At 39.9% G+C, this 72,089-nt stretch overlaps 4 protein-coding genes across 4 annotated transcripts; 1 reads left to right on the forward strand and 3 right to left on the reverse strand.

Annotated features, from left to right (window-relative positions):
- Nucleotides 1-473: 473 nt before the first annotated feature.
- LOC148790168 (wall-associated receptor kinase 2-like) lies at nucleotides 474-6,028 on the reverse strand. The gene is made up of 4 exons (XM_088892218.1): nucleotides 5,113-6,028; nucleotides 4,857-5,021; nucleotides 1,877-1,898; nucleotides 474-1,791 (listed from the first exon to the last, which is right to left on the reverse strand). Exons 1-4 carry the CDS (start codon nucleotides 5,990-5,992, stop codon nucleotides 927-929), a joined length of 1,932 nt encoding a protein of 643 aa, XP_088748344.1. The 5' UTR covers nucleotides 5,993-6,028; the 3' UTR covers nucleotides 474-926.
- Nucleotides 6,029-8,026: 1,998 nt separating this feature from the next.
- Nucleotides 8,027-11,272, forward strand: LOC104590700 (beta-amyrin 28-monooxygenase-like). The gene is made up of 3 exons (XM_088891979.1): nucleotides 8,027-9,022; nucleotides 10,357-10,544; nucleotides 10,662-11,272. The coding sequence occupies exons 1-3, from the start codon at nucleotides 8,068-8,070 to the stop codon at nucleotides 10,959-10,961; spliced, it is 1,443 nt and encodes a 480-aa protein (XP_088748105.1). The 5' UTR covers nucleotides 8,027-8,067; the 3' UTR covers nucleotides 10,962-11,272.
- Nucleotides 11,273-33,145: 21,873 nt separating this feature from the next.
- Nucleotides 33,146-38,244, reverse strand: GLDH (L-galactono-1,4-lactone dehydrogenase). Its single transcript, XM_010274947.3, has 6 exons — nucleotides 37,357-38,244; nucleotides 36,433-36,683; nucleotides 36,073-36,258; nucleotides 35,259-35,679; nucleotides 34,709-34,849; nucleotides 33,146-33,549 (listed from the first exon to the last, which is right to left on the reverse strand). The coding sequence occupies exons 1-6, from the start codon at nucleotides 38,035-38,037 to the stop codon at nucleotides 33,391-33,393; spliced, it is 1,839 nt and encodes a 612-aa protein (XP_010273249.1). The 5' UTR covers nucleotides 38,038-38,244; the 3' UTR covers nucleotides 33,146-33,390.
- A 5,749-nt stretch (nucleotides 38,245-43,993) lies between these two features.
- LOC104608843 (uncharacterized) lies at nucleotides 43,994-54,226 on the reverse strand. Its single transcript, XM_019199698.2, has 2 exons — nucleotides 54,070-54,226; nucleotides 43,994-44,447 (listed from the first exon to the last, which is right to left on the reverse strand). The coding sequence occupies exons 1-2, from the start codon at nucleotides 54,171-54,173 to the stop codon at nucleotides 44,174-44,176; spliced, it is 378 nt and encodes a 125-aa protein (XP_019055243.1). The 5' UTR covers nucleotides 54,174-54,226; the 3' UTR covers nucleotides 43,994-44,173.
- Between the last annotated feature and the right edge of the window lie 17,863 nt (nucleotides 54,227-72,089).

Raw genomic sequence — 72,089 nt, forward strand, 5'->3', positions numbered from 1 at the left:
CGAAGTATGCATATACTCTAGAAGATCAAGCGGTCTTGGGTCAGGCTAGGAATCACACGGTATACCCTTGAGCAAGGCCAATTTGATCTAGTCGAAGTCCAACTTCTATGCCAGCCAAAGGCCCAAAGTTACTGCCTCCACCGACCACAGACCACCGGTGCATAAGTTCGGTTTGATCAGGGCGATACTCTGTTTTAGCTTCCCAAGATGTCAAAACTAGAAAATCACAAATTATGATGCATAAAGAAGTATGAAAGTTATAATTCCTTAATAGCAATGGCATGCATCAATTACAGTCCATCTAGAAAATTTCATGATACAGAAAATAAAAATGACCATACGTCTTCCCTTGATTTCATGGATTTCCATCAACTCCCCATTCTTCTCTACCACATCCTTGTTGAAATAGAATAACATAAATCGCCACCGACCCAATAAATAAAAACGAAAAATTATAAATTAAATTAGACATGCTTTCTCTTTCAAAAAGAGAACTCATTTTTATTACATTGATAAAAACCATGTAGAAGTAACAATTAATGAACACATAATGAAGCAAAAGCTCATAGCAAAGGCGTAAATTGGACCTTCACATAATCATCGCTCACTATTTAATGGAACTAGGTTCCTCAAATACTCAACAATGTTTTGGTTTTGATAACTTGACGATTCATGAAGCAAACATTGTGTCTCTTCAAGATTGCTTTCATTCAATGGATGTGTATTGAGTCTCTTCAATCTATCTAGCTCATTGCGACATGCCACCTCCTTCATCGTAGGTCTTTTATCCCCCTTCAGTCTTAAACATCCTTTTGCAAGCTTTGATGCAAGAGATTATAAAATTAGACATCCTTTCTCTTTCAAATAGAGAACTCATTTTTACCATGCAAAAGTAACAGTTGCTGACCACATAGTGATGTAAAAGGTCATAGGATATCACACTCAACTGCGTTTTGATTATGGTAACTTGAAGATGCATGAAGCAAACACTGGGTCTCCTCAAGATTACTTTCATCCCATGGATGTTTGTTCAGTCTCTTCAATCTCTCTAGCTCCATTGCCACCTCCTTCATTGTAGGCCTTTTATCCCCTTTCAATCTTAAACATCTTTTTGCAAGCTTAGTGATTTCTTGGAGTTGATCCGTACTAGCCTCTTGCACCACTCGAGCTTCCAAAATCTCATAAACATTCTCCTCTTTCATGGAAGTAGTGAAATAGGTAGCTAAATTTCTTTCTTGTTCAGGTCTGTCAAATGAAAGTACCTTTCTCCCAGTTAATAATTCCACAAGAACCACACCAAAACTGTAAACATCACTCTTATCTGTTAGTTGACTCGTTTGAAAGTATTCTGGGTCCAAATAGCCCAAGGTCCCTTGCACTAAGGTCGTAAATTGAGTTCGATCTAGTGGCACCAACCTTGATGCCCCAAAGTCTGAAACCTTTGCTGTATAATTATTATCTAATAGTATATTAGCAGTCTTGACATCTCTGTGAATAATTGGTGGAGAGGCTGCAGAATGCAAATAAGAAAGTGCTGTTGCAGTTTCAGTAGCTATTCTTAAGCGATCATCCCATGAAATGGAAGCTCTGTGTCCCTCGTCATGGATATGATGGAATAAGGTTCCATTTGTAACAAATTCATATACCAACAGAGGAACTTCAGTCTCCAGGCAGCAACCCAAGAGCTTTACTACATTTCTATGATTAATCTGAGAGAGAATAATCACCTCATTGATAAATTGCTCAATCTGACTTGCATCAATTACTTTGGACTTCTTAATGGAAAACTCTCTTTTATATAGGTTATTAATTGGATCAATGAAATCCAGACCATCAATTTAGAAGGTACCTTCGTATTGTTGACCCTTGCGGCTACCTTATATCCCACCCCCAGTGGCCTGTCAAGATAAGCAATCTACGAGGTTATATGTTTCCGAAAGGGAGTAGGATAAGGATATCTGGCCTGATCCAGGGGATTCTCATATGCAGGGCAACATAGGCTAAAGAAAAGCGACTCAAGACTCCAAATTAAGGCCTCGTTTGGTTCGTGGGAAGAGGGGTCTGGAATCGGAACTGGAATAGCCCTTTCCAATTCCAACTGTTTGGTTGGACGGAATCGAAACCCCATTTTCATTCCTGTTGGAATGGATTTCCTTATTTGAGGGAATGGCCATTCCCTGCTTCTGATTTGGGAATGAAATCTCATTTCTACTGATTTTAATTCCCATTCTCATTCTTATTTGAACCAAATAGACTATGGGAATGGATCATTCCAGTTCTGATTCTAGAGAATTCTGATTCCAATTCCAACTACGAACCAAAGGGACTCTAAGTTCTTAACCAATGCTATATAGTCACCAAGTAGACTAGTAGTCTCACAACCCAAACCAGTTTAATAGGGCAGCTCACTCTCTGGCCCAAATAATTAAATTCTTGGACTCAGTATATGGAGTGGAGCAGGGCCCCAGCTTGTATTGAACAATATGTAAACTCCTTTTGTTAGTTAAAAAACAAAAAAAAACAAATAAACAAACGTAAACGTTCTATTTTGATATACCTAGGGGCGGAGCCAGGGAGGCCCAGGGGAGCCATGGCCCCCTGTGGTCCAAAAATCCCCCATTAGTAATACAATTTTCATGTAAATTTTTCCCCTCCCCCTCTCCAACCAAATGGTTGGCTCCCTTATAGGCCCATTTATATTTATTCCTTCCTACCTTCCTAATCCACTTTAGGTTTTGGCCCACTTATGAAAATTCCATGGCTCCACCCTTGGATGTACAGTAATTAGAAGGCCAAACCAAAGCCTGGCCAAACCAACGGTTGAACTTGGCTTCTTAATCAGCCGGTCTCACACCTAAAACTGCAAAACCCCATATTTTTTTTTATAAACTTTTGGGATGGGCCTGGGCCTGTGCCAATCCTTTAGTTAGTAACTCTAGGAAGGATCATTAGCTAGTTGTTGAATGTTAAGGGATCTTATCATCATCACTATTTGAGCTTTGTGACATATGGTATAAATCCTATCCAATTTTTCTATTTCGTAATGTTCAGTGCCATATCCATTATTTACTAGTTTCTCTTTAAATAGCCATATCCAATGTTAAATCGAGGATGCTTAAATAATTTCTCATTAGTTCCAGCAAGTCTTTGTTCAAAGTATTAATATGCACAACACACAAATTCTGTATTGTACAATTCAAAGAGACAATAATCTATTATTTACTAGTTTTGTGGTCTCAGAATTTTATAATAAACATGCTAAGAAGGGTTCTAAAAGTTAAACACCCCCCACCCCCACCAAAAAAAAAAAATTTATAGTTAGCATTTCTGTGAGTTTGAAAACCAATAACTATCAACCATTTGCTTTTCTACCACACTCATTTTTTTAGATATATTTCTTTTTGATTGTTCAATACTCTCATCCACTGAACATAGTTGGCCTTACAACAATTCTATAGAATTTTCCTTCTATCTAAAGTGGTATTTTCCTATCACATAAGACCCTAGTTGCACATCTCCATTTTTCCTTCTAGCTAAAGTGGTATTTGCCTATCACATAAGACCTTAGATGCACATGTCCATTTTGCCCATCCTACTCTAATTCTATGACTTACATCCTTTTGAATCTATCCTTTGTTATCAATTATTGAGTCAAGGTGACAAAAACAGTCACATTGAATTAAGTCTAAGTCTTATATCATAAATGTAGCTTTCTCTATACTCTTGTTATTGAATTTACATTGCATATATTCAATTTCAATCCTACTTATTTTGAAACCTCTTGTCTCTAATGTAATTGTTTATGAACCTAAGTTTACATTTGATCCTTCCTTAATTTCACCAGTTAATACCATATTATCAACGAACATAAGGCATCCCGACACCTCTTAAACATCATTAGAGAATGACCCCATACTAAGTACGTGGCTAGTATTCTGATATGTTGTACTCATATATTATGATAAATTTTATTTGACACCTATTTTCTATGTTGTAATTTAGGTTAATATTTTGTTTGATATTTTTTGATAAATAAATTTGTTATTAATTTAAGAGATTAAATCAAGTTTTATTTCTAAATAATAACCCACTTTATGAATCTTATATTATTTGAAATGAGTTTTCTTTTGTTTTTCATTTTAGTGGAGATAACTACCAGTAACTCTTTCTGAGAATGCAAATAACTAAGCTCATGCTTCTTTTTGAATGAATAGACACGTGTCTGAGGAAGGAAGCTTTTGATTGTAAGTGATCATAATAATTTGTTTTAATCTGTAGAGCTCTAGAGATGAAGCACAATGAAGCTATAGTGGTGGCATTCTATGATGGACTTCAAATTGCACGCCATATGCAATTTTTGAATATCATTCTTGAAGAAGATGCAACTTGCATATGACTTCCTTGATGCAACTTGCATAAGTTTGATTGCTCGTTAGTTCTGTGCCATGCCAAGCTAATTTCTTCATGCTATATATACATGGTCACCCTCTTCCTTCTTTTTCAAAACCTACAAATGTATCAGACTTACTAACCTAGAATGTTGAATGAAATTGCCTAGGGGCTCTCTTTTCAAAAGAAAATTTACCAACCATTTTATACCTAATCATACCATGTAATTTTGACCTATTTTTATCAATTTTTTTTCATCATTCCTGAATTTGAATTAATGCATATAGCCATATAGAAGAGCTGTTTAGTATTGTAATTTTTCCATTTACGCATTTTAGTTATTTCTGAAGATTGAAGAAACGTCGAGAGAGATTTTAAAAGAGGTAATTTGATTGGTTTGAGCTACTGTAAATTTATCTTGTTTAATTCTGAAAAGAAAGAAATTGAGCTACTGTAAATTTTATTACCTAAAGTCACTTGCAGCACGGGAAACTGTGTCACTGAGCAACCAGTTCCGTCTTTCCTTCCGTCCCCCTTCTTTCCATGTGGGCATGAGCAAGTGTATCCCCCAGGCGTATTAGTGCAGATCCCCTCGCAGGGATTATTATTTGGGTCCTCGCATTCATTTATATCTGCAATCCATTAATATATACATCAAACTCAGAAGGGGTTTTACTCTATATACACTCATCCTGCTGAACAGAAGGGGTTTTAGTTATCTACCTTGGCATCCGTCTTCAAGATAAGGATTACCCTGGTAGCCTTTAGAACAGTTGCAAAGATAGCCAAGGCCGTTGGGGGAGTCAAAGCATTCACTGTTGTTGCCGCATGCATATTTGGAGTCAGTTGTAGAAGCATTTGGGCACCAATGATTCTCTATCGCCCAGTCGAGAACCATGGGGATCCGTCCTTTATATTTATCATAGAAATCATAGCCTGGAAGATCGGATACTGAGAAATTGTACCAGTTGGAGTCAACCAGGAATGCATAGCTGCAGTTACTGAAAGACCGGACATAGATGTGGTTGTAATAGCTGTAAAGCTGCAGGTCGAACCTCTTGAAACCCCTTGGGATGGAGGTCTGGCAGCAACCAATGCCTGAACATGACCCGTTAACCACGCTTCCTAAATCGCTACAGAGCATGGAACAGCCGCTTGTAAAGTTGCGGCCGGACGAGCCTATTATGTAGGCTTGAGTGTCGCATCCGATGGCTGTGAATCTGTTGTGGGTGGCGGAAAACGTATAAGGCCAATTCATTAAATCCACCCAATAACTGAAACTTTTGGAGTTTTTACCCGAACTCTTGTAGCAGTCAAAACTCATGTAGTTGTTGATACGCAAATGCCCTAAGGATGATATTTCTAAGACTTCCAAGCTTCCTAAGAATAGTTTGGGAGGGTTGAAAGTGTAGTTGCAGGTCAGACTGTAGTGCTCGTCTCTGTAACAGTTTGGCTGATCCAAACCAAAGGGGTGTAGAACAGTAATGTTGCCACACGTCTCGTTGCAACCGGGCTTCGCCATCGACGACACCTTTGATGGTGCCGCCATAGTTGGCCATATCATCAGAAGGAACGACTGAAGCAATGCGACTAATAAACTCATTTTTACTAGCCTCAAACTCAATTGGCTTTGTTTGGATCGGACTACTTTGATAGGAAATATTTGTAGTGTAGCTAACAGCTAGCCTTCCTCTTTTATAATCTTGAGAGGGATCGGTGTCAAGTCCTTTCAACCACCACATTGGCGCGCGCCTCTGGGCAGTACTGGCATTTTCAATTATCTGTATTGATTATTGAACTATTCGTATAACCTTACTTTGTTCTTAACTCATGCAAATTGCAGAAAAATTAAAGCGCAAAGCACATGGAACTCATTTGGATCAAATTAGACCATCCAATAGATATGTGCATGGGTCAATAAGTTCAAACCAATCCAACTGAAAGCTGAAGAGAAAGACAAACGGGTTAGATAGAATGAAGGTCCATATAACGTACCTTAACACAGAACCCGCTTCATTCAGATAAACAACTGATTTTGCTCAATTATTTGCAGGCTAGCTAGCCCGGCTCATATTTATAAAAATAAAGCCACATGTGATCTGGGTTCTGACAGGGGACCCTATTGACCGATTCGCAAGTTGAGCTGTCTACCTTCTACTCATGAGGCAAGTTTGACTTTGAACCAGAGAGCCCAAGTCTATACCTTAGGGCCATTTCGATTTGGGAAGTCATTTGGGATGTGCCCATATCATAAATAGGTAGGTTTGCATGCAACTCAGGTACACAATTTAAAGATTTTCCACATCATCAAACCCATAAAATTTAAATTGGATGCTCATCTCTATCTCTCTCAAGTTGAACCTCTAAAATTAACAAGAGAAATTAATTTTCGATTCATATTATTACTTCAACAAGAATGAGAGATAAGGCTGATGGTATTTCTCCTGAATATGTTGCCTGCAGCCCAGCAACCCAGTCTGTAATTGACCTTATCTGATGATGAATTGATCACAAAGTTCAAATCCCCGACGTATGTGAAATGACGACTCAAGTCCTTTATGGTTTACCAAATTAATTAGGAATTTGATGAAAGGTGATTTGATCCGATCTAGTAAGGGTGACACCTAGATACGATCCACTAGCAAAGCAACAACTCAGCAATGAGAGATTAGTCAACAGGTCGGGAGCTCGGTGATCGGTCACTTCGGCGCAAAGCTATCTCAGTATGTAGCAGGTCACCTCAGTGTCCCGATCAGTTCATGACATAGGAGTCGAAGTGACACGTAATCGGCTCTAGACGATTCTGAACCTCATGGGATTACGTCGCACGACAGTAGGCCTTATCCTATTATTAATTACTAATTAATTATTAATTATTAATAATATTTCATTAATTAATAATAATAACAATTCATAATTAAGTAATAATTAATTATTGATAATAGTTATTAATTAATCAAAATAATAATTAATTATTATTACTTATTAATAATTAATTAATTATTATTCATAAAAATATTAATTATTAAAAATATGTATTATTTAATCATAAAAATAAATAATTATTGATTAATTAATAAAATAATATTTCATTAATTAATTAATAATAATAATTCATAATTAAGTAATAATTAATTATTATTACTTATTATTAATTTATTAATAATAGTTAATTAATTGTTAGTAATAAATTAATCATTAATTTATTATTAATTAATTACTATTAATAATTATTAATAATTAATATTACTTAATATTTATTATAATAATTTTTAATATTGTTTTTTATTGAATTATATAGATAAATAAAAATTCTCTTATATGGGGTTAAATTGGACATTTGACATTTTTCAGAATTCAAAATTCAGAACAATATTCTCTACATTAGAAAAATTGACCAATATAAATATACTTCTTAATATAATTATTATACTTTCAGACAGCGCAATATGAAAACAGGTCCACCGTCTTCTTATACTTACAACTAGTTGAAAGTAAATCCAGTACTGACCGGCTTGTAACGTGAATATTACGGTCATGATAATTTCACCAAGAATAAACAAACACAAAACCAACGACTAGATGCTGACTCTCACCTATATATACCAGCACGTCTCTGCGCCTCTATCTCACACAACTTCGTTCAACATTTGCCGTGTCCACACAAAAATATTAACCATGGAGCTCTTCTTTCTATCTCTATCTGTGCTTCTTATCGTCGTCTCTCTTGCCCTTAGCTTCTATGCTTACAGAAGCAGCAAGGTGGGCGGTGCCACCAAGCTGCCCCCTGGTAGTCTTGGATGGCCCATCATTGGTGAGACTCTTGAATTTGTGTTCGGAAAGCCAGAGAAATTTGTGGGAGATAGGATGAAGAAGTACTCCTCTGATATCTTCAAGACCAAAATATTTGGAGAGCCGACCGCCGTTATTTGTGGCCCCGCCGGTAACAAATTCCTCTTCTCCAACGAGCAAAAGCTCGTTGTAGCTTGGCGTCCACATCCTATGCAGAGGCTCTTCCGCTCCTACCAGCAGCAGGCTTCAGCTCCGGTTGCAGTTCCCCCCAAGCGCGGGGAAGAGACAAAAGTCTTGCGTTCCCCAGGCTTTCTTAAGCCGGAAGCTTTGGTTCGATACTTGGGCAAAATGGACTCAATCAGTCAGCACCACCTCCAAACGTACTGGGAAGGAAGAGATGAAGTGAAGGTCTTCCCCCTTGCCAAGACATTCACACTAACCTTGGCCAGTCGTTTCTTCTTGGGGATTGAAGACCCAGAACGAGTGGCCAAGCTTGTGAGTAAATTTGATGACATGACCTTGGGAATGCATTCCATAATTTTAAACTTCCCTGGAACGCAATTTTATCGTGGTAGCAAGGCGGCCATTGAAGTTCGGAAGGAGCTTCAGCTGGTGATTAAAGAGAAGAAAACAGCAATGGCTACCGGTGCACAAATGCAAGACATACTGTCCCATATGATCGTAGCGACCGAACCCACTGGCAGGCTTATGCCAGAGGCCGAGATCGCCGACAAAATAATGGGTTTGCTGGTTGCAGGTTACAGCGCTGTGGCCACTGCCATAACTTTCTTCATAAAATATGTGGGAGAGAGACCGGATATCTACGAAAAGATTCTTAGTGGTATATTACCTAACTCTAGTTTTGGGAACTGTTGACCATCATATATTTGTTTACTTATTTTTGTTCAAAATAATTTTCCTTAGCTTCGTAACTGTGTTTGGTTTGAAAGAAAAGGCAGGAACGACAGGTAGAGAAACTTATACAAAACCTGTCCCTACCTTTTCTTTCAAACCAAACATAGATTTAGGGAAGTATCATATAATTTAATTAACACGATTTACATTTGGGTAGCATTTTTGTTTTTGCACAAAGTATAAAATTAATGGATTTTTACAAAGGGTAAATTACTTATACCTCCCTTCTGTTTTACCTATTTACTTATTCACCTCTCTCGTAGTTTGGGATCAAGTCCTCCACTAACGTGACCTCTCATGTAACATTTAATACTTTTTAATTAAATGTATATATTACCATTTTTATGCAGCCTCTTTGTATATTACATTGACAAAAATACCCTTAAATCCTTAATTTATACTTTTTTAGTATTAAACTTTTTCCTATTATAGTATCAAAGAAACTGTATTTATTATATATGTAATTATAGTGAAGAGATTTTGATCGATTTTAAAATATACTTTTCAAAGCAGAAGTAAGGCAATAATAAAATAATTAAGGGTGTTTTGGTAAAATAATTATTTCCCTTTAAATTCTATCAGTTTGTTGGCAATGGCAAACCCCAATTTGGTTTCATGGTGTCATCAGGTAAAAGGGGAGGTATAAGTATTTGATGGATACCTCAGAAAGTTTAATTTAACCTTTGATAAATGGAAGAGTAGAAGAACCTGAGCTCACCTCTTGTCTCCCCGTCATTCAGAGCTCAACTTTATAATCGACAGCCCCGGTCGGCTTAGCAAACGTGACCCTTTAATTTCTTCTGTTCCCACAGTATACAAAAAGTTCTACATTCCCACACACTCCCCACTGCCAAAAGAAAGTCAATCATGCTTTCTGTTTTTGGAGATTACATCTCCGCCCCACAACACATTTCCACTGCTGGGGGGGCCTTGTGGGGCGGAGAGATAAATTCCTGTTTTTGACTTGAAAAAATAAAGGAAAAATTAAGCGCACAGATTATTAGGCTGTTTCTTCGGGGTTTAAAAGTATTTCGGCTTTGAATTGTTATGGCTTTAGAAATAACTTTCACCAAATGCTCAAAGCACTTTTTGGCTCAAATTTGTTTTAACATCCTAAAGATGAATATCAAAATCCTATCCAAACAAACTTAGTTTACACATCTCAACGGACTATAAAAAGATAGAATTTTGCAAGTCCTTTATATATTTTGTGAGATGGAGAGTTGGAGACTAATTATATTCATATCTTCTGGAAATCAGAACAAAAGGAAATCTACCTGTCGAAAAAAGCTGGAGATGCACTAGAATGGGATGATATTCAAAATATGAAATACTCATGGAATGTAGTATTAGAAGCAATGAGACTGACACCCCCTCTACAAGGAACATTCAGAGAGGCAATAACTGACTTCACCTATGCTGGATATACCATCCCAAAGGGTTGGAAGGTATGAAATTACCGACCCATTATCAACTTTCTATTTTTCAGTAATTAATCCAGAAGATCTATTCCATATATATTAACTTATTACTTACCCATTGTTGCTTTACAATTTTAATTTTAGGTGTATTGGACAGTTAGCAGTACAAACAAAAATCCAGAGTATTTCCCAGAACCAGAAAAATTCGACCCAACAAGATATGATGAAGGGACTGGATTTCCAATTCCATACACTTTAGTTCCATTTGGCGGAGGACCTCGAATGTGTCCAGGAAAAGAGTATGCTCGATTAGCAGTACTCACCTTCATCCATAACGTGGTGAAAAGGTACAAATGGGAAGTGGTGTTTCCGGAGGAGAAGATAATAGGCGATATGATGCCTACCCCTGCAAAAGGACTTCCGATTCGTCTGCATCAACATTAGGAAAATTTTCTGTCCACAAAGTTTCCCCACTTCTTGTTCATTTCCCCTTTCTTCCTTTTATACAGTGAATCGTTGAAGCATAAGCAATGTAGATCATGGCAGCGGTGAAAACCTATATATCCCCCGGCTTTTTATTTCTTTCTTAATTTGTTCTATCATAATATACAAAATTTTAATGTTTTATCTGTATTATCTTATCATTAGTAAATGGATATCCATGTTTTACATTCTATGATTAATAAACTAGTGGTAGTGGTTTGTGCTATCTACGGGCTGTTTTTTAAAAATATATTTTGAAGGGAAAAATGAAGTAATATTGATTTGTCAAAGTTTTTATATATTTCTAGTTTTTTATATATAAAATAGTAAAAAAGTAATTTATTTTCCCTTTTAGTTTTCGAGATTCAAATTTTTACTTTTAATATAGCCAAAAATTGTGCTTAGATCAATAGCCAATTAAAAAAATCAAAATTGAACTGACAAATATAACCAAAGGCTCATTTTAAGTGATTTTTATTATTAAACCAGAAGAATCCATGAAACAAATCTACATTAAACTAATAAAATAATAGAAAAATCCTAATAACCCATTGGAAGGAGAAATGATTTCTTTAAAGTGAAGAAATTTGGTTCATCCCATGTATTGGTGGACAAATTTGAGATCCATATTAATTTAGGTCAAAGCTATGGTTCATATTTAGGTTGGCCCTTAACCTATCTCAATTCATCCAATTCATCCAACTGAAAGCTGAAGAGAAAGACAAACGGGTTAGATAGAATGAAGGTCCATATAACGTACCTTAACACAGAACCCGCTTCATTCAGATAAACAACTGATTTTGCTCAATTATTTGCAGGCTAGCTAGCCCAGCTCATATTTATAAAAATAAAGCCACAGGCATTGACAAGCCACTGGATAAACTGTGGTCTCCACAAGAAGCTAGCTAGATAATTTTAATAAGCGCCAGCTTCACCACATGTGATCTGGGTTCTGACAGGGGACCCTATTGACCGATTCGCAAGTTGAGCTGTCTACCTTCTACTCATGAGGCAAGTTTGACTTTGAACCAGAGAGCCCAAGTCTATACCTTACCCATCTGTAGGGCCATTTCGATTTGAGAAGTCATTTGGGATGTGCCCATATCATAAATAGGTAGGTTTGCATGCAACAACTCAGGTACACAATTTAAAGATTTTCCACATCATCAAACCCATAAAATTTAAATTGGATGCTCATCTCTATCTCTCTCAAGTTGAACCTCTAAAATTAACAAGAGAAATTAATTTTCGATTCATATTATTACTTCAACAAGAATGAGAGATAAGGCTGATGGTATTTCTCCTGAATATGTTGCCTGCAGCCCAGCAACCCAGTCTGTAATTGACCTTATCTGATGATGAATTGATCACAAAGTTCAAATCCCCGACGTATGTGAAATGACGACTCAAGTCCTTTATGGTTTACCAAATTAATTAGGAATTTGATGAAAGGTGATTTGACCCGATCTAGTAAGGGTGATACCTAGATACGATCCACTAGCAAAGCAACAACTCAGCAAGGAGAGATTAGTCAACAGGTCGGGAGCTCGGTGATCGGTCACTTCGGCGCAAAGCTATCTCGGTATGTAGCAGGTCACCTCAGTGTCCCGATCAGTTCGTGACATAGGAGTCGAAGTGACACGTAATCGGCTCTAGACGGTTCTGAACCTCATGGGCTTACGCCGCACGACAGTAGGCCTTATCCTATCCCCATCCGGATTAGGCGTTAATGATAAGGATCGTAAACTGGCACGATACTCCCCAAATAAAACAGGAATAGACCTCATCCATCCAGGCCGAAGATCCCGGAACTATTCCGTGAGGTTCACGGCAGCTCTATATATAAAAGCAACAACCCCTCCAGAGCCCAGGTACGCATATATCATCTACACACTAGCACTCTAGATCATTTCTAGCTCACAATCTACCGCAAGAATACTAACTTAAGCATCGGAGTGACTTTGCCAAGTTAGCTACACTAAAAATATTCTCTTAAACGAAGGGATTCGTGCTTGGATGGCGGCTCAGGATCAGCCTCATGAAAACCTTATATTCCCTGAGGAGGTTCTACCACGTGGAAACGCTCTTTAATGGAACTTTAGCTTTAGCTGGTCGTGACCAAGAAACCACCGGTTTCGCTTGGTGGGCCGGGAATGCCCGACTTATCAATTTGTCCGATAAACTACTTGGGGCTCACGTCGCCCATGCCGGATTAATTGTATTCTGGGCCGGAGCAATGAACCTATTTGAAGTGGCTTATTTCGTACCAGAGAAATAAAAGGGAACTAGATTTCTTTGGAGTAATAAGACTATTCCAATTACAATACTCGTGGAGAAAAAATCGTAATAAATGCAAAGAAGGGGTATCCTTTACCCAGCAACGAAGAGTTTGAACCAAGATTTCTGAATGAATGGGGTAAGGTATTAGTAGATCTAACACATAATTTAAACGTGATAATTTTTCCTCTAAAAAAGAAAATATTGAATGAATTGATCATAAACCCCGAGTTCTCTGAGCTCACTGTTTTGCAAAACAACTTGCTCGTCGCACAGTGAAGCTCCAAGTTATCCTCTAGAAGGGAGCATCCAGTTCGTGCTCCCTCAATTGGCACTGTCTGTGGGAACCTGAATGAAATGTCATCTTAATATCTCAATGGATTCCTCCAACAACACTAGGAAAGGTATTGACATGAACATCGCCGGGGGGCAAGATCAACCATCAACTCTCCCTTAGGGTCCCATGGTGTGTATTGGTCAGTTTACCATCCCTCTCACAGTTTTGGGGTTCCCATCACTGTTTGTACCACAAACCACTTCGCAAGTGAGCCGCTCCCCCAGTTGGTCACCTCTTTTTCAGAACCAACTGTGATTTCCTCTGGGGTCGGGCATTCGCAAGTCGACGACCTGGTGCAATGTGTCCGAACCATGCAGATGCAAATGCAACAAATCCAACAGTTCCAGCAACATTTCCTTTATCAGTAGCAATTTCCTCCTCTGCACCCGAGCCACCAACCGGTCCTACCTTGTTATGTTGCTCAGCGTCAGAACGTCCGCCGATCTCCCCATCATGGTGAAGGGACATCACATGTACCGGAATTCCCCATAAACCAAACTCCACCACGAGGTGGAGCGGACAAAAAGCTTGCTTCCCCAGTTTCTCAAAGGGGGAACCCAGGTGAGAGGCGTGAAGGCAACCAGCTTGACAGAGCTAACCAACTGCAATACTCGCGACCTAAGAACGACAAATCGCAAAGAGAAGAACATTGATCTGAAGCCCACAGTGCAGACTCAGGGCAAGTCCCTTCCGTGCCTCATCGAACTAGAGCAACCAGAGGAGCACATAGAGGAACGAGTTGCCCCGATATAAGAAATAGTTCACATATCGGTTTCAGAGACCGATCCCGCCAAAACCCTTCAAATCAATGCACTAATCAGCGAGCCACTCCGAACTCAATTAGTAAGTTTTTTACTTAAAAATTTAGATATTTTTGCTTGGTCCACGATGGAGATGCCCCGAATTGACCCTAAAGTAATAACTCACAAGCTTAATGTCGACCCTCTAGTTAGGTCAGTGAGACAAAGAAAATGCAACCTCGCCCTGGAACGATGGAGGGTAGTCGATGAGGAGGGCAGGAAGTTCCTCACGGCAGACTTCATCAGGGAAGTCCATTACCCGAGCTGGGTTGCCAACCCGGTGCTGGTGAAGAAGGCCAACGACAAGTGGTGCATGTGCGTCGACTACACCGACCAAAACAAAACATGCCTGAAAGACTACTTACCACTGCCTAAGATTGACCGTTTAGTAGATGCGACCTTGGGGCATGAGTTGCTGAGTTTTCTAGATGCCTACTCTAGTTACAACCATATTAGAATGGATCATGTTGACCAGGACAAGACCACATTTGTAACTGAGCTCGGGCTATACTTTTACAAGGTTATGCCCTTTGGATTGAAAAACGCTGCGGCAACATTCCAGTGCCTTGTAAATAAAGTTTTTGAACCATTAATTGGCAATAAAATTGAGTGTTATGCTGATGACATGGTCGTAAAAACCCAACTTTTTAGCTCTCTATTAAGTGATTTGAATGATGTTTTTCAAATTCTAAGGAAGTATAACATGAAGTTGAACCCGAGCAAATGTGTCTTCAGAGTCACGTCGGGTAAATTTCTAGGTTACATAGTGAACCGACGCAGCATCGAAGCCAACCCGAAAAAATTTAGGCCATCTTAGATATGAAACCACCTCGAAAAATAAAAGAAGTCCAGAGACTGATCGGACGAGTAGCAGCCTTGAGCCGATTCATGTCTAAGTCAGCAGGTCGGTGTCTGCCCTTTTTTAAGGCAATAAAAAGGAACAAGCACTTTGAATGGACTGAGTGTCACCCTCACACTAGCACTCTAGCTCATTTCCAGCTCCCCATCTACCGCAAAAATACTAACTTAAGAATCAAAATGACCTTGTCAGGTTAGCCACCCTGGGTTCTTTGAGCTCACTGTTTTGTAGAACAACTTGCTCATCACACAACAAAACTCCAAATCATCCTCCAAAAGGGAGCATCCAGTTCGTGCTCCATCAGAACTCTTTTGGCCATTTATAGAGATATAATATATATAATTATTAATTTTTAGCTACTATATACCAAATGTGTTATAATATTGTCTCCAGTTGTAGTTAAATCCAATAACTGTCATGATCCCGAAAACTTGCTTAGCAAGAGTCATAATAATCTTTGGGGTCATCGATCGATCACTTGAGTATAAAATAATAACAAGTAGTCATTAATAATCATCTTATTATATTATGTGGAGGCATTTGCTTGGTATTAATACTGTACAAAAAATAATAAAACAACAAGAATAGAGTAAAGAGAAAACTAATTAATAGCAATCTCAATTGATATATAATCAATTGGAATTTTATTGTTTGATGAAGGGAGTACCAAAGCAATTGCTTAACTGCGCTAGACTAGAAGATAGAGTTCTCAATCATGAGAAATGTGATTGCAGCAACTTAACATAATAGATAGATCGAGTTAATTAATTTAACTTGGATTCACAGGATTATATCTATCAGAGTTAACAAACTCTTGGGATAAACAAAATTGGATGGTTAAGTGCTCTGGCAAATAACTTTTCTGGCATAAGAGCTCTCAGCAGGAAGAAGCCCGGCCCTATATCTCATGCTGATAATAGGGAACTATTGTTTTCTCTTTGATATATAATCCATAATTTCATATTCTAATAAAGTTTAACAGCAATCAAAAACTATACCTTAGAATAGGCCCACATAAATTATTGGACCAAAATCACCTAGAATTTGATGCTATAAGGCATTTGATGAAGGGAGATTTGGCCCGACCTCGCAATCACTCCACGTGGCAAAATCAAAACAGCTCGGGACAAACAGCGCACCCAAGGCACGAGTGTCTAAGGAACCAGCAATCCGAGCTCCCTTCTAGGACACCCGAGCTCCTTACAAAAGAGCTCGAGCCTCACAAGGCAGTGACCCGAACTGGCCCACCTCATGGCAGTTCGGGGCACTCCCCTATCCAAACTCAAGACTTCACCTCGCCTCGCCACTCTGTCACTTCACCTCCCAGACGCCAGGCTGACCGAACGTACCACACCTGACACCGAGGGTGTCCGTATACAAGGACGGCGCACCTGACTGACTTGGGATCTGACGCTTGACAGCCGCACTTCAAACGGCCTCCTGCCACCGCCACCTGCCACCATCGTCACCAGTCGCAGAGACGACTCCGACAAAAGGAGTGGTGGCGGTTCTGCCCAGCCAGAAGGGATGACATCCGAACTGGCAGGAACTCAAAAATAATCATGCCCGATTTGACAGAGCTTGGAAGTGAGTGCGCGAGGTGGTTATAAAAGGCTCCCGACCCCCCAAGAACAAGGTATGCAAACTCTGCGCTATCTGGTTTCATTTTGCCTTTGAAAGATTCTAACTCGAGCTTCAGAGCCTCCACACCGGGTCCCCCTCGGAGCGTTCTCACCCTCTTGGTTTCAGGTTCCCCGCAGCTTCGTTCAGAGGCCAGGTCATTGACAACTAGGACCAGCCAGATTGCACACCATCAATTGGCGTCGTCTGTGGGAACTTCGCTTCTAAAAGCCTCCCTCTAAAACTCTCAACCTACTCTTCTTCCAAAAACCCCAACACTCATGGCTTCCTCCAGCAACGCCGGACGTGGCACAGAGACAAACACCACCGGGGAACGACCCCAAGCCCCCGTAGTATGCATCGGACAGTTCACCATCCCCCTTCCTGTGGATGGGATCCCCAACTTGGATGCGCCTCAAACAGTGGCGCCCGTGAACCCTCCTACCATGAACATTCCTCCTTCATTCCCTAACGAAACAACTTTTACTGAACCAACTGTCCCCCTGGTACCCTTGGCGACCCGCCCAAACCAGTTGGACGACCTGATGCAATGCATGCGGGCGATGCAGGCCCAAATGCAGCAATTCCAGCAACATCAACTCCAACAGCACCAAGTACTACACCACCTCTCCCAACATCATTACCAACAGCAGTTCCCCCAACTACCCTTGAACCAGTCACTGCTTCCACCTAGGCACCCAGCCCCGAAGCAGGTTAAGGCCTCCCCTCAGGGTGGACGCCCTCACCGGGGAGAAACCTCCCAGCTCCAGAACCCCCCTAACAGTCAAGCCTCATCTCCAGGCCGAAGTGAAAGGAAAATCACCCCCACCTCGCAGCTCACAGGCGGAACAGGAACCTCGCCCGCGAGGTCAGCACCTCGGCGCTCCAGGCCCGAGTTCCCGCTCACGGAGAACCGATTCAGTGCCCTAGCAGCAGACTACTGGCATTCCGGGCCCATTGAGCTCGGCAACACAGAGGCCAGCAGCACCAGTACCAGGCCCACTCAACGAAGGCGCCGGTGAAGTCGCCGAACTGCCACCCGCGTCCTGCCCGAACTCAGAGGAAAGGAAGAGACGAGCTCGGACGAGGTAAGAGACGCCCCGATTCTCTCAGTTCCTTCTCCCCTCGCATTAGAACTCCTGGTAGTCCCCATGCCCAGGGACTTTAAGCTCCCACCTTTGGACAAGTATGATGGGTCATTTGACCCCAACGACCACGTCGATGCTTTCCAATCCCAAATGCAGCTCGCTAGGGCCAGTGAATCATGCATGTGCGTAGCCTTCACCACCACCTTCAGGGGGGTGGCCCGCACCTGGTACAGGAACCTAGCCCCAGGGTCAATAAGAAGTTAGACCCAGTTCGTGCAGGTCTTCACAGCACACTTCGTCACCAGCAAGCGATGCCCCTGAACGGAGGAAAGCATCTTCGGGGTAGTCCAGAGAGAAGGAGAATCCATCCGGGGCTACATCAAGCGGTTCAATGAAGCATGCTTACAGATACCGCGATTAGACCCGGCAGTACAGCTCGTCGCGGCCAAGAGAGGAGTAATGCACAAAGAGTTCAAATGACACATGGTAGCCAGCCAGCCCGCGACCGTGGCTGAATTCCTCAAACTCGCAGACAAGTTCATGAGAACAGAGGAAGAAATCAACCAAAGGACCGAAGCCGGGGTCGAGAAAAGGAAAAGAGAAGGTGAGCCCACCAACCCAAGTGACAGGAGAAACCCAGCCCGAGAGGCGAAGCCGAACCAGCCATCCCGAGCTCCCTCAGCCGAACCGCCATCCCGTTAAACATGAGTCGGACTGAGATCTTGATGACAATCAAGGACGCCCCATACGTGAAGTGGCCACCTCGCCTAAAGGGGAATCCAAACGAGAGGAATAAAAATCTATATTGTAGTTTTCACAAAGATCACGGTCATAGTACCGAACAGTGTAATAATCTCCGGAACGAGATAGAGGGACTCATCCGTCGCGGATACTTGAGAAATTTTGTACAGTATGATAATAATAATAAGGCAGGTCGACAAGGGGAGCACGGAAAGGATATCCCCGAATCCAGCAGCAAACCAGTCGAAGCGCTGCTACGACAGCCTCCAGAAGAAAGGCCAGTCCGAGGAACCATCCACGTGATAGTGGGAGGCTCGGTGGTGGCAGGATGTACTTCGGCAGCAGCCCGGACGTCAGTTCACGAGGCAGCCCAAGAAGAACAGAACCCTCCAAAGAGGCCGAAGACGGAAGAACCGATCTTCTTCACAGAAGACGATGTGCGGGGTGTCCACTACCCTCACGATGACGCGTTCGTCATAAAACTAAGGATCAGCGACTTCGAAGTCAAGCGCGTGCTCATGGATTCGGGAAGCTCGGCAGACATCCTCTTCAAGTCAGCATTTGAGCAGCTACAGTTGCAGAGACACGAGCTGAAGCCCTCAAATACCCCTCTAGTAGGCTTCAGCGGAGAGGAAGTCAGGCCCCTCGGGAAGATAACAGTACCAGTGGAAATCGGCACATGGCCCTGTGCGGTCAAACTCAACCACGATTTCCTACTGGTCGCGACCCCCTCCCCATACAATGCCATAATAGGACGGCCATTTACGCATATTCTGCGAGCAGTGGTCTCCACCTACTATCTGGCAATGAAGTTCCCGACCGACTTTGGTGTGGGAGTAGCGCGGGGCGACTAGCTAGAGTCCCGCAAGTGTTATGTTGCCGCCCTGAAGGGAAAGACCAAGGCGGCCGACGACCTCGAACTGGAGCGGCCTACGGAGCAGGGCGAGGAGCGAGCTTCGCCCATAGAGGAGACTGTCGCAATACCAACCTCGGCTACGGATCCGGCTCGAACAATACAGATCGGTGCTTCCGTCGAGGAACCTCTACGAACTGAATTGGTGAGTTTCTTACTCCAAAATTTAGATATTTTTGCATGGTCCGCAGCCGACATGCCCGGTATTGACCCTGGCCTTATAACTCACAAACTTAACACTGACCCTGTAGTCAGACCCGTTAGACAGAAGAAACGCAACTTAGCCCCAGAGCGCTGGAGGGCGGTCGACGAGGAGGTCGAAAAGCTCCTCACAGCAGACTTCATAAGAGAAGTTCATTACCCGAGCTGGGTGGCCAACCCAGTGCTGGTGAAAAAGGCAAACGGCAGGTGGCGCATGTGCGTCGACTACACCGACCTGAACCGAGCTTGCCCAAAAGACTGCTTCCCCCTCCCCAGGATCGACCGCCTAGTGGATGCGACCTCGGGACATGAGCTGCTAAGCTTCTTGGATGCCTACTCAGGTTATAACCAAATCAAGATGAGTCCGATGAGGAAAAAACCAGCTTCATAACCGAGTTCGGCCTATACTGTTACAAGGGCATGCCCTTCGGACTGGAGAACGCTGGGGCGACCTTCCAAAGACTTGTAAATAAACTGTTTCGGCCCTTAATTGGCACGAAAGTAGAGTGTTATGTAGACGACATGGTCGTCAAGACGCAATTCTCACGGGAGTTAATACAAGACTTGGATTCTGTTTTCCAAATTGTGCGTCGGTTTAGCATGAAACTAAACCCGAACAAGTGTGTCTTCGGTGTCACCTCGGGTAAGTTCCTAGGGTACATTGTCAACCGACGTGGTATTGAGGCCAACCCGGACAAAGTAAAGGCTATCCTAGACATGAGACCACCTCGAAAAGTAAAAGAAGTTCAGAGGCTAAACGGCCGCTTAGCCACCCTGAGCTGCTTCATGTCCAAGTCAGCAGACCGCTGCCTACCTTTCTTTAAGGCAGTCAAAGGCAAAGGGTTCGAATGGACCCAAGACGGCTGGCGTTTGACCAGCTAAAAAATTACCTCGCTACTATACCAACCCTAGCCAGGCCCGAGGAGGGCGAAGTCTTAGAACTGTACCTCTCAGCAAGCGACGAGGTGGTCAGTTCGGTACTTATAAAAGAAGCAGGTCGGGTCCAACAACCCGTCTATTATGTTAGTAAAATCCTGCAAGGGGCAGAGGCGAGGTACCCACAGATAGAAAAGCTAGCGTATGCACTGGTAATTGCAGCTCGAAAACTCCGCCCGTATTTCCAGGCCCACACCGTCGTGGTCTTGACTGACCAACCCCTAAGGAAAGTCTTACTTAAGCCCGAGGTTTCCGGTCGGCTAACGAAGTGGACCATCGAGCTCAGCGAGTACGACCTCCAGTATAAACCATGAACTGCTATTAAGGCTCAAGCCTTAGCGGATTTTATCACCGAGTGCACTTTCAGCCTCGAAGCCCCTGGGCTGGCCGAGCCCGGGATCCCCAGTTCGGGTGAGCCCGGAGCTCCCAAGCCAATAGACTCTGAACCCCGTGAAGTAGCATCCAGTGTGGCATCTCTCCTAGTTAGGCCAAACGCGAACTGGGATGAGGAGCCCTGGATCCTTCACGTAGATGGCTCCTGGAACCAGCAGGGCAGCGGGGCTGGAATAGTCCTGCACGGCCCAGGTGGCGCGAAACTGGAATACGCACTACGCTTTGAGTTCGCGGTGTCCAACAACGAGGCAGAGTACGAGGCACTAATAGCCGGGCTGAACCTAGCACAAAAGGTAAGAGCAAAGCACATAGTCATTTGCAGTGATTCTCAGCTCATGGTCAACCAGGTTACGAGCGAATACGAAGCACGCGAGCTTGCTATGATCGCATACTTGGAAAAAGTAAAGAAGGCTCTGCTCAACTTCCAGTCACACTTCATCAAACAAATCCTGAGGTCAGAGAACACTGAGGCCGACGCCCTGTCAAGGTTAGCCAGCACGAGTCACAACACCATGAGAACCATGTACATAGAAGACTTACCTCGGCCCAGCATTCTTGGTGGGGCAGAGGAGGTCGCTCCCGTCCTTGAAGCGGAACCGAGCAGGATCGACCCACTCGTGAGCTTTCTGCTAGATGGATCCCTCCCCGCAGATCGCAATGCAACCAAGAGGGTGCAGCGCCAGGCAGCCAAATACGTCATAATAGACGAACGATTGTACCGGCGATCTTACACGCTCCCCTACCTGCGTTGCTTGCGACCTGCCGAAGCCGAACTTGTACTACGTGACACCCATGAAGGTCTGTGCGGTGGACACCTGGGGGCAGAGCCCTCGCCCAAAAGGCACTCCGACAAGGATACTACTGGCCAACGATGAAGGCAGAGGCGATCGAGCTCGTCAGGAAATGCAACAAGTGTCAGAAGCATGCCAATATACACCATCAGCCTGCTGTCGACCTCAAGTACCTCACCAGTCCATGGCCCTTTGCGCAATGGGGCATCGACCTCCTGGGGCCTTTTCCACCAGCAACAGGAGAAAGAAAGTTCCTAGTGATGGCAGTAGATTACTTCACAAAATGGATAGAGGTTGAACCTTTGACAACGATCACAGCCCGAAACATACAGAACATCTTTTAGAGGAACATAGTATGTTGCTTCAGGCTACCTCGGGTACTGATCTCCGATAACGGCAAGCAGTTTGAGGATATTAAGTTCCAAGAATGGTGCCAAGACATGGGAATTCGTCAGAACTTCACATCGGTCGCACACCCGCAAGCAAATGGTCAAACAAAAGTAATGAATAGAGCCATCCTCCGCGGATTGAAAGCATGACTGGACCGAGCTAAAGGGTTGTGGGCGGACGAGCTACCAAGCGTTCTATGGACTCATCGAACTACGGAAAAAACCGCCACGGGAGAGACCCTCTTCAACCTCACCTACCGCACCGAAGCGGTAATCCCAGCGAAAATTGAAATACCTACGTTACGACTAGAAGCGTATGACGATCAGGCAAACGGAGACGAATTACGCCCCAACCTCGACCTACTGGATGAGGTAAGAGACCTCGCGCACATCCGGACAGCGGCCTACCAGCAAAAAGTAGCTTGGTACTACAACGCCAGAGTAAAGAAGCGGAGCTTCCGCGTTGGCGACCTGGTTCTCCGTAAAATCATGATACCCGAGCCCGGCGTGGGCAAACTTGGACCAAATTGGGAAGGGCCCTACAAAGTAAAGGGAGTGCTCGGGGGGGCATACGAGCTCGAAACCTTAGAGGGTAAGCGAGTACCCCGAACATGGAACATCGTCAACTTAAGAAGGTACTACCTATAGACCACCAAGGCGAGTACCCCGAACATACCAAGCTAACAAGGCAAAGGCGAAGCAGAGGCAAAAACGAACTAGTAGGGAAGACCGAACGAATGGTCAGTTCGGCAAAAATGCTCAGTTCAGAGATAGAACAACCAACACTTAACCAAAAGAAAAGCCATTTCGATTTCAAATGATGGAGTGTACATTAAAAAAAAAAACCATTTCATTTTTATAGGCCTGGGGCTACTTCTTCATTATTAGAAGGCACTTCAACGATACCCGAAGGCCCCGCCTCCCCCTCGGAATCTGGTTCACCATCTGCAGCATTGGCCATCTCCTGAGTGATGCGCGAAGTGGATATAGCACTGACATCGACTCGGGGTACGTATTCCGAATCATCCACCGGCTTAGTTTAAAACCCCTCCTGTACGAATCCACCATCAGATCATCGAAGCTCGGCGAAGCAATATAGTCATCGACAGCTTTCTTCTTGGCATCTTCGATGCCTTGAGAAAAGATCCGCGTCCTCTCCCTGATGTCCTCCTGGAGGTACTCGACCTGATGCTGCAGATCCAGCCTCAAGTCCGCCATGTGCTTCACTACCACTCCCATGGCCTCGGCATCTCTCTGAGACATCGCCTGCCTGATCCGCGCAAAACGAGCAGCCTCCTCGGCAGCACGAGCAGCCGCTTCAGCAGCTCGCGAAGTCGTCTCAGCAGTGCGAAGAGCCTCTTCGGCAGTTCACGCCTGCCTTGAGCTCCTCTTTACCTGGGCCGCCAAGGTGTGAATAGAAGAGTTCACCTACCAAAAAGAACATAACAAAAGCCAAAGGTGTGAATAGAAGAGTTCACTTACCACCATGGCATGGGTAACGGCACGACAGGCCACTTGGTGCAGAGGGAGATCGGTCCACGCCGTGACTTCCTCGGGGAAAATAGCCTCCTTACTCTTTTGAAGAGCATGAGTAGGCGACAGCACACTCCTGAAATCCCCCGGGGCCCCCGAGCCTGACGGCCCAGCTCGCGTATGGGCAGACCCAGAGTAAGCAAGAGCTCCGGAGTAGGTGGGAGCCCCTATGTAAGTAGTCTCAGCATAAGGGGCCCCCGCTGGCTCCTACATAGGGGGAACCATCTCGGGCTCCCTAGGCAGATCTTCCGTCGGATAATCCGGCACCTCAGGCTCCGCATCATGGGGCAGCTCGGCACGAGTTCGCTTAGCAATCTGCTTCCTCCTCTTCATGCCTTGGAACAAGTGCCCACCGCGGGTCCCTCGAGAGTCCATCACACCTACGAAAAGAAGTTCGGCATCAGTAAAAAGCAAAAGAGAGCAAGACAGAATCGCTAGGGGAAGAACCTACCCGAACTCAGGCCGGCCGCAATAAGCTTGGCCTCCGTCAGATACTGTTGACACTTCAGCCCAAGCCGCGCCCATTGCCGGAGGCCCTTCACCGTCTCTTTGTCAAGTGTGACGCCGGAGTCAGGAGCGGTCATCCCGCACCCGGTCTGAAACGACCACCCCAGCACACTTCGCACCCCGAAATAATCCCGCTTCCACGCCGGGACCTTGTTGGGGAGTTCGTGTAAAAGCTTAAAGCCCGGACGAGGAGACAAGTAGTATGCCCACCTACGCCCGAGGAGGGGGCCCGCTTGCTTCTTAAGCATCAAGATGGAAGAAAAAACCTCCAAGTCTAAAGGAAAGCTCTCTTCGCAAAATAAGGAGATTGTCCCCACCAAATTTATATAGACACATACACACACACACACACATATACATATTACGATATCATCATCATCATCTGTGCCTTATCCCAGTTATATGGGATCATCTACATGAATTCTGCATGTTTCAACAATTCGTTTTATCTAAAGCATTCATTGTTAAATTATTAGTGCTTAAATAATTCCTTACTACTTCTGTTCTTGTCCTTCTTGGTCTACCCCTATCTCTTCTAGCCCCTTCCACTTGTAACGAATCATTTCTTTTAACTAGAGCTGTTAGTGGTGGTTTTTTATGCACATGATTAAACCATCTTTTTCCTTCATTTTAATAAAAAAATTTTATTTTACCTTCAAAAGAAGCACGTACAAAGTATACATTTTTATCTTTCAAAGCATGTACTTTTGTCTAATAAGTAGGGTCATAGGGGTATGCCCCATTTCAAAGTTGGGATGTGCCCAAATAGCTCCTAGAAGAAAACTTTTATCTAAAGCATTGCATGACTGTAATATTATTGCATGAAAGGTTTAATATAATTATACAGAAGCTTAAAATGACAAGTTTCCAACACCTACATCTTAATCAAGATGTGGAGTTGATAGATTTAACAGTAGTGGTTTTTCATCTAGACATGAGATGACATTGTTCTCCCAACTTCTACACCCAGGTGAAGTTGATCCTATGGCCCATAATCTAAATGGTTCATTTATGAAACTCTCCACTAGTTCTTGCTAATTTGATCCAATGAATGTTCATCAAACTTTCTCATTTAAATTTAAGCATCTCTTTGCAAGATCAGCAATTGCTTGGAGCTCCTCTTTTTTACCTATTTGTGTAACTTGAGAATCAAGAATCTCAGAAAGATGGTTCTCCATTATTAACGAAATAAAATATGTTATTAAATTTCTTTCCTCTAATGGTTTGATGGAAGAAATTGGTTTCTTCCCTATTAAGAGCTCTACAAGAACTACCCCAAACCTATAGACATCACTCTTCTCTGTGAACTGGTTTGGTAGAAAGTACTCGGGGTCCAAATATCCAGATGTCCTTTGTACCTATGTGGTTAACTGAGTTTTATCAATTGCAACTGACATTGAAATCCTAAAATCTGAAACCTTAGCTCTATGTTTTCCATGTAGGCAATTGCATTTGCGATTATTGCAATTCTTAAACGATTGTAAGAGCCTTTATTTTTATCATGGATATTGTCGGAAAAGTTTCCACCTGATATAAACTCATAAACTAGTAAAGGAATTTCTGCCTTTGAACAGCAACCTAACAATTTAACCACATTTCTATGATTGATCTGTGAAAGTATGGCAACTTCATTAATGAACTGCTCGAGCTGGCCCTCGTCCACTATTTTCGACTTTTTGACTGCTACAATATTTCTTCCATCTGATAGCATCCCTTTGTATATTGTTCCTTGTCCTCCCTTACTAAGAATTTGATCCTCATTATAATAATTTGTTGCCTTTTCCAAATCTTCTACTATAAAAATTTTTAATTTCTCAAAACTGCTTTCGCTTGATGATATCTTGTTGTTGTAATAATAAACCACCACTTCTTCCGAAGAATCTTTTTATTTGTTTTCTCTTCAAAACATGATACAACCAATAAGTAGAAAGGAGCAATCCTATATCTAAACCCACACCTACACAACACATGAAAAGTTGATTAATCAAGAATTAGTTATAAGTTTCTACCAAATGGTAATGGTTATATAGCAAATTTACATATATTTATTAAACTTGCTGGAAAAAAACAAAAAACTTTCATCATTAAAACATATGTGTGAACAGGTATGTCAAAATTGATTTGAGATCTAAATTACATAGAGTTCTTCCTTGAGGAAAAGCTTGAGTGGTGCCAGAAGTCTCTACATTCTCCTAGTATGTGGTAGCTAGGAGCCTAGGACCTAGCAAAGGATTTCAATGAAATTAACCTCAAAGGTCTAACATAATCCATCCATGCATGGATGAGATTTATATTGGGAATCTGAAGGACCCATTTAAGAAAGCTAGGTGTATGTGCATGTATTGATGTATAAGCATGTGTCCTTTTAAATTTAACTGGAGTTTGATGGGATAAGGGAAAAGTAACGTATAGTTGAAGCTTATACGAGCAAGATATTCAGAGTTAATCAGAACTAATAAAAGTTTGGCTACTACGAGGATAGTATTTTAAGAGACTTTGAGGGGGTGCTTTTTTGACAAAGTTGGTCAATGGGATTTTGGTTCCCATTGACCAAGAATCCCATGTTTTTTTTTCAGTTTTATGTAAGGTATCACTTACCTAGTAAAGTGATATCCATATGATACCCATATCCTAGGTGGGTAAATAATTTTTTCACATAGGGGTAAAGTTGTCAATACATGAATAGGACAAAAATGCTCCTTTTAATAATGGATTTCTATGGCATTACCTTATTTACCTGAGAAATAAAAGAGCATGGGTAAATGCACTTATCCAGGTAAGTGTTTCCTAGAAAAAACTTACTCTAATAATTGCATTTACCCGAGTAAGTAACTTACGGAAAAGCGAATGAACCTAAATACTCAAATTAATCTCCGAATATTAATTAAGATAGTACTTTAAGCTAAATATGGATATTATTACCTATAGAGACTTGTATTAGCCGTAGTTTGGCCTCTGAAATGACCAGAGGGATGCAAGGACGTTCATATTTTCTTCCACTTCCATTAATTTCAGGTGAACTGATCACCCAACCGATGGCTGGGAATCTGTTTCTCTTGATTTGTTCATCCATTAAATAACACTTTCATGAATTTCTAGGATGCCCAAATCTTAAGGCAGAGAGCTTGCTTTAATATATGGAAACTCAAAACAAAGACCATCTCAACCCCAATCCACAACACGGTAGAATGTCCGAAAGTTTGCAAATTTTGAACATAGAAACTAGTAAGGATGTCAATGGACCGGTTTTGGATTGGACCCCGTCCGGTCCAAAATCAATTTGGACGGATTGGACAGACCAACCATATATATTGGATTGGACCAATCCGGTCCAAAATATTTTTTAGATTGGATTGGACCTGGTCCATTCTTAATAAATTTATATTGGATTGGGTTGGATTAAGCCAAATCTGGTCCATTGATATAAGATAAGAATATAGGTGTCAATGGATCAGGTTTGAGTTGAAACCAATCTAATTCAAAATGAATTTAAACAGATTTGATGGTCCAGACATTAAATTGGATCGGTCCAAAATGGTCCAAAATATTCATTGGACTGAATTGAACCTGATCCATTTATAATGGGCTCACATTGAATTGGATCGAATTGGACCAAATCCAGTCCAATTGACACCCTAGAAACCAGTACGGCTGCCGCATCCCTCTTGTCTTATAGAAACAAAATCTTTAGTAAACAATATATTCTTATAATACAAATCCAATTTCTTAAGCCCCTTACGCTTTTGGGCTGAAGTGGTTAGGAATCGATGTTCTATTTCAAATCCATTGTACATGGTCATTCCCAATGTCTGAATCATTCACATGTAAAAGCCAACAATGTTTAAATTAAAGACCCACAAGACCTTTGGAAATTATCTACAACACCATAGAGTGGTTATTGAGGTCAAGAGGTAAACATAGGTTAAGCCTCTCAACATAGGAACTTTTCCTAGCTGACGAAGAAGAAGAGCTAGGGTTTTTTCTTAATAGGTTTTTCCCTCTTTGATGTAGGCACTCATGGCAAACCAGTTGCATGCCCACGCGTGGCAGAGGGCGGCACACACCGCGGACCCAATAGGGACGTCGTGCGGAGCAGAAGCCAGTGTGCAATGCGGGCCCAATGGTATGGCCGCACACACACAAGGCCGGACTGCATTCTGGTCGTTCGTGCACACCTACATCCAAGCAGTCTCAAGTATAAATAGGGGGTGACCCCCCCTAAGGTGAGGGATCCAGACACTGCTACTTGGAGCTCAATTACTTCCATTGTAACCTCGTCTAAGTTATCCTAATTCAGGCCTCGTCCACCTCCCATCACACTCTCGCTAACTTGACTGTCGAAATCTCCACCTCGGGTTAGCATCCGGGGCCTTTGACGTGCTCTCTTCCTCTACAAGACTGACCTACAAGCCCTCAACCACACCAGAGCTCAGACTTATTAGCCAGCCCTCATCTTGGAAGCATAATTACCCTGTTGCCCTTGGCCCATGTGAGATCTCAATAAGTTCGCGCATGCCTAACGTATAAAAACTTGAATGAAAATGCACCTCATCATACACGAAAAGCGAGTGTAGGAGATCCGAGGTCGCAAAAAGGATATAAGTCCTTAAAATAAGGAATGCCAAATGCTCACATTGATATTCATAGAGAAATGTTCCCAATACACAATAGAATGTATTGTGAAGTATAAGGCAAGCTCTCTGAGGAATAAAAGATACCTTGGTGTTGGCAAAAATATTAAAAAGAAGTTTCTTCAAATAGATGAGTCTCATACAAAAATTTATTTGTTGCATGGTATAACCAAATAACATTTCAAACTCTATTCGAAAAGTGCTTATATAACATTGAACTGACGTTGTTTTCACATAAACAGCAACTTAACCAAATAATATCTACATTATACGTAAAATGGGACAAAGGCTATGATTTCACAGTTTTAACCAAGAGCAAACCACTTTTGATAGTTGTCAGAATATTTATCAAGTGCTCATTGAATGTGCTTACCATATTGTGCCTACAAGATCTAGCTGAAACTCCTCCCCAATGATCTCCGGTCCATGGGTGAGAAGGTGTTCCAATATGATCATACTCCAATTTTTTTCTATCAAATCTCGACAACCTGAACCACATTAAGTGATGGAAAAATAAGGATTTGGATGTTATGGATTAAGGGGGCAAATCCCATAAATTGAATTACAAAAGAAGAAACCAAAAAGCCATTTTTATTTGGATAAATTGTTGAAACCTCCTTTGAAGTTTGGTAATTACAATCATCTCTCCTAAACTTTTTTATATAGTTATTAGTAGACCCTCTTATTAGAATGTTCTAACAAGAGATACAAAATGTCCAAAGTATTCATGCAATTATAATTAAGATTAGTTTTAATTATCAATCACTAAGTGATTGATATGATTATAAATGTGGAAAATAAATCAATTTAAGAAAAAAGATTAAAAAGATTTAAAATAGTAATTAATATGAAGAAAAAATTGAAAAATAAACATTTTAATCAATTGTATGGATATTTTTTACATTTTAATGCCTATCTTAGAGCCTTAGAGGATACTTCAAGGAAAGGATCTACGACTCGGGATCTACTTGCCACTGTGTAAAGAAACGATAGCAATTACTGAACTTTAGGAAAATTTTCAGCAACAGTCCGAAACCGGATTCAGTTAGTGCAAGGCTCATTCGAACAATCTTTATAGCCTTGCATTGAGAATATCTCCGCTGTTCGAACGGGTCTTGCACTGTCCGAAATCTCAGAAACTTCACGGAAGCTATTGGTAATTTGCTTACCTTTCATTTATCCCCGGCGGGGTTCGAAGTCGGCGACGGCGAATATGATCACCGACTCGAACCCGATTGTTTTTAGGCGCCCCGAACCCGATTCTGGAGAACTCATTCCTCACTTCCTCCGTTCTTCGTATTTGTTTTCATCTTTTCGTATATAATATAAACCGACCATAAACCCCATCGAAATATATGCGAAAACCAGAAAATTAGGGTTTCTCGAGCTCTATCTTGGCTTGGACCTCTGAGACCATACACAATGATCTACGACGTGAACTCCCCTCTTTTCAGATCCTTCCTCAGCCAAAAGGGCGGGGCCTCTGACAAGAGGTATTTTTACACACACACTCTCTCACTCTCGTCCGTTATAATGTTAGCTGGACCTTTCTATCTTTATTTTGTTTTCTTTTTACTCTGTAATGTGATATAGAGACTGTTCTAATGTTTGGTTCTGAAAGTTTGCATTTGGTTTTCTTTATTCGACCTTATCAACAAGTTCAAGTTCAAATGTGCTTTTTAGGAGAAAGAGCGAATAAACCACCTCCTGAACGACCTAATTTGGGCTTCGATTCCCAAAAATAGTTCAGTTCTTGTAAATTAGTTGTTTTGTTTCTGTTTATTTTGGTTTTCTGTTTCAACCTTGATTTGATGAGTTTATCATGGAGTGAGCAAAAGGATGAATTTTCTTACTGTGCCATGAGTAAAAAAGAAATTCTTCTTACTGGTGTCTGAAACAGTGGTTGGAGCCTTGGAGGGTTTGTTTGTCTAAAAACTCTGGAGAGAGAGAGAGAGAGAGAGGAGAGATAGCGCTAATTAAACCATTTGAAAGTTTAATTTGTACTTGTTATGCACATCTTACATTATGTCAAATAATAGCCTTTGATGGGATCATTTATGGGTGGACTAATTAAAGAGATAATGAATCTCTCTTGAACAAGCATAATATTTGATGCACCAGGTTATTGCAATACATTTCACTACTGTTTATGTCTCCTAATACACTTGGTGGTTTCTAACTTCTTTTCTTCTTTTCATATCCTCCTTTTCAATGAATAAAGTAAACACTTAATGAAATATGAAGAGGGTTAAATGTAATGACTGAATGATTGAAGATAGAAAATAAGAGAGAAACAGAACGTTGAGGTTAAGTTCTTAAGAAATTTCACAAAGCTTCTGAAGAATTTTCCTACAACTTTCTGTTTGACTGTCTCTCTTATATCTGTCAAACCAAATATAGCTCAAGTGAAGGTTTAGGCTGTCTTTTGTTCATTTTTACTCATTACAGAAGGCTCGAAGACTGTCTTAGGGAAATCTTATGTCCTTGATGACCTCAAAAAGAACCAGCTTCCAGTCATGGAAACAGGAGACTGTGTTGAGACCCATACTGGAAGTCTGGAAATGGTTTGAATTTGTTTTCTAGATCCCCCGAACTAGAAACCATCCCCAGCCCCTTCTTAAGTAACAACTGTCAGGATTTTCTTTCCCTTTGTATCATAGTTCTCCCTCCTTTTTCAATTAACCAAGTTGCTGCATAATTTTTCTTCTTGTTTTAGAATAGTGAACAAGCTGGATAGCTCTGGCTACAGGTTTCATTGGATGAAATGCAAACATCATGTTTTTCTGACACAACAAGAAGTATTTGGATATATATACATATTTACCATTTCTGTTTTACTCTCAAGTTTGTTTGGGTTATGTGAGGGTTCATCTTGTTTCCTCAATCAATCATTTTGTTTGAGTAGCTGTAGCTCTAAAAATTCAGAACCCCCCCCCCCCCCCAACATTGATAAAAGGCACAAAAGATGATGCATTGTGAGAACACATTATTTGGGAGACAAAATACTTTTGCATGATTACTGCGTTAAAGTAGTTTTCTTTCTTTTATGATTTTTCTTGTGGTGTCCTAACTGTTGTACATGTTTTGTGGGTAATTCCAGGAGAACTGAAGAACAAAAGCCTAAGGAACAGAAGCCTAAAGCAAGCGAGAATAAGCCTGTGATGACTGAATGACAATTGGCTGAATGCTAGAGTTTAGAATATGTAGCAAGTGAAGGCATTTTTTGTGCCCATTGGGTAGCAGCATGTTTCTATCATGAAACCGTACTTGGGAGTTCGCAACTATGCCTTCCATATACAAATTACCTGGATTTGAGGATTTTGTGAATTTTGTCTTCTCTGCTGCTAGTGTGAATCAGACTGATCTATCAAAAAAAAAAAAATGTGTGATCAGACTCGGACAATATAATTCTCTGTTCCTCTCTTAATTCTCTAGCAATCCAAACATGGAGAATAATGTGTCTAAGTTCCTGGTTGGGCTAAAATGGGATTCATGATTCTTACGGGCTAATGTGATCCTCAGCTTTTGCATTTGTGTTTTTCAGCTGTGAATGTGATTTGCATTGCAGTTTGCGTAAGTCCCGAACATCACGTTCCCTTTGCGATTCGATGGGGTTTATACTAATATGGTTACAGCATTTCAAAGACTACTACAAAGTAGGATCCTCTTCGGTCCTACTCCACTAGGCTTCATGTACTATGGAGTATAGACCATCCGAACTAATTTGAGTTCTAAATTCTAATGTCTCGTTAACCAAAGTCGCCAACTCTTCCCGAACTGTCGATTAATAGTTAATGTTTACGAGTTACAGGTAGCATTTCATTTGGCAAAGACTCTCTTTGCCTCAGCCACAAATTTGTGTTCTGTAGAGCATATTGAATCCAATAGCCAATAGTACTTGCGAAAATGAACTTCAAAATGCAAATATATGTAATGCAGTGTCTGATTTTCATGCTTCTACCAGAGCTTACCTACTAGAACTTATCCATCCATCTGACAAGTGGCATGAATTCAATACTTGTGCAAAGTGGATGTTGGAGGTGTCAGGTGTGCCACCAAGGCCGCTCTTGAAGACCCATGGATCGCAGCCGCTGATGTTGCACCTTGCACGTCAACATCAAATACTCCATGGTGAACTTTGTTTTATTTTGCTAAAAGCAACAAATTACACCTTTCCTCTGATCCCAGGACTTCTTCAATGTATATTCAAACCCAGTCTTATCCTGGAGCTAGAAGATGCACTTAGCTCCCTCCAAAATGGTTTCACTAAACCAAAGAAATGACCAAGAGGAATCAAGTACATATTACATTCATTACGCTTCATTGGAATGAAAAGAGAATATGTGCTTTGCCACTAGTGCAGAAGAACGAGTCTCAGTTGGCTTCTGATAATGGGAATAGCTTCTCAACCATGCCATTAGACAGGATCTTGTTAGGGTCCAATTCCCTTCGCGCTTTGTTGTACTCATCAACTGGAAACCGCTTTCTCAGCCTTGCTTGGAGTGTCGCAAGCTCTTCCTTATCCTTTGGAACCTAGAGAAGTAGAAATTAGCCCATTAGGTTACGCATACATGTATGTAATATTAGATAATCACAAATAAAAGCAAAAAAAATATTACATTAATAGACAAGAACAAGAATATATCAACTCAGCTTGATCCAAATTTTTCCTTCCTTTCTTATACCAATCACGTCAGCAAAAGAATGAACATTGCTAACATCCTAAAGGAGTGTCTTCTTATTAGTAGACAGTCTCTCGGGTCTAGCTAAACCCCCATGGAGTATTGATAACATTATAAGAGAGTGTCTTGTTATTGGTAGGAGGAGAGGGCTTAATGTTATCTATTCTCATGTTTATAGGGAGACAAATGCTGTTGCTGATTGGTAAGCTAATGAGGGTCATGGGTTGATTGGGGGTAAGTGACTCTTCGTCTTTGTTCATTTGTTTTTATGATTCCTGGGGAAGGGCTACCCACCATGTTGTGTAGCCCATCTTTTCAGCTTATAAAAATAAAAGAAAAAGAATAAGAAAAAAGTGAGAGAGAAGCAGAAAAAGATCCTGCCTAGATTTTTGCAGGGATCTCAATGGTAATGTTGGATATTTTTTGTGCCAGAATAGAAAGTGATTCATTTTGATGGTCCTGGACAACTTGCTATCAATACTCAAGACAGAACAGAGACTAAGGGTCCGTTTGGTATGCAGCCGGAATCGGAATCGAAATCCATCGTAATCGGAATTGGAATGGTCTATTCCCATTGTCTGTTTGGTTCAGATAGGAATGGGAATGGAAATCGGAATCAGCTGGAATGAGATTTCATTCCCAAGGGAGGGGCAGGGAATGGCCGTTCCCTCAAATGGGTGAATGCCATTCCAGCAGGAACGGGAATGGGATTCCAATTCCGCTCAACCAAACAGTTGGAATCGGAATAGCCCATTTTGATTCCGATTCCAGATCCCTATTCCCGCGAACCAAATGGGGCCAAAGTTCTCAAAATGAAACATGCACCCTATATACACCAAGAGTTCAAGTAATTTCTAGCAAAATTCTAAAAAGATAATGGAATTACAGGTTTAATAGAATTGATACATCTTTTTATCACTAAAGTACAGATATTTTCATTTTTGTGATCTAAACTTGATTTTGTGAATCCCAAGGAGGAACTAATCCAATATGCAATTCATAGTTCATACCTCAATCTTAGCCCAATGTTCACAAGAAGAGTATTGATCCCACAACTGTTTCTGCGTTAGATGTCTGTAGTTGAAGAATTCCTCCGTGATTTCCTTCCTCTGGCGAGCATCCATTGTAGGAAGATACATTATTATGCCTACCTGAAAGCAGAGACACAAGCAGGTAATGTAGCTATGGATTTTATTATTCAATTCTATCTATTTTCTGAACCTAGTAAAACATATACATAGCATAGAACATATTTCTCTTGCTAGATCACATGGCATCCATAAATACTAAACCCATGATGGTTTGCAATTCCTAAGGTTGTGATATAAATATGGATTTTGGTTTTGGTTTTCAAAAGGTTGCCACCAGATTCTGGGGTGCAAATATAGTTGCATTTCAAAAGCATATTTCTAGGTGCTGAAAAAAGAACATATTAATATATAGACTCAAAAAACAAAGACAAAGGATGAGATTTGTCTAGGCAGTAACACAAAGCAAGACAGATTGTCCAATCATGAGTCATGACAGGAACAAGATTTATGGAAATGGAAATGAAATTACCCATGAAAATATATCATCTTCTGCAGAACTGAAAGCTGGACTCATGGGGCTTCTGCTGCAAACCGTCCATCTCTGCTCTATAGGAGCAGGTGCTGGTATCCCTTCATTCTGTATTAGCTTCTTCAACTCTTCTATGTATTCTATGTCTTTCATGTTTGGTTTTGCTAAGGTTCCTGCAGGGAAACATGTCTCTGAAACCCACTGCTGGCCACCACAATCAAAGCCCAGAATCTCATCACTCCAACCCACTCTGTAACCCTCAGACTTCCTCCAGAATTCAGCCTCTGCTTGATTGACTTTGATTACATGGTCCTTATTGAGAGGATCAAGTGCAAGAAGTTTATCCCTGAGCTCTGTAAATGACATCTCATCAATGTCTGGTTCGTCGTTTTCTGGAGATTTAGCTGTAGTTTCTTCAACTCTGAAAAAAGAAAAAGATCAACTAAAATATTAAGAGCAGATAGAATAAACGAATAAATGAATACATTCATTTAAGTCAGCCACAAATAAACTAGATTTTGGAGACAGATCTTTTAAAAGGCAAATCTAACAACAAAGAAAACAGAAATCAAAAACCACACTAAATGGATATATTGCAGAAAATAGAATCTTGAGCTTAGCACTTAATTAGGAAAATAAGGAAAAGTTCCTAAATATACAATTAGATAGAAAATAAAAGACATTGTTTGGAGGAAACAAACTTGAAATAAACATATAAAGGAAACATAAAGTAATCATTAGTTTTGTTTGTGTAATTTAATTTATTTTAACACTTGAAATTAGAATAATAAAAGATACACTTCTAAAGTTCTACCTATACTTCTTGAGAGACTCCCAGTATAAGTCACGAACATGCTGGATAGCTTCATCTTTCCCATACTTGGGTTTGAACTTAGGTGGGCCTTTCCACTTTGAAATAGGATTGCATCTTACAACCACAACTGTGTCTGTGTATGGAATATACAAGTATTTCACATGCTTATTTTCAGACAACCATTTCCTGCAAAAATGAAGGAAAAAGATGGTGACTCCTGGGAGAATTAATGGTACACTCAATTGTGTAATATCATATGTGAAATGGACAGATATGATTCTTAAAACCACTCCTTGACTTTGTAATAAAGAAAGAAAAACCAAACATTTGATACCAAACAAGGATTAAGAGATTAGTTACTTGTGATTTTTCTTGATCTCATTGATATTTGAAACAAATGTGTGCTCCACAAGCTCATGTCTTTCAACACATTGGAGGGTGACTTCAGCAACCACTCCAAGCCCTCCAAGACCACAGCGAGCTAGATAAAACAGTTCTGGATCTTTCTCTTTTGAAATATCTATTGTTCCCTTGGCAGGCGTAACCAGTTTCATGCTGATGACCTGCTCATCAATGGGAGGCAATCTTGCACCAGTACCATGTGCACCCACCTGATGAACAAATGAATTCAAAGATGTTAGCATAAATTGCAGCTGCATATTTAGGAAGCTTAGCAGCATACTCATGCATGTCATGTTTTGCACCGAAGTACAAATTAATGTATTGAGAAATGAAAAATTAAACAAGTACATAATAACAAATCACTTTCCCATCATGGATACAAATCGAGTAACATTCCCTGATAATTTCTCACATAACAAATTCCTTATCAATGCCGGTCAATCACATTTTCTAAAAGAACCATTGTTTCAATGGACACAATTTCTTAGAAAATGCATTAAAACAGACAAAGCAAATATCCCTTTGCTAAAGAATCTAAACTCAAAAGTATGTTAGCACAGTATCAGCATCTGGTGTACACATACTTTGTAAAACCCAATCCACTAAGCAAATTACAGAATTTAAGCCTTAGCGGTAATTTAGAGTTCCGGTGGGAAGGTAACTAAACCATCTTGGGACCAAATTTCTTTCTACAGGTCAGTGATACCATCAATAATATGGCACGGCAAAACATGAAATCCATGAAAGCATACTTCATAGAGCCGAAATGGTACACAAAATTCTCAGATCACCAAATGAACTTACTTTTAATAAAATTATAATGGAATCAGTTCGTGTGAACAGAATTCTTCACATCAACAAAATTTCGAGAGAGAATTGTACCTGAACAATTCCACCAATCTGTTGTTCCCTGATAGACGCAAAATTTTGCAATGTAAGCCCATACTCCTTGATCCCATCAACAAGCTGTTGCACTCTAACACCCGCCTGAACTCTAACCGTTTTCTTCTCCTTATCCACCTCCAAAACCTTATCCATCAATGCCAAATTCACCATTCCAGCTCTCTGCAACCCAATTCCATTCGGCGACAACCCCGATCCAACAGGCCGAATCTTCTGCCTCTTCTCGTTCGCCTCCTTCACAATCTTCTCCAATTCCTCCAGACTCTCGGGTTGCAGAAAAACCCTTGTCTGGACTTCATGGGTCCCGCTCCAATTCGAAACCGTGTGGAGATCTTCCGGCAGTGGAGCGTATCGGAAGAGGTGAGCTTTCTTGTGCTTAGCATCTTCAGGGAAAGGGAAGGAATAGTAAGTGGCGATGCCACAGCCCAGGAGAAGAGCAAAGTATCCCAAGTACTTGCGAATTTCGGCATCGGAAGAAGAGGAGGATGGGGAAGAAGAGAATGAACGGATGAACCTAGTGTTAGGATTAGGATTAAAAGGGTCTTGAGGGAGTGCAGTTAGGGTTTTCAGAGCTTGGAAATGAGGGATCGAAGAGGGATTGGAGGAGTGTTGTTGTAGTAAGGTTTGTACTGATCGCCGTAAGCCAAGTGCTCTATACATTGTTTCTCGGTGTGAGTTGCTTAGAACGCAGGAGAAATGAGTGGTTTTAGTGCAGCATTTCTCCTTCTAAGAACAGCTTTTGCTCTATTTAAGAGATTGGATGGAGACCGAGAGCGAGAGGGGTCGGTCAGTCAGTGAGCTGCAGTAAACACTCCCCCAAGAGCAGTGGAGGGAACTGGATGGTTGTTCTGTTGGGTTTTTTGTGGCAGTTTGGATGTCATTGGTAAATAGGTCAAAGAACTACACAGTAGGGATAGAAGATTCCAATCAAACGGCTTAGGTATGGAATTCTATCTCATTCTTGGTAACCATTGGATTGGAATTGTCTCTAGGACCCCACGTCTGCTAATAGTGAGGGACGGGGACGTACTTGAAATCACATAATGTTGGATATGTGTGGCGTATATCTATCTGCTTTAGCATCACTCTCTGTGAGCTAATTAAGAGTTGAACATACTTGAAATAACACCCATTTCTTACTTTACAATTACATGCATACCCAAGTTTCTAGTTTCATTTTGCACACTAGTCAGATTTTCCCTAAACGAAACAATGAATTGGGATTTGGGAACATCACTTTTGTATCAATTCAATTCCATGGGTGTCCAATTATGCTACAATAAGAAAACGTGACTCGAGGTCGAGGCTTTGTAGGTTGTAGTGTAGTTGCCTAGTTGGGTGTAACGATCCAAAATAAATCCACCAACTACCTCCTTTCTACGAAATTTCTCCTAATAATTCTATAATTCTGCCCATCAAGCAAACCCTTTCTTTTTATATTGACGACACACTCAAACCAAACTTCATCGTATCTTCTTTCTTAATTAAAGCTTTTAGAAAATTAAGTCATGGTCATGGAGATGCATATGGAGCTTATGTGGTCAAGAATTCTAGTGTGGTACAGTTAGCCCGGTGAAGGGTCCACTGTCAGCTATACACCATTGTTTGGATGCAGCCGTGCAAGTTGGATATCAGTTATCATTTTCATAGGATAAATAAAAGGAGAGAGAGAGAGAGAGGACTGTCAATGGATGGGTTCTGTTGGACTGCTCCAAACCAAATCAAACCAATTATGTTAGTTCCGGTTCCATGATTGATTCTGTCCCAAGTAATAATAGGGTTAGTTCTATTTTTTGCCTATCTTGAACCGGTTATTTTATTAAGTATACATAAAGTTTCCTTAATTTTCTTATTATTTTTACATGTTTTATGTTTAAAATGATAAATTTGATAGATAATATTAGTTAAAATGTTTAATTTATTAATATATAAACAATTTAATATCTTACTATCATTTTTATTAAAGTTTGTTTGTATTTATTTTTTTTATTACGGTTATGTTATCAAAATTCAAGTTTCCTAGCCTCTTGGTCTATGATTTTATCCCAATTAATAATTGGTTTGGGACTATGACAACCTTGTCTTGACCTAAACCCGACCCACTACTTCACAGTGCAGTTTTTGCATCATAGATTTTGCCTACTAAATATATAATATGGGAAAATCTATGATACGGAAAAAGTATCTTTTTCATACCATATCGGATGAGATGACCAATCAACTTCGACTTTCTGTTTCGATGATACAGGGTATTGCAGGTAATCGGTTTTAACAACAATTAAAATCACATTTCAAAAAAAGAAATTCATTTCAAATAATAAAGACGTTAACGTCTTTCCGTTCGTTCTTCCTCCTCAGATGAATCTCTCCCACAGTCGTCTCTTTCTCTCTCTTACTCAAACTTCACATCACCGGTAAGGACGGAACCAGCGGCGGCATCTAACCACTGGTAAATCTCTATCTCCTCTTTCTCTGTCTTTTCTCTCCTCTCTCTGTATTCGATATCATATTTGATTTTCTTTATGTTCTCCATGGACGACACCAACCGGCAACGGCAAACACATTTCTAGGTTTGTTATCTCATTCTCTAGGCATTGTTATTAGATCCCTCTTTTCTACATTTGTGTATATGTTGGAGTGGGAATGACAAGTCTTGTTCTCTTGTAGGTGGCTTGCAGGCCATTTTGACAAATAAGAATAAGTGCTGAAGTGACAGAACTTGCAGCAGGGATCTACACAATGAGGTATTGATGGAATTAACGAAAAAGAAACTTGGAATATATGTATATTTGTAGGTTGATTCTTGATTCTTAGGGTTGCTTTTTGGCAGCTTGGAAATGAATTCCATTGCTCGTTTAATGTCAATTTCATGCAGTTGTCAAACTTCAATTCATACTTTGTTAATGTGCAGTAAGTTTATAGAATAGAAATTCATTAGTACCTATACCCTTCAAGATGAAACTTGTCATGATCAAATACTGAATAATTTAAGTGCCCATTTATTCAGCTAAAAATGTTTGAACCTGATATCAAAGGGCAAAACTTCTTAAGAATGAATTAGCCACTGATCTTTAGGCCAAAAAACGTATTGTAAATTTTTTTTCAGAGCAAATTTGTTCCCTTGAAGTTCGACCAGAAGAGGGAACTCGAAGAAGTTGACCAGAAGAGGGAACTTGAAGGAGAAGTTCGACCAAAAGAGGGAGCTCGAAGAAGTTGACCAGAAGAGGGAACACGAAGGATATAAGAATGGATAACGGAAGATTAGAGATTAACGGATAGGTTAAAGTATTAAACTTTAATTAACATATAAAAAAATATAATTACCAGTTACTTAAATAATTCAAGTAACTGCTGTATACGTGGCAGTAGCATAGGTTTTAGATATGATATGGTTTTCCATATCATAGTCGGACCTATACATTCTCTTAATGAAAATTGAGTTGCAGTTCACTTCACCATAAGCTTCTCGTATGAATTTTGTTTTTTTCGTAGGACAGAAATTGAGGGTGGGGTGGCGCAGAGCAGAATGCACAAGGCCCACTGGCCATACCACATAGAACCTGCAGTTATGCAAGTTTGATCCCACACCTATTTGGAGGGGTGTCAAGTGACCATCTTGACAATTATGTCACTCACCTTGTATGAAGAAAATATATCATCAAAGACAACATAGGGTAGCTGCAGAATCATGGTCAATTGAAGGATCCTTAAATCCTTAATTTCCCAAGAAAAACTAAGGCGTGAACCTTAACATTGACATGGTGATAGTGTTGGGTTTCTGCCCAACACAGACACTGATTTGAGATAGCGTAGTCTCCTAGAGAAGAAATAAGAGAGAGAAAAGAGAAAAGAGAAAAGAGAAAAGAGAAATTTCTGGGTTGAATCTAGGTACCTTTTTTTATTGCTTTGCCTTTTATTTATAAATATATACAAGTTGGTAGTTGTAACAACTCAAGAATTCAAGAATCAAGATTACCACTTGTCTCTTGCATAGTTGGTTTTAACCGACGTTCTCTTTTCCTTAGTAAACTTGTTTGATAACTGGTTTATTAACTTGTTCTTGGTTACTAAGAGTTCCTTCCCCCTCTGAAGTAGTCTCATCCTTGAGGATGAGGTGAGAAAACTGTTGCCTTAGTACTGAGCAGGCCTCCCATGTTACATACTCTGGAGGAAGCCCTTCCCATTCAATTAAAACTTCCCATACCAGTTGCTGATGCTGTTTGATTCAACGATAACCCCCGATATGCTTTGGCTGCAAAATGGCATGTCCACTCTCATCAAATTCTTGTAGAGCTGGGGCAATGCAACCTGAAGTACCCACATGTTTTTATTTTTTCTTTTTTAATTTTGATACATGAAAAGCAAGGTGGAGACGGCAGGATTGGGGTAGAGATAATCTGTATGCAAATGTTCCAAACTGTTCAGTGATGGAAAATGGTCCATAGTACCTTGGAGACAACTTGTGCCAACTTTTTCGCCCTAGTGAATCTTGCCGATAAGGAAGAAACTTCAGATAAACCAAATCACGTATGTTGTATTCAACCTAACAATGATGTTTATCATATTGGACCTTCATTTGTTGTTGAGCTTGTGTCAAATTTATTTTGAGCTCTCTGACAATGTTATCTCTATATGATAGGTGATTGTCTAACCGCCACTAATGAGGTAGATCCTTTTTCATATGGAAATGGGGGTGGTTCACACCTATAAACTGTCTTAAATGGCGTCATACCCGTGGAGACGTGGAATGTGGAGTTGTACCACAATTCTGCCCAGGGTAGCCATTGGACCCATTGTCGTGGGTTATCACTGATGAAACGCCTCAAATGTGTTTCTAAACATTTTGTTAATGGCCTCTGTTTGTCCATCCTGTCTGTGGGTGATAACTCGTTGACCTATTGAGAGTGGAGCCTTGGAGCTTGAAATATTCACGCCAGAAATTGCTTAGGAATGTTGGATCACGATCCGACAAGATGGCTTTAGGTATGCCACCATGTAAACGTGCGATTTCCTTTACAAACATAGTTTCTACCGTTGTGGCACTATACGGGTGCGACAATGGTATAAAATGAGCCTATTTTGATAATCGGTCAACTACCATCAGTATGATGGAGTATCCCTTAGACTTGGGCAGACCCACAATGAAGTCAAGAGAGATTTCTTCCCATACTAAATTTGGTATCTTTTTAGTGATTGGAGAAGACCAGCAAGTAATTGCACCTCGTATTTTTGAACTTGGCACATTGGGCACATTGCTACAAATTCCTTAATGATGCACTTCGGTGCCTTCCCAAAAATAGTGTGATGCAATGCGGCGGTATGTTCTTAAAATGCCTGAGTGTCCTCCCTCTAGTAAGTTGTGGTACAATTGCAATAACTGAGGTAAGTGTGCTAAAGTGGATGACATAACCATGTGACCCTTGAAAAAAAAATGAGCCTTGCATTGAGTAACCTAGTACCATTGTTGGGTTTTGGGCCCATTTAGATTGAATTGCTTGCAGTTTGGGGTTTTTCTTGGATTTTTTATTTTAGAATGCATAGTAGTGGGTATTGCGGTTTTAAGACTGTTAGAATGGGGAGCTCTGATACCATTCGATATGTGTCATAGGAGAATTTATCCCTAAAAACTAGTTGTTAGATGGAGGGAATCCAAACACATATATACCACACAACAGTATCCCATACTACCGATGTGGGATATCTCACATTAGCATTCCATACTACCAACGTGGGACAAATGAATTGTAACATTCCACCACACTCCACAGTCCCGACACCTACGTAGACTAACTTTGCACTAATCCACCTAGCCTCAACCGAACACTACAATACTTGATGTCACGACCTCTGCCACATTATTGCAACTGGGAGGCATAGTGTAGGCTCTGATACCAGTTGTTGGGTTTCTACCCAATACAGACACTAATTCGAGATAGCATAGTCTCCTAGAGAAGAAATGAGAGAGGAAAGAGAGAACATTGAGATTACCGAGTTGAATCTAGATATCTTTCTTATTGCTTTGCCTTCTATTTATAGATGTACAAGTTGTAGTTGTCACAACTCATTCGAAATTACCACATGAATCTTGCATAACTGATTTTAACCCATGTGCTATTCTCCTTGAATAAACTTGTCTGATAACTGGTTTAATGACTTGTTCTTGGTTTCTAACACATGTCAATCTTTATAAAAGTATAAATACCTTAAAAGGTTGCATTTGAATCTTAGGATTCTCTGTTTTGGTCTAATTTTCATCATCCTAAAATTCTCTTTTTTTTCAACATCTTAAAATGCTGTAAGTGGGCTTTTTAACCTGCAAATTTTGCATCATAGAAGAATTTGAGGCACTTGTCATTTCATTTGTGGGATCCAGGTGGTAACAGAATTGAAATTCAATACTGGAACTCGGATCTCCTACCACAAACTGTTTCCACATCCCTACCCAGGACACTACAAGTGTGCATTGGGAATATCTCCCTTGTCACATTCATAATGAGGATGTTGCAAATACACAGCAATGGTGTCTTGTGGGTAGGGAAGTGGGAAAAGTTTGTGGGTAGGAGATCCGGAGTGTCCAAAAGCCTAAAGAAATCAAGACTATAAAATGATTTCCCAGTTATTTAGGAAAGAAATGTATTTTGTCTAAGTTTATTGAAGAATGGAGTTCTACATCCTTATTTTTGTAATTTCAAGTAAAACATACTCTTCTGGCAAAATAGAGCCCTGAATTAAGAAGTTTAAAATACAATCTAAGCAAGAATGTTGAATTTCTATGTTCTATCTGTCCAACACAACTTCAAACATTGAAGCCCTCCGCACGGAGGCATGCACGATGAGCTTCAATCCATTTTGTGCAAGCAGCTTCACCATGCTCCACAATGCATTCATCCCTGAGCTTTTTAGTGTTGGGGCAAGCACAACAGATCTTCTTCTTTGGTTTTGTATCAGCCCCAGATGCTGCGGTTGATCCTTGCTTTTGTTTTGATCCAGATGAAGTCAAGGATAAAAATGTAGACACCGCAACCTCTGTGCTGCTCATTGCGAAGAATCGTTGGACTCGTGGAATGCAACTGTTAAAGAAACTTCACATTAGAATGGTAGGAGAATAAGGAACCATAAATTCACAACACAGAAAAGTGACAGTTAAGTCCAAAGGGAGGGCCACCATATCCAAGATTAGTCTATAAAAAAATCCAATATAAGAACTAGATCTACTTTATCTGTGTCCTAAAGATGGTTAACCTTGTAAGGAAGAATATAAAAATAGTAAATCTGTCCAGAGTAAAACATCGGACAGTTGATGTATGTATAAATATACATGATTTTCTCCAACAATAAGAGTATAAATGTCCCCCTCCATTAGACTACATAGAGGAAAGAAGGATAATACAATCTCAGACAACTAATTATCTATCATCCTCTGTAACTTTTTTTTCTTTTATTTTCTTTTCTTTTTTCTTTTTTTTTTTATTTTTGGAGGGAGGAGTTGTATTAAGACACTAGGCAGACTACAAAAAATGGGAGTACTGGAGTAGTCTGTTCCGATAATTATCCAATTATCTATATATTTACCTGAAAGAAGAAATCAATGGCTTGCAAACTAGCTTCTAAGGAGCCAACCTTCCAGTTTATTATTATTGTCTTATTTTAATAGGTGACTTGAAACAAGTTACCTATTATTGTCTTTTTTTTATTAGCTAAAGTAGAAGTACAAGAAACAAGTTTTCAATACTCAAGTGAAGAAATGAACAGGACTTACAAATGCAACAAGCCACATACAATGTAAGCTGAAAAGGAAAATAAACCAGCAAATCCACTGGAAAGAGAAACAGGTCTTCCAACAAAACTCAGACATCAGATATTTTAACTATTCAAGAGATATGCGCCAAGACTTGGTGGATCTCAGGACTCATCTAATTGAGTTCATTCTAAATGCTTCCTTTGCAGCATGGGCAGCTGTATCGCCATCCCGTTTCTTTTTTTTTTTTTCTTTTTTCCCTGTAATGAAAGGGTAAAGCTCAAAGAGATATAAGCACATTTGGGAATATTATGAGCTTTAGGAGGCCTGTAGGATAAGTTACAGCTCCTTTGTCCAGTCCTATAATAGGGATTCCAAGTTGCAAAGAGCTAATAGAATAGAAATATGCTTACTCTTTCAAGGTCTAAGAACCTCGCACTCTAGAACTAAACAACTTTTATGTTGATGAAAATTCTAACAGTGGTAATACATTGATAAGATCCTATGGGAGAGACTTGGACACTTCCTAAGTTTCCTTACTTCATTGAGGATGCAAGATCTTTGGCAGCTAGGATGAACATCTCATTTAATGGAAATCTGGAGATAGATTGCAGGTTTAGTTCAGGCATTTTATGCCTAATTGAGGGTCAGCCAAGATTCTTCTTTCCTTTTCCTTGTATTTTTGTTTCCTCTACTTGACATGACCCTTTACAATGACAGATTTGACCTTGCTAGCACTCTTAAAAAAAATCTGGAGAACAAAGATATTACACCTCTAATGTGATATTGGAAGGACAAAGGCCCCTCATCACCATCTCTCATCCACTTGATGATAACTTGAAGTCATCCACCACTTCCACACGATAAAAAAGCAAAATAAAACATTACTCCAAGTCCATGTAGGAGAGAGGAGATCTCAGCCCAAACAGAATCACCCTCACTAATAGGGCATGAAAACATTTAGCTGATCTCCATCTTCTGAATCCTGAAACCTGCCCTAGATTCAAAATAGAACAGGTGTCAAAATTTTAGTTGATTGCACCATGTGTACCAGGAATCCAGCTCCCAATACTCCTTCATATATGAATTCATGAATTTGCTGCACTGAATCATCCTCTTATGATTCCATCAGTTGAAAAATCCCAGAACCCCCTCAACAAGAATCCAGTAACTCCGATATCAATGATATCAATCAGCACATCAGCACATTAGGTGGTTGGTCCTTATTAGAGAACAGCATCCATGTCTACTCAGAGGAACCATAAAGGGTTGCCCTCAAACACATGTGCATTATCTTTCCCCTCTTGGCAAGGGAAACATAATTACCAAACATATTCAAAACAAAGGATGGCCATAAAAATGAGGAAGGTAATGAATTATTTGATTTCTAGGTGCCAGGGATCTTTTGTGCACAATAAACATATTCAAGACAATGTTCTTATTGCAAATGAACATTTTGAATCAAGGAAAATGAATGACAAATAGGGTGTAATCATTAAAGTTGACTTGGAAAAGGCATACGATCATGTTAATTGGACTTTCTTGGACTATATGTTGGGTACAATGAACTTTGGGAAAAAAGTGGAGGAATTGGATCAAAGTCTGCACTACAATTTGGGTCTACAAAGGGTAAGTTCAAGAGCTCCAGAGGGTTGAGAAAGGGGATCCACCATCCCCCCTATTGTCCTTTATAGTATTGAAGGGATTAAGGAAAATGACAGAAAGAGCCATTGAGGGAGGTCTGTTGTTAGGTTTTGAAGTGAAAAGCAATGGTTCAAAACTGCATTGTTGCAGTTTGCAAACAATACTTTATTCTTTTTGGATGCCAACTTGGAACAGGTCTTTAACTTAAGATATCTTCTTTGCTGGTGTTAAATTAAGTGTTTGTGCAGGGTTATTTCAGTCTCTCGATAGAGAGAGAGTCTGAAGTCCTATTCTCTTCTCTACGTTCTTCTCTACTGTACCAGGATTTCTGTTTGTTTATTTCTCAAAATACAGGCCTGATCACAGCTGGTTTGAGGTGGTCTCAGGCCTAAAGGTCAATATGGCAAAGAGTGAGATATTGGCAGTGGGAGAAGTGGGTAATATATCAGATGATTCAGATCTGGCAGAGGTTCTAGGCTGTAAGTGGGGAAATTCCCAACCAATTATTTGGGCTTACCCCTAAATGCTAGATGTAATTCAAAAATACATCTGGGACCAGTCTTAGAGTAGGTCAACAGAAAGCTAACAAGCAAGCCTAACAGCTAATTACTTGTCTCTCTTTCCAATTCTAGTGGAGGTGGAAAAACAGATAGAAAAGGCTATGAGGAATTTCCTGTAGAAAGGTTGGAAAGATGAAGAGAAGTTTCATTTAGTGATGCAGGATGATATCTGCAAACCTATTTCCTGTGGTGGACTTGGGATAAGTCGATAATAAAAGTCAAAAGTTCCAATACTGCTCTCTTGGGAGGGTGGTTGTGGAGGTTTTGCACAAATCCGAACAACTTGTGGATGGAGCTGATTGCTGAGAAGTATGGCTTATGCGATAATCTCTCGGGTACTAATTATTTTTGGATGTCCTAGTGTGGAGGGGAATTTATGAAGCCTTCCTTAACTTCTTGAAAGACGTAAAATACCTTCTTGGCAATGGAGCTAGAATAAGATTTTGGTTCTGGTGTGATGAACTGACCTTGAAAGAAAGATTTCCAGAGTTGTTTGTTTTGGCGTGCAACAAAGAAGCTACAGTAGCAGAATGCTATCAGGTAGAAGGAACATCCTGTACTTGGAATCCTGCTTTTAGAAGGAATGTTTATGACGGGAATTGCAGATTGTAGCTGACTTGCTGTCCTTGCTGTACAACCAGCAAATCAAGACAAGATACTAGAAAGTGTAAATGGTCCAAATCAGGTAACTTCTCAGTCAGGTCTTTCTAAAATGGTTTATTGGGAGAACAAGACAGGTCCTTCCCTTACAAAGCCATTTGGGGAACTGCAGCACCATCAAAGGTTAAACTTTTCTGTGGGTGGTGCCATGGGAAAGGTGCTTAACCAAGGAAACGCTTGTCAGAAAGGGAGTTAATCTGCCAGACCTCGAATATTCTTTCTATAATGAACAAATGGAGTCTTTGAAACATCTGTTCCTGATCTGCAAATTCTTTTATAAGATTTGAAACCATTTCAGAAAGGCTGCTCCAGTATGGTTATTTTCCGAATTCAGTGAAGGCCCTTCTGGCTGGGAGGCAAGTTCAAGGGATGTCCAAGAGAGGAAGAGCTTGCTGGGTAGTGGTGCCTTTAGCAGTCATGTAGGCACTGTGGTCTGAAAGGAATGACAGAATTAAGAATTTTTTATCAGAAATCTAATCCAGAGGAGGTAGTAATGAATTGTGCAGCCGACTTGACAAGGAGCTGATTGTCTTCTGGTTGTCTACTTTACTTGTTTCAGTGGAAATGATTTTTCATCCTCTTTTTTGAACATAGATTTTTTTGGGGGGATCCTTAAGGGATATGCTAATATACAGAAATTATTTATATGACTACAGAGGACCATACATGTATACCTTCTTTTTTTTCAAAAAAAAAGAAAATAACAAAGGCTGGTAATAAAGATATTGCATTCCTCACCACTTCCTTAGAGCTGGAGGAGATATTCTTCTTTCACTCGCAGATAAATAACCCTAGTTTTTAGTGGCATAGGTCCCAGCCACATTGTTTTTACTAGAAACAACAGTTGAGGAGGTGAAACTGGAGCAAGCAATTTTGAGAAGGGAGGAATCAGAGAAAGAACCATGAGGGATAAGTAAATTCTGGTGTTTTAAAGTGAAAAGCAAGACCAAAGTAAAAGGAGTTCCTAAGCATGGTTTTAAAGTGAAAACCATAAAGGACAAGTATAGGTTTCCCTACCTTTTCTTTCAAACCAAACACAGCTTAAGAGACTGATCTGTAAAGCAGCAAGGTGCACATCTAAATGGGTGAGGTGCCACAATTAAGAAAAATTAAAATAGCTTAATACACAAGTACAAGAATATGCAATTCTAAATTCTGAAGAAAATAAAATATTTGAAAAAGCTTATTAGAGGCTCAATGTTAAGCCCAGTACATGGTAGGTCGGGCTCAGGGGCCCATCAGGCCATCCTAGGCTTCGTAGCCCATCCTATCCCACCCAGTACATGAGCTGAGGATCCCTCCTCCAATTGATCAATATCTTCAATTTGATTTTATAATGGCAATCTTCTCCTTCTCCTTATTTCTGTTAGCCCAAAAACCTTTTGATCCCACACTTTAACTTCATATTTGACAATTTGCAATTCTTTTCAAAACCTATAGTCTATCCTATCCATCTAATCACTCTGCTTCAAATCATCCTAGTTAAACATTTCCAAGAGGAAGGGGGAGAGAGAGAGAAAGAGAGAGAGAGAGAGGGATTTTCAAAGAATGAAGGACAGATGCCACTCCTCAATCCATTGGAAGTCAAAAGAATGGAGGGGGAGTAATAGGGCACACTGGAACCACTTGAAACAACATCCTAGGAATGGTCATCCCAATGAATGGGGAAAGGAAAATTGTCCAAGTTTACTACAATTTGGACTTTCACTACTTATTTTTCATTGTAAAAATAAAAATTCATTGAATAAAAAAAAGAAAATACAAGAGAAGGAGAAATCGTGAAAATAACAGAACTTCAGATGAACCACAACTATTAAACATCATCAGAAATAAAATCAAAAGTAGACCAGAACTCTACAGAAAATGACTTATGTAGCGTCTTTAGATTAGGGTTGACCCTACAACCAAGAAAATCAATAATTAAAGACCATTCAACCATCTATCCCTTTGTCATTCCTATTCTGGAGCAAATATCTTAGTGGGCATAAATCAGGTTTAGATAATTAGATCTGGACCAGATTAAACTAGAGCCAGGTACAAAATTTATTGAATAGCATGCTTGCCGGATCAGGACTTGGGTCCAATAAAGATCAAATTTTGTGGTACATATTTGGTCCATTTTAAGATATGTGGGTTTGATATATGTGATATCTAAGGGATGTGTACTGATAAAAGGACTCATGCCTGCTACTGATCTTTCAGGAGTAAAACTATGATACATTTACTATGATTCTCTCCATCTACTAATTATGATCCTTAGATGAACAACCAGTCATGAGTATTTTCTTTAGAAGAACAAGTATGGCATATAATGCACCTAACTAAATATGCACAGAGCTTTATGCAAATCAGGTGGACTTATCCATAACAAAACACCACAATCCCCTGGCAAAATATATGGTCCATATTTGTAAATGCTTTCAAAACAAATTCCAACCCAGAAAAGGTGACCCTACATCCCAACATCTCCACATTGCTAAAAGGTCTTTATTTGACTCCTCTATGTATCTCACATTCCTAAGAGTATAGGAAAGTAACAAGTAACTATATTGTTCAAAAAGAAAATAAAAGAAAAGTTCATTAAGTAATATCCACTCAAAATAAATAGGGAAAAGAAAATTCTCCATACAAGCTAGCAAGTCTGCAATGAGAAAGCCATTGTCCACAGTCTCCTCATTACACTTACACCAGTTATCCATTCACTTACCCTGTTCTTTAGATGGTTGACAATAAAGAAACCATCAAGCAACCATCAAGTAATACTTTTTGTAGTTGACTGATTGGTTCAATAAAAGCTGATCAAACCTTCTTTGGAGTGATCCATTGATCCAGCAAATTCAAAATCCAAAAAGGACAACACAAGGTGCTAATCAAAAAGATACCTTTATGATCCTCTTCCAAAACCTGAGAATCCACCTTCCAATGGAAAAGACTAATACTGTAAGGGCTACCCCCTAGGTTCCCTGATATCACATACTCCTAGTTATATCCACTCAGTCTTGATGTAGCCCATCTCAATATCTAATCCAGCTACATACATTATTACATCACCAGAACTTGTATCTACTGCACTGCTACCAATTCACCACTTGTTGAATAAGTTCTTGTTTTGACATAAGATGATCATCACATGCTACCCAAGTTGAGTAAGCTATTTGCTTATGTATAACTAAAATGGTTCATAAAGTGAATGTAACATCAGTTAGATACCAAGAACTCAAGTGAGCATTATATTACTCGAACATGGTAAAAAAAAACCAATTTTAAGATAAGAGTGATACAGTTTAGTGCATGAGCTCTAGACAGTGCACCTTATAGTTCCCATTTACAACACTACAGGTATAGTTCCACAATATTGCAGGAATAATGAAGCTATAGAATAAGAAGAGGGAGAAAGAGATCAAATGAAAATAAGAGCATAACAATTGCAAATAAGTTTCGGATAAAAAGGATAACTTGCAAGTATAAAAGCCCATTAATAATATGCATTAGCATCAACGAAAGTGATCCTCAGCGTTGATGTCCTAACAATTTTTTTCTTCCTTACACACCCAACCCCCCTCCCCGGGCAACCAACAAGAAGTGATGAATAATAGATAAAGTCAGATTCATTCCCTAATAAAAAATATAAACAGCTACGCATAATTAAAAGTAAATAAATAAAAGAAAGCTCGGTTCTTCTATGAAAGGAACTGTTTATTTCAAAAGCATGTCTTAATTTGTTTTTTAATTTATTATCTACTTTCAGTTAGAGTTCTCCACTGATAATCAAAGCTTAGACCCATTAAACAACATAAACAAAGAGTAGGCATTAACTTAATGGCAAATCAACAAACAAACCCAAATAAAATCCAATTAAAATAATTCTTGATCCTTCCCTTTTTCTGCTTCAATTCTCTCACTCCATGAATAAACAGTAACCAAATCAAATATGTAACATCAGCAGAGAAATAATACCTGAATGCTTGAAGCTTGCAACGAGGAAGACGAAAGAATACTCTGGCGTTTTTGAAAAGCAGAGAAAAGTATAGACGTCTGTCTAATGTCTAAACCTTGTCCGGTGATGACTGGTTTGACAAATGGGACGATGGGCGCGTCAAGTTGTTTGTGTTCGTCAAACTTTCCCGAATCTGGTTTTGGGCTTTTAAAAGTTACGGCTACCGTGAACGCAGTCACGGATGACGAATTGTCCCTTTCCGTTTACTTGCTTCCCAAGAAAAAAATTGGGAGCCTCACAGGCACATCCACCGTCATCAATCCCATGGATGACGGGATCTGCTCCTCACACATTGGCGCTTCACAGACACATCAACCGTGCATGTGAGATGTGCCTAATGCATGAGAGGATTGCGTGTGAGGTCGATGTGAGGTGCCCTGTATAAAGAGCAGATTCGGTCTCGTAGATACTATAATTGTATTGTGGTATCGCCAATAACAACACAAACGTCAGTCTGTAAATGTGGGACCCAATGTATTGTGATAGCGTGACATGTCGTGATTAGCCATTAACCGAAGGATACTGGACCAACCAATCATGATGCCTATCAGCCTCATAATATCCCCACCAGCACCGAAGTGTATGAGTCCGGCTTCTATTAGCGCATAAATCGCGCAAAACGCCACGCGTCGTTTATTTCGTGTGCCTACTTAAACCGTGCAAAGCAAAGGAAACGACGTTGACAGGAGATGCCGTTCGTTAGGGAAAAGTATTCCTGAGTTCACTGTATAATTCTGAATTACAGTCTCTCATAATCTGCTAATAGCCTCTTATAAGTCGCATCCTATAAGTGGATTTAGCATCAATCCACGGTCAGGATTCATTCCCTATACGATGAGGCTAAAGAATTCTGAATTGGGCTGATCAGTCTCCCTAGATTCTATTTTACCACCTCGCACCAGTGGCGAGTGGCGACCAACAACCATCACCAACTGAGGAAAAGCTCAAATATTGATTTTTTTTTTCATTTTTTCTTTCCCAAACATTGCTTCAAGTATTGGATTTCTTTCAGTATTCCCAAAACCTACATCGAAATTTCATCTTCTCTGTGCAGCAACAGCGAACAACGACCGGCGAGCTTGGTCTTACTCCCAACGTTAGAGAACATTTAGAGTTTATGCAGAAGCAAGCATGAAGAGCCAAGTTATTCGTCGATCAACATGATGAAAATCTCAAACTCCGCCTCTACTCCTTCCTTGATGAATTCGAGCAAGGATGAATACTTGATGCAGTGGAACTTCGGACATTCTTTATCGAAAAATTGGGGATTCTGGAGGCAAAAATTTGTAGAGCCGAGATTGAGTTTCTAGAGGAGCATATTTACAATAACAAAGGGGACGTTGAGCCAACTGCATCATTAGTACTCAATGGCTTTCTCGCTGACTAGGTATTGCAGATTCTTGCTTTTCGGATTTGAGGAAGAAGAATAAATGGGTTCTGGGAATCAGAAGGCATGGAAGGGTATTATTAATCAGGAAATTGGGGAGACCTTCGTTACAATTCCAAAGGATCTCTATTGCCCAATCTCATTGGATTTGATGAGAGATCCGATGATAACCTCCACCGGGCAAATTTAAGATCGATCACCGATTTCTTGATGGATGGAAGAAGGTCACAGTACCTACCCAAAGACAGGGTAGATGCTTTCTCATATGCGCCTTGTTCCAAATAGAGTTCTCCGAAACCTTATTTCCCAATGGTTCACAACTCATGAATCCACTTTGATCCATCTGAGAACATTGGTATGCCTTCAGAAGTTGTTTCAACGCCACCATCAGCCAAAGTTGCAACTTCTAACAGAGCAACAGCTAAGCTTCTTATCCAACAGCTATCAAATGGGTCACAGGGGGCAAAAACAATTGTTGCCCGTGAGTTGAGGTTTCTTGCAAAAACTAGAAAGGAGAATCATGTAGGCATTGCAGAAGCAGGGGCAATCCCCCTTCTTCGTTGGATACTCTATTCACCAGATCCAATTGCACCAGAGAAGGAAATGCAATTCGATTTACGTTTTGGGAAAAACAAAAGGATGGAAGGAAATGCAATACCTAAAGCAATGTTTGAGAAAGTAAAAATGAAAAAAAAAAAATCAATACCTGAGCATGTTAATCGCCGCCGGTTGGAGAGGGAAAAAATGAGAGTGAACTGGGTTCAGTGTAAGGCGGCAAAGAACTTGTTTTCGAATAGAGTCTAATGGCATCTCTTATCAACGTCTTTCCTTCTCCTCGCACGCTTTAAGCGGATATATAAAATAAAAGACGCGTAGCGCATCTTCCTTTTGCGAGAACGGTGGGTGTATGCACCGTGCCCTAATAAAAGCCGAACTCAAAGTGTACGCATTCGACCTGAGCAAAAGTGCAAAACCTATGTTGAGTGAATGAGGGGGTACGGTTTGAAGTTTAGATTAAACCGAATACAACCCAAACCTGAAACCCCCTGGAACTGGTCCGAACAGTAAATGAGAAAAATAATCGCTTCGCTTCTATATTTTTTGGGTAAGATTGCTTCTATTGAATTTCTGCAAGCACTAGACAGTTTAGGCGAGACCTTTTCCAGGCTTCAAGCCCAGCCCGGAAATTTTTGAATTTGAGCGTAGGTTTATTTGTGTTCAGGCCCGGCTCATTGAGCCCCAAAATTTATGGGCACGACACTTTAAGCATGTTCCAAATCCAACCTAAGATCAATCCAATTATATAAGATCATAAATACGGGCATAGATATATACATAAATATATACAAATACACCTGCAAATTTTTAATATATTGGGTTCAGGGCAACTTTTTAATATATTGGGTCTAGCTATACAAAATTTTAGGCCCAAGCCTATTGACCAATTCAAACTTGGCTTGGGCCTAAGCTAAATCCGAATATGTCAAATTTTAGTGGAAGTTAGGCCTAGGTTGGATAAATTGGACTTGACCTTATGTTTGATTTTAAAGAACAAAACAGATTGAGGGAAGAATAAAATCGATGACTTGTTGAGAGTCCTTTGTATATTTATATTTGAGTTACATGTGTACGGTTGTAAGTTATTTACCGTAAATAGAATACAAGATGAGGAAAATGAGTGATTAGGATAACAGGGTGTTTGGGTTCTTGATGACTCTTTGGTGCATAGACCTGTTCATGGGCCGGGCAGGGCTTTCACTCTGTATTAACAAATTTTTTTAAGGCCCGAGCCCGAAATTTAGCCCATATTGTTACTATTGCTAAAGCGGCTAAATAGAGATAGATAGAGAGAGAGAGAGAGAGAAATTATAAAGAAAAAAATAAAAAATGTATATATTAAATTATAAATATATATATATATATTTATAAATATTATATTATTTATATATTTTATATAATATATAAAAATACATATTATGTATTTTATAAAATATATAATATTGAATTGGGTTGGGCCGGGCTTTTTTGACAAATCCCGAGCCCGGCCCGAAACACAGTCGGGCTTACTGTGTTAGGCCCGCGGGCTTAATTACATGACCAAGCCCAACCGGGGTGCGGGCCGGGCCATCGGGCTACCCGGCCCATGAACACTCTATTGGTGCATGATCTTATCTTTTGCATTATCTCCAATAGCAGTGTTATCTATATCATTATCTCTATCAGCCCCCCGCAAGTTGACTGGGGATGATACAGTTAACTTGGACTGAAGAACAAAGAATGGAGTAAGACCAAGAGACTTTGTTAGGATGCCAGCTATCTGATCACCTGAGGAGATAAACTTGACTTCAAGGAGCTTCTAGGTCACCTGACCTCATACGAAATGAAAGTTTATTTCTATGTGTTTCGTACGTGCATGGAAAACTGGATTGGAAGTGAGAAATGTTGCGCCCAAGTTATCACACCATAAAACAGGTGGTAGGAGAGAACACAGCCAAGTTCACAAGCAGCTAGTGCAAGGCTCCTATACTCAGACTTCGTGCTAGATCGTGACACAATAGATTGCTTGCGAAATGACCAAGAGACCAAGTTTGGTTCCATATATATGCAAAAGCCACCATGTGAACGTACCATTAGGGCATCCATCCCAATCTGCATCAGAAAATGCATGAAGATGCAAGGAAGAGGAAGGTTGGAGTAGCAAGCCATGTGATAGAGTGCTTTTGAGATAGCACAGTATGCGCTTCACAATTGCCTAATGAACATTAGTTGGGGAGTGAAGAAATTGGCACATTTTATTTACTACAAAGGCTATATCAGGCCTAGTGAAGGTAAGATACTATAGTGCTCCTACAACACTTCGATAGAGAGAGGGATCAAAGAGAGTGTGGCTATCGAGCTTGCTGAGTTTAGTTGATGACGCCATGGGTGTAGAGGCTAGTTTAGCATCAATCATACCAGCACATCTAAGATGATCAACTATGTACTTTCTTTGAGAGAGAAGCAATCCCTTGAAAGTGTGATGCACCTCTAGGCCAAGAAAGAAATAAAGAGGCCCCAAATCTTTGGCAATAAATGTAGAACTCATTTTTAGAACAGGATCATCTAACAAAGATGAATGGGAACCAGTGAGAATGATGTCATCTACATAGACGATAGCATAGAGCATGATATTCCCTTGTAGAAAGATAAAGAGAGATGAATCAGACTTTGAAGCCATAAAACCATTTTCAAGAAGAAAACCATATAACTTAGAGTACCACGCACGTGGTGCTTGCTTCAAACCGTAGAGTGACTTCTTAAGATGACAAACATGGGTAGGATGGGTGGAGTTAATGAAGCTGGGTGGTTGAGACCAATGTAAAAATGCATTTTTTACATCAAGTTGATGGATGCACCAGCCCTTAGAGAGAGCAAGGGAGAGAATAACTCGAATAGTAGTAGGCTTAACCACTGGACTGAATGTCTCTTGATAGTCAAGGCCTTCACATTGATTGTATCCTTTGGCAATAAGACGCGCCTTGTGCCACACAATGGAGCCATCGGGATTGTACTTGAGACGAAACACCCATTTGCAACCAACTATGTTCATGTGAGATTGGCTGCATAGCTGCCTTTCATATAGGATATTGTAGAGCCTTGTGGAAGCAACTTGGTTCTGCATCCATGGGAAGAGGGTGGGAAGTGGAGGCAATATAGGTCTTTTAGTTTAAAGATTCCCACTTTGCTTCTAGTTACCATAGGATAAACATAAAGTGTGGGAGGAGCTACAACTGCTACATGTGTAAAAGCATTGGAAACTGGTACTAGTGAGGGATGTGATGTAGGAGAATCATCATTAGAAGTGTTTTCTGGAGAGAGATGCATTGGAGGAGAGTCAACAGTAGAATCATGTTGATCTGTGGCAAGTTCAATTACATGATTTGATGCATCAGCAATGTGTTGATGTATGACAAGTTCAATGACACGATTTGATGCATCAATAGTGTGAGTGGATCCAGTTGAATCTGTGATTGGAATGGGAACCACAGTGGGTGGTTGGTGTGTCCGGAAGCGCGTCGTTAAACACTCCGAAACAGTAGTTTAAACATTTATAATTTTTACCATTTCTCAAACAACTACTAACGTGGTAAATAGGTGAGAACGGGTCGTATCCACAGGGAAGCAAGTGAAAAATTAATATATACTTAGATCCAGGCAAGAGAATGCAATTGGGAATGGCAGAAAATACGAAAATAAAATCTATTATTGTTGAAATTAAATGTTTCGAATTTAAACAAGACAATAAATAAAATTCAGAATTTAATAAAGTATGGGAATCAACAAAGAAAATAAAATAAATAAATGATCCAGAATCCAGATCTAGTGGCGGTAACTGCAAATCGGCTAGACGGCTTGCAGAAACCCCTCCTGACAAGAACTGGGCGCCCGTCCTTTCTATAGCCCTCGAACCACTCGAGACACCTTAGCCTTGAACCGAACGAATTCAGATCTGCAAAAACAGAGAAACGAACAAGAATTAAATCTAAAAGATTGCAGAAATAAAAATAATAGAAAAGAATGGTTGATCAGATCTAGTAGCAATAGTTGCAAAATGGTTGAACAGCTTGCAAGAACCCCTCCTAACAAGAAGTGGGCATCCTCCCCTTCTACAATCCTTGAACTCTTCAAGAAACCTTAGTCTTGTTAACTAGGTGAATTGACCAACCCTTTCTACAAGGCCCCTGGGACCCCTTTTATAGAGAAGGGTGGACATAACTGGGAATAGAGAGAAAGAGGGGAGCGGCAACTGGGTTTTAGCAAAAATATGGGTGCCCTAGGGTTTAGAATGAAGGGTTATGATGGTTCTAGGGTGATCATAAGGCTGAGAAGAAAATGAGAAGGCACCCAATATTATGTAAAGCTGAGATTTAATGGCTAAAGGCTGAATGGTGAAGATTAGAGGTTAGGTGGCTCTTAGGGTTAGAATGCTAAAAAGAGAGTGCCCTACAATGGATGGTGGAGATTAGAAGGGATGGAAGGTAAGGATTTAGCAGTTAGGGGTGGCTTGGGTTTGTTAAGAGTGAAAAGAATGGGTTAAAAGGCGCTCTAGGGCTTGCTAAGGTGTGGGGAGCATGCTAATATAGTAGGAGGGCCGTCAAACTGGGTTTAGCAGCTAGGAGGCGCCCTCTTACTTTCAGTTTTTCACAAAAACACCCCTCTCTCACTTGGACTTCACACTAGCTTCCCAAAATCTACATTTCAGCCATGAAAACTTTCCAGTTTTCCCCAGAATTTGCACAAAGACCCTTAGAGACCACAACATTGCATTTAACTGGGAAAATGGCACATGTTGACTATTCTAAGGCCGAAAATACCCTTAAATTGATGCCCTTAAGGCATCAAAATGCAGAGTTATCAGTGGTGGTCCAATATAATTGGAAGTAGGAGCTGAATGTGAAACCATTGTACTATCTTTACACACATTCTTCATTGTGAATGGAAATGAGCTTTCATTGAATGTGATGTAGCGGGAAATATAAGTTCGACTGCACGATTTGATGCATCAATAGTGTGTTGATCTGTGACAAGTTCAATGACATGATTTGATGCATCAATAGTGTGAGTGGATCTAGTTGAATCTGTGATTGGAATGGCAACCACAATGGGTGGTGGTCCAATATAGTTGGAAGTAGGAGTTGACTGTGAAACCATTGTATTGCCTTTACACATTCTTCATTGTGAACGGAAATGAACTTTCATTGAATGTGATGTACTGGAAAATATAAGTTCAACCTGAAGTAAGATCAAGACATTTATAGCCACGATAGGAATCATAATAACCCAAAAAAACACAATTTATAGAGCGGTATTGAAACTTGTGAGCATTGTATGGTCGAACTAAAGGAAAACATTCACACCCAAACATTTTCAATTCTTTGTAATTTGGTGTAATTCCAAATAGGACTTCCATCAGACTTTTCATCTGAAGAGTCTTGGTAGGAAAGCGATTAGCAAGGTACATAGCTGAGTGGAAAGCTTCCCACAAGTACTTAATAGGTACCAAGGCATGAGCAAGTAATGTTAAACCAGTCTCGATAGTTTGACGATGTCTACATTCTACAAAACCATTTTGTTCCTGTGTGTGTGGGCATGACACACGTTGAATGATACCATACTTATCAAGGAGAGGCTTAAATACTTTGAATTCTCCCCCACTATCAGATTGAAACTGTTTGATGGTGGTGTTAAACAAATTCTCCACTTTTGCTTTAAATAGCAAGAAGGCATTCAAGGCATCAGATTTCTTGTAGAGAGGAAAAATCCATTGAAAATGACTAAATGCATCAATAAAAATAATATAGTAGTATATCCATGTACTGAAGAAATTGGGGAAGGTCTTCATAAGTTTGAATAGATTAAGTCTACGGAGCAGAATATGTACTACTACTAGAAACAAAAGGTAACTTATGTGCCTTGCCAAGAGGACAAGATGAACAAAAATCAAAACAATAAGAAGAGATTGGAAGTTGAAATCTGTGCATAATATGTCTAACAATTGGTGTTGCAGGATGCTCGAGCCGAGCATGTCAATTATTTGCTAAAGTTCGTTCACCTACAAATGCTGAACCAAAGTCATTATAATCTACTGCTCCCTTGGAGTAGACTTGCAATTTATAGATTCCTTCCTCAATTGGTCTTTTTAGAAGTATGTTCTTTGTCTGTAGATCCTTCACTATAAAACCAAAGGGATAGAATTCAAAGTAGCAGTTATTATCCCTTCTGCGTGAGCTGCTCTCTGTGTTCGCTACGCTTGGGCTGGAAGATTTTTTCAGTCCAAAAAAAAAGAAAAACAAGTATTCTAAAGCCAAATGCTCTTGGATGGGCAGTTGAAGTGGTTCGGGGCGGGCATATAGCAATGCTATATGCTAGCCATGAAAAACCCTTGTCCCATTGGATGCTATTGCAAGAAGTAAGCTTTTCTTCCATCTCTTCGCTATAGCATCGTATATTGTGTAAACTTGGCAACAGATAATAGATTTTTAGTGATGTCAGGGACATGTAAGATATCATGAAGAGCAAATTTTCTAGAGGATGAAAAGAGTGTAGAAGAACCAATGTGTTTAATGCCCAAACTTGCTCCACTACCAATTTTAATCTGATCAGGACCATCATATTCAGAATGCAGAGATAAGTTCTCAATATCAAATGTTATGTGATAGCTGGCTCCTGAGTCAAGGTACCAACTACTGTCAATGAATGATGCAGTGCTTGCAGTAAAGGCTGAAACGTTACCACCAACACTGCTGCCTTCTGACCTCTCCTGTTTGAAGTTTTTATCAAAACGTGTTACGCATTTGTAGGCAGTATGATTTGGTTTAAGACAAATTTGACATTTGACTCCTTGGTAGGGATTTGACTTACATTCTCTATCAGTCTTGTTCTTGTTCTTACTAGCATCAGTTTTGGGAGTAGAAGACTTGTAAAGAGTAGATCGAGAAGCAACATTTGCAAATGGTGTAACATCAAATAGAAGCTTTGATTGCTCCATTCGAAGTTCATGATTAGACAAAAGAGCACGAATTTTATCAAGTGTGTAGTCTTCAGGTTTTAGAACAAGACTAGTTACAAGAGATTCATAATCTGAACCCAATCCTCCTAAGAACATACTGGATCAATTCCGAATCTGAAATGAACTCACCAATAACTGCCAAGTTGTCAAAGAGTATCTTGGCTTTCTAAAGGTAATCTGCCATGCTTGTAGTTCCTTTCTTGAGGTGCATGAGTTCAAATATGAGCTGCATAATGTGAGCTCTAGAGAGATGTGAAGAGCCTCGATAAAGCTTCCTATACTCCTCTAGCGGTGGTATGGCCAATAACTTGAGCAAGTACGCCCTCGGTGAGAGATGATAAAATCCAACTTAGAATCAGTTGGTCTTGCTGCTCCCAGAGTATGTATTCTGGATTCAGATCAATTGAGTCACCAGATCCAGTTGAGGAACTTGGTTGGTGCTTTGCTTTTTCCATCAACATACTCGAGAGCTTTAAATCCTTTCAATGTTGAAGTGAACAATTACCACCACAAAAGATAGTTTGTACGGTCTAGCTTAACAGAGATTAGGTGTGCGATTGTTGCTGGTAGACTGAGATTAGCAATAGTGGTGTTAGAGGTTTGAGAGGTAGCAGAGGAAGTCATGGTCATAGAAATCTCTGATACCATAAAGAACAAAACAGATTGAGGGAAAGAATAAAATCGATGACTCTTGTTGAGAGTCGTTTGCATATTTATATTTGAGTTACATGTATATAGCTATAAGTTATTTAATGTCAATAGAATACAATATAAAGAAAATTATGTACAAGATAAGGAAAATGAGTGATTAGGATAACACAGTATTTGGGTTCTTGATGACTCTTTGGTGCATGATCTTATCTTTAGCATTATCTCTAACATCAATGTTATCTTTATCATTATCTCTATCAAATTTAAGCTTAGGCCTTAGGACCAATTCTTAGTGTTGGACCTAGGTTGACATCAAACCTAGTCTAGTCTCCCCAACTTGCACCCTAAGTGATTGGGTACATTTATTTTTGGCAAATGGAACACATCCCTATCCCTAATGCTGTGTTTGGTTTGATAGAAAAGTACGAGTGGGAAAACTTGAGGGAGTTCTTAATAAATTTCACAAGGAAACCACTACCAGGGGTGATACTTAGGTAGGTCCAACTTGAGCCTAACCTGAATTTTTTGCATGGGTTTGGGACTGAGTTTTAGGGTTGTAGGCTGGTCCTAGACCAGAAAACTTGGGCTCAACCTAAATTTGGGTTGAGCTTGGGTTGAAGCTTTTGGGTAGCTTGAGCCCAACCCAAACTAAGCCCGCCCAAAGAATACATACATTTATATATTATATTTATATAAAAATTATCTTGTTTTCTAATTATGTATATATGTGTACATGTATAAAATATGTATATATGCATTTATAAATGAAATTTGTACATATTTTCAATTAATTATACTCTTAAATTGAGCCATAAAGCCCAATAAAAGATAACTATATAAAAATATATACATAAATTCTTTCAAACCCGACCAACCTGCCCAAGTCCAACTAATCAAACTTACCCTGAGGTTTAATTGAACTCAATTCGAGCTTGATTAGTGAAATATCGGAGGAAGATGAAGAACTTTTTCTATGTCTTATTGATTGAATAGGTACAAATTTATAGAGTACAAACCGTAACGTTTACAACAATTTGAAATTTGACTACATAGACTACAAAGTATATATGGTAGTTGTAATTGTAATCGGAGGAAGAGGAAGAACTTTTTCTATGTCTTATTAATTGCTATGTCTTGGGCTTGGATCTTGGACTGGGTATGTGCTTGTCTTTAGCTCTATCAGCCCCCCTCAAGTAAACTGTTTTGAGAATAGATGGTGAGCTTGGCACGTAAGTCACTAAAGTGTGCACTATATAAAGGTTTGGTAAATATATCAACAACTTGATCCTTAGTGGAGAGAAAACAAACTTAAAGAGAGTTGTTGGCAACTTTTTCATGCACAAAATGTATATCTAATTTGATATGCTTTCATTTTGGCATGATGAATTGGATTTGTAGATAGGTATGTTGCCCCTAAGCTGTCACACCAAATTGTGGGTGGAGATGTAGGGGAGAAACCCATTTCAGTGAGAAGCATTTAAACCCATGTAAAATTAGCAACTACAAAGGCAATACTCATGTATTTAGACTTGGTACTGGAGTGGGAAATAGTACTTTGCTTCCTAGAGCTCTATGAGATCAAGTTTGGACCAAGATAAATGCATAACCAACCATGAGATTGTCGGCCTTCAAGGCAACTTTCCCAATCAGTTTCTAAAAATGCTTCAAGGGTAATGGAAGGACCAGGCCTTATTGGAAGTCCATAATCAATGGTGCATTTCAGATATCTAAGTATCCTTTTGACAACAGACCAATGTTTAGTGGTTGGAGCTTTTAGAAATTGGCATACTTTGTTGACAGAGTAAGCCAACTCTGATTGTGTGATAATCACGTATTGAAGTGTGCCAACTGCCAACTACACTTTGATACTCATAGACATGGGAAATGGGATGACCACTTTGTGGAGGTGAGGTGAGTGGAAGCTACCATGGGGGTAGAGCAAGGTTTTGCATGCATCTTAGCTCGTACAAGGTCTTGTATGTATTTGTGTTGTGAGAGATGGATACCTTGACTAGAACAATGAATTTCAATTCAATACCTAAGAAGAAATGTAGCCAAGCAAGGTCTTTGAGAGGAAATTGTAATGTGAGATGCAAGATGATATTCTAAATGGTTGTAGGATTTGATCCTGTGATCAAAATGTCAAAATGTCATCAATGTAAATGAGAAAGAAAGTAATATCATTGGTTGTACGCAAAATGAACAATATTAATGCAACAGCTTTGGAGTCAGAGAATCCAAGAGTGAGAAGATAATCACGAAGGCATTTGAACCATGCTCTAGGGGTCTGCTTGAGTCCATACAAAGATTTGTGAAATTTGCACACATAATTAGGGTGTCTTAGATTAACAAATCCAATAGGTTGCTTCATATGGAGCTCTTCTTCCAAGTGGCCATGCAAGAAAGCATCACTAACATCCAAGTGGCAGATAACCCAATTAGATGAGGTAGCAAGAGAAATGACAACCCTGAATTGTGGCTGGTTTTATGACTAGGCTAAAAGTTTCTTTATAGTCAATCCTAAATTCTTGGTTGTAGCCCTTTGCCACTAAACAGGCTTTGAAGTGGTCAAGTACTAACCCATATGGTATTTGCTTGATATGAAAGATCCATTTGTTGCCAATGATAGTGCGACCAGTGAGTGGTGGGATTAGAGTCCATGTTTTCTTGCAAAGAAGGGCTTCATACTCTTCAGCCATGGCAAGTAACCAATGATTGTCTTTGTGAACAATGATGTAGCATGTGGGTTTTGTTTCAGGTAATGAGCTAGCTTGTAAGGCACATTTGGGGTTGGGTTTGACAATGCCATGTTTGGATTAGGTTACCATGGGGTGATATGGTTCAGTAAGTGGAGCAATGTTGGATATGGAAAGAGATGAAATAGGAGTAGGCGAGTTACTAGTGGAAGGGGATTGATCTAACAGTGTGGGTTGTGGTGGTAATGGTGAAGATTAAGAAGGTTAAATAGGTGGGTTTGAAGTTGGTAGTGTTTAGGTGAGAGAGGGAACCGGGTTGGTAGATGGGAAGTGCACATGTGAGGGTCCAAGGGTGGATAGTTGAGTGGATGTGGTAGGATGAAGGGAAGATGAAGCTTTGTTGGCAAAGGGAAAACTTTGTTTGTCGAACACCACATGTCTAGAAATGTACATCCTCTATGTTGTCATGTCAAGGCATTTGTAGCCATGATGTTGATTGTTGTAAGCAAGAAAAGCACAAAGAGAAGCCTGATACTAAAACTTGTTGTGTTGGTATGGATGAATGTAAGGGTAGCAAGAGCACCCAAATACATGAAGAAATATGTAATTTGGAATGGAGCCAAACAATTTTTCACATGGAGAGACCACGTTAATGATTAGGGATGGCATGATGTTAATCAGATAGACTATAGCTTTAAAAGAATCACCCAATATGATTATGGAATAGATGAAGTGGCAAAAAGTGAGGCCAATTTTGATAATGTGTCGATGGTGACGTTTAGACACACCATTCTGTTCTAAGTATATGGGCATGTGAGTTGGTGAGTGATGATATATTCTTGGAGAAAAGGATCTGGAGGTTTGTATTCTCTACTGCCATTAGTATACAAGTTCTTTATTTTTTAATTTAACTTATTTTTAATAAAAGCCTTCAATTGAAGAAAGATATATGTAACTTGGGATTTGCAAGTCATCAAAAACAACCATGAATATTTGCTATATTCATCAACAAACAATACATAATATTTGTAACTAGTAGAAGATGGAAAGGGGGCAGGACCCCAAACATCTGAATAAATGATCTCCAATGGACTAGAAACAACAGAAGTGCTAGACACAATGGGGAGCCTATGATTCTTTCCAAATAGACAAGAAGCATAGAAGTCCAACTTTTTTTATTAGAAATAGGTAGTTGAAACTTAAAGTTAACATGTTGTGTGATTCTTGGACTCAAATGGCCAAGTTTCTTATGCCAAAGAGAAGCTGTGATCCGTTCACCAATGAGTGCAACACCACCTTTATTTGAATGTTGTTAACGTAAAGCCTGAAGTTAATAGAGACCATTTTTAATTGGGCCTTGTAACAGTGGCTTCATCCTTAACACAAAAACCATGAACATTAAACTCAAACAAAGCATTGTTTTTGTGACAGAATTGATTTACTAAAATAAAATTTTTGGTGACATTGAGAACATGTAGAATGTTCCCAAGTTGTAAAGATCCATGTGGAATGTACACAATAGATGAGTCAACATGAGAGATTTCCAAACCTTCTCCCATGCCTACAGTAACATGATCTGTCTCTTGATAGTTGTTATACAAAGAGAGATTCTGCAAATCAGGCAAGAGATGATCGGTGGCCCCTAAATCAGGGTACCAATTTGTGTCAGCGTTGGAGGAGGGAGAAGAGGCAATGAGAGTTGAGCCATTTGAGTGAGAAGATGAAGATCCTTTAAGTGCAAGGTATCTTCAATTAGGCTGCAATTTGGGTTGGGTTAGCCAGAACCCAACCCTAACCCAACTTGAAAAAGTCGGACTGGGTTGGGTCAGGTTGATGCTTGGGTTAGGGTTATATATATTATATCATACATTGATTTGTTTAGATACATGATAGTTGTATAGCCACTACCACATACTATCATTTATTTTATTTAAGATAATCACTTCACTTAATCCTAATTGGAAATACTAAAACCTTGATAACATATTTTATGTTTTCTTAATATTTTATCCTTTATCTCCTCTCAGTTGTTTGTCACCCATAGCTTGCTGCCATAAAATATATATTATAAGTCATCATAATAAACTATAGTCATTTCAAACACTTTTTTTTCCTGAATTTTCTACATAAAGAACCAATAAAAACATCAACAAACAAATACTAATAAAACACAGGATTAATATATTTAATGAAAATTGAGTTAAGATCTAAGATTAAGAAGTTCTACGGGATTTTAAGGGATGGGAAGAAGGTTGGGTTGGGCCCAACCCGAAGTTGACTTTGGGTTGGGTTAGGGTTGAAGGAATTTAGTTAGGGTTAGGGTTGGATAGGTCAAGTTGGATTAGGGTTGGCCTTAATCCGACCTAACCCGGTCCGACTTGCAGCCCTAATCGTCAGCATATTGTTGCAATGTGTCCACTGTATCCACAAAGTTGATATATAACAAGAGGCTTTATGTCGAGCATTGTTGTTATTGATGGGAGGAGGATACTGTTGTTTGGTTTTCTGGTTGTTGGGTGATTGTTTGAGCTTTTGATATGGAGATTGAGAAGAATACTAGAGGTGGAATTCTTTGTCTTTTGTACAGTTGGAAACATGTGTAGAGGGAGGCATAGTGAGTGAGTCATCTCTCTCGAGTTGCCTTCTATATGTGAGAAGCAAACTTTATACTTCATTGGTGATTAAATGATCAAAATTTGTGGTAATAGTGAGAACAAATGGGTCATACTTTGGGGATAAGCAACCAAAAAGATAGTGTGCCACATCAAAATTGAAAACATGATATTTGGAAACAATCAAAGAATCCTCTATGCCTTTTACACACTGAATGTAGTCAGATATGGATAAGTTACCTTTCTTCACATGTGCTAGCTCCAATTTAAGATAATGAATTCAAGCTCTATTGGATAAAGAGAAAGCTTGTTTAGTGTCTCCTATATGGATTGAGAGGATGAACAGCAACTACTTGTGCCAACATTATTTCTTTTAGTGTGGAAAGCAACTAGCTAAGGATCAGTTGATCTTGTTATTTCCACAAGATAAAATAAGGATTTGGAATACTTCGACCATTGGTATCAGTCACATGTTGAGGTGGACAAGGGAATGAGCCATCAATGTAGACAAAGATTCGATGGCCTTTTAAGGTTGGAATAGTTTGATAAGCCAAAGAAGAAAGATAGTTCTGTAGAGTTTGATAAAAATTAGGTTGGTTAGGCTAGAGAAGGTGATTCTTGAAGATGTAGGTGAGACAAGGTTGGAATAATACCATGTATTAGGTGTGTTTGGAAGAGAGGTCTCTGTTTCATGATAGGTAGCCTTGAGAGAGAGAGAGAAAGAGCAATTTGAATTTTGAACACAAGTTGTAACAATTACAACAATTTGAAGTCGTTGGAATTACGTTGGGCTTAATTGCTATGCCTTGGGCTTGGATCTTGGGCTAGGCATGTGCTTGTCTTTAGCTTTATCGATTAGAATTGAAATCGAATCGAGCCTAATCAAACTCAAGGTCAAACTATTCGATTAGTGCTTAATTCAATTACAGTCTTGTGTGAGGCACACATGGGATGCATTCTATGGAAACCTCTTCGATCTCAGCTCTTTTACCCACCAAAAGTAGCTTGTAGAATTTTTCTTCTTCAAATTTCCTATTTATAATTGGATTTATGAAAGGCATGAAAGGGCCAAAGGGGAATAGAGACAAGGTGGTCTTATTTTTGTTTTTCATTTTTAGATTATCATTTTTATTTCTACACAGGTCAAAGAATAGAGAGGGGCTTGTGTGACCTATGTGATGAGATTACTAAGCAAAAAAAAAAAAAAATCTTTTCAAAGATCATTAGCTCATGTTAGAATCTACAAGCCAGCGGTGGAGAAATAGATACTAAAATCAATAATGTTATAGAGTTCACAAAAAGAAACAACAAAGGTCACAACTCACGAGCAAGATTCAGTTTTATATTAATTCAGCAAAATGATTTTTCTACTGATTCAACAAAATTGAAGTTGTTGGAATTACTCTACAACCACTACACCAAACCAGTAGTGGGATCTAAAAGTTCATTTATTTCAATCCAGTAGTTGTTAGATGTAAGATAGAGAGGTCTCAAACCAATTAAGGGATGGCTCGTTGATGTGTTAACTGGTTTGTTCCAGTTTTGATGCGGAATCGAATCCCATAACCACCACTTTCAGGGAAAAAGGGGTCAAGGGGGAAGTTATTAATGGTGCCAAATACTTAAAAAAAAAAGATAGAGAGGTCTCATCGATTTCTCGGTGACCACTCAATTCATTCATTCATGATCCAACTATATAAGTAAGCAAGAAGCCAAGAATTATTACCAGTCGCCCCTAAAGAAAATTTAAAATTTGGGCAAATTTCTCAAAGTATCCGTAAGATTTAGGAAATTGACTAACTCTACCCTTATTGTTTATATATTATCTTAAAGTGTTGTTAAGTTTTCTAACAATTGTCTAAAACCTCCCTACTATTAATTTTCTGTCACACTCTGTTCACATGTAATATCACGTGATTGATATTTTTTAAAATTCCTAAAAAAGTTTTTTTTGCAAACTTCCTAAAAATTCTTAAAATACTTTTTCTTCTTCTACTCCTCTTTCCTCAGTTCTAGTCTCCTCTGTCACCGCCAAACCAGTGGTGACCTGAAACGTTTGAGACCTAACCTGCCACTTTGATCGCCAACTTTCATAGAACTGGCGGATTCGGTCAAAACATCATGTTGTAAATTGAGGGCGTGTATTGGACCATCCTCGTTTCGACACTGAAGAATACAAAGAAGGATGGATAGTTTACGTGACCGGGGTCTACAAACCGTTGTGAGTAGGTGATATTAGGCTGCTTGGTGATCACCTGGATTTAGGATATGCTGTAGTCCAAGGAGAAGAGGAATGTGATGTATTCCTTACTCCTTAGGTGTGGCGTCGTACACCAGCCCCGGAGACAAAGCCTTCTATGGAACCACATGTCCCGACCCATGGGCCTATGGGGTTGGAAATTGCTCCACTGGCTACATTACGGAGAGGGGATTTGGTGTTCTTACGGGTGTAGGCGGTGGTCATAAGGGCCGACTTGATGGCACTGGGGCTCCAATTGGGGTGGGCCACCTTCAACAATGCAATGGAGTCTTCATCTTGTTGCTGGTCTTGCCACTGTTACCACTCTTTCTTCTTCCTGCGTTTCTATTGTTGTAGCTTCGACTTCTTCAATGGAGGTGAAGGAGTTGGACATGGAGCACCATTATCATCATCATTAGAAACAAGATTATTATGGTAACGGTGGGTTTGGGCTTAAAGAAGAGGGTTGTTAATGGTTTCTCCCAAGACCAGAGAGCGTACCAGCTTTAGTGGTGGAAGCATCTTCTTTTGCTTGATTTTGCATTTTTTTTTGGTCTCTTGAAAGATTCTCTTGCACTCTCTTATCGATTCTTTCTTCTCGTACCAGGAAGTTCATCAAAATTCCTCCTTTTTTTAGATTTTTTAAGGGGAAATTCTCGATTAATATCATGTACTCTGGGTCTAGTGTCATTTTGGTCCCCAAACTTTAAAATGTGATAATTTAGTATCTAAATTTTCAAAATGTGATAATACCTACCATTAACTAGTTGTTAACCAGCTGTTAAGTGATACTTTAAAAAGACACAAATGCCCTTCAAGTGTCATCTAATTTTCTTTATCAATTAGTTAAACATTGACAAAAAAATTAATAGTCCCAAATCCTTGCATCTTCTATTCAAGAAAGTTGAGATCACCAAAATGCCTACTTAACCCAAATTTTCTTAAATGGAAGAAGCAAGGATTTGTGACTGATAATTTTTTGTCAACATTTAGATGGTTGATAAAGAAAATTAAATAACACTTGAAGGACATTTGTATACTTTTCAAATATCACTTAACGACAGATTAACTACTGATTAATGACAAGTACTAAATTGTCACATTTTAAAAGTTCAAATATTGAATTATCGCATTTTAAAGTTGAGGGACCAAAGTGGCACTAGACACAAAATACAAAATGCTAATAAAGAACTTTTCCATTTTTTAACTGACAAAATAAAAATGAAAATATGGTATGAGTTTCAAATGCGAGGGCCATTGGCATCTGAGCGTCAATTCTGCTGCACTCGTTAGCTTAGCTGTCCGAATAGGATTGTAGGTGTGGAGACCCATATGGTTTTATCTACAATTTCTTCCACAATCAGCAATACAAATCCAGGTTGCTTCGATCTATACCAGTCATCAGCCAGAGGCCCAGGACGATCAGAGAAAGTGTTAAGTCGGTTGCTGAAGCTTCTAGTCGTAAGATCGAAAGAGGAAAGTAGTTTCTCTTTATTATTCCAATGGATTCAAAAATTTCATCAATTGATTTTATTTTGAAAATTCGAAAAATAGTGAATGGTAAATTTAATATTTTATTTTTGGGTAAATTTTTTTACGGTTATTATTGTTTATAACAATTGATTAACCTTACCCTTACCGAACATCCATTAATATCCCATCAAAACAAATATAAACGTGATAACATATGATGTTTAAAATTCTTTAAAAACCCAATATTATCACTCCCTCGTCCGTCCCCTTCTGTAGCGGCAAACCGAACCGGGATAACTAGTGGCGGGAATAACCCCATCCACCTTCGGCCCCTCGTCATCGTTGCAACTTTTGCTCGTATACTAAAAAACCCGCCGAAGGTGTGGTCTCTCACTGAAATATAGCCCTCGTCATCGTTGGCTTTTCAGATTAAAACTCTTGTTTTTTTTTTTTTTTTGGTAATCAATATTAGAACCTCATTAAGGAGGTTGAAAATGAAGGCTGTGTTTCCCGGTAACAGATGACAACTCCACACGGTCACACACACAAACATCTAGATGTCAAAAATAAGTCTGAAAGTGAGCTGTGTGTGAGCATCTCACTGTACAAAATTTCTAGAATCCGACCCGGATTCATTGTCTTCTTAACCCGTTTTCGCTACAGTTTTTGTTCGACGCAGCAACTATAGTAGCGAAACAGGGTACCTTTTCTGGGATTTTCCCACTGGAAAACAATGATCGGTTCCTGAAACTACGCCAGCGACCATGATTTCTGTAAAAATCAACGTTGGCAACCAATATTTGTATAAAACCTGACCCACCCACAATCTTTGTTTTTTGACGGCATTGTTTATGTAAAAATCGACTTTGGCGGATTTTGACTGCACAAAAACACGTAGATAACCAGCGCTATGCTTCTTCTGCTGAATGCTCATCAAACCTAGCAAAACAAGACTCCACGTCCGCTCGCGCAACCCAAGAACAAAATAATTAACACTCCACCGACCTGGTCAGCTCGGCGAAGCAAAGAGCCTTTAAAATCTTAGAGAAAGAACGGCGGGGATTGACTGGCACAACCAACCAGTTCCCTGTGAGACCAGAGGATTCAGACGGATTCCTAGCCAACCCGTCTTAGCACAACAACGCGCTCTTTGCGTGCACTAGCCAATGAACGAGACAGGCAGTGCGCCACCTTACATAACTAGCCTAAATGAATGTCCGCCACTGTCAGTAGTATGGGAACTGAATCCAGTTCCATCACCGAACAAAGGAGAAGCAAGTCCTGATAGTCGAAATATAGAACAAATTAAATGGTGACACCCTGCTAACTACAGAGATACTTGATCTGCATGGGGATATTTTTGCAAGTGAATCTCTTCTCATAATGGAAGATCAAAAAAGACGAATGGAAGCACTTCTGGAAAGATTAAAAAACTCGCATTTTTTTGTTAGAATCACAGAATCAGATGAGCCATTTTGGTAAGAAAGAAGTGCATCAAGATCCTCT

The sequence above is a fragment of the Nelumbo nucifera genome, chromosome 7, assembly GCF_055504915.1.
Source record: "Nelumbo nucifera cultivar China Antique chromosome 7, China Antique-T2T, whole genome shotgun sequence".
Taxonomy (NCBI): Eukaryota; Viridiplantae; Streptophyta; class Magnoliopsida; order Proteales; family Nelumbonaceae; genus Nelumbo; species Nelumbo nucifera.

Coding starts and splice junctions, on each gene's coding strand:
- LOC148790168 (XM_088892218.1), bottom strand. CDS start 5,992: ATGAGTTTATTAGTCGCATTGCTTCAGTCGTTCCTTCTGATGATATGG. Junction 5,022..5,112: donor TCTTGAAGACGGATGCCAAG/GTAGATAACTAA, acceptor AATGGATTGCAG/ATATAAATGAATGCGAGGAC. Junction 1,899..4,856: donor CGTGCTGCAAGTGACTTTAG/GTAATAAAATTT, acceptor TTATCTTGACAG/GCCACTGGGGGTGGGATATA.
- GLDH (XM_010274947.3), bottom strand. CDS start 38,037: ATGTATAGAGCACTTGGCTTACGGCGATCAGTACAAACCTTACTACAA. Junction 35,680..36,072: donor GAGTCTCTCAAGAAGTATAG/GTAGAACTTTAG, acceptor TTCTTTTTTCAG/AGTTGAAGAAACTACAGCTA. Junction 33,550..34,708: donor AACATTGGGCTAAGATTGAG/GTATGAACTATG, acceptor CTACTTCTCTAG/GTTCCAAAGGATAAGGAAGA.
- LOC104608843 (XM_019199698.2), bottom strand. CDS start 54,173: ATGCCATTAGACTCTATTCGAAAACAAGTTCTTTGCCGCCTTACACTG. Junction 44,448..54,069: donor GCGGCGATTAACATGCTCAG/GTATTGATTTTT, acceptor TTTCTTTAACAG/TTGCATTCCACGAGTCCAAC.
- LOC104590700 (XM_088891979.1), top strand. CDS start 8,068: ATGGAGCTCTTCTTTCTATCTCTATCTGTGCTTCTTATCGTCGTCTCT. Junction 9,023..10,356: donor CTACGAAAAGATTCTTAGTG/GTATATTACCTA, acceptor TCTGGAAATCAG/AACAAAAGGAAATCTACCTG. Junction 10,545..10,661: donor CCATCCCAAAGGGTTGGAAG/GTATGAAATTAC, acceptor TTTTAATTTTAG/GTGTATTGGACAGTTAGCAG.